At 35.9% G+C, this 72,089-nt stretch overlaps 4 protein-coding genes across 4 annotated transcripts; all 4 read right to left on the bottom strand.

Annotated features, from left to right (window-relative positions):
- Positions 1–30,825: 30,825 nt before the first annotated feature.
- On the bottom strand, positions 30,826–34,534 carry LOC107609698 (uncharacterized). Its single transcript, XM_016311715.3, has 2 exons — positions 33,568–34,534; positions 30,826–31,380 (listed from the first exon to the last, which is right to left on the bottom strand). Exons 1-2 carry the CDS (start codon positions 34,038–34,040, stop codon positions 31,143–31,145), a joined length of 711 nt encoding a protein of 236 aa, XP_016167201.1. The 5' UTR covers positions 34,041–34,534; the 3' UTR covers positions 30,826–31,142.
- Positions 34,535–35,949: 1,415 nt separating this feature from the next.
- On the bottom strand, positions 35,950–42,759 carry LOC148550352 (uncharacterized). The gene is made up of 6 exons (XM_088494449.1): positions 42,265–42,759; positions 41,399–42,033; positions 40,934–41,285; positions 40,042–40,181; positions 39,887–39,935; positions 35,950–36,342 (listed from the first exon to the last, which is right to left on the bottom strand). Exons 1-6 carry the CDS (start codon positions 42,757–42,759, stop codon positions 35,950–35,952), a joined length of 2,064 nt encoding a protein of 687 aa, XP_088350575.1.
- A 6,082-nt stretch (positions 42,760–48,841) lies between these two features.
- Positions 48,842–53,122, bottom strand: LOC107608048 (uncharacterized). The gene is made up of 5 exons (XM_088494448.1): positions 52,774–53,122; positions 51,233–52,011; positions 50,515–51,136; positions 49,014–49,147; positions 48,842–48,922 (listed from the first exon to the last, which is right to left on the bottom strand). The coding sequence occupies exons 1-5, from the start codon at positions 53,120–53,122 to the stop codon at positions 48,842–48,844; spliced, it is 1,965 nt and encodes a 654-aa protein (XP_088350574.1).
- Positions 53,123–57,432: 4,310 nt separating this feature from the next.
- On the bottom strand, positions 57,433–61,331 carry LOC107610013 (transcription factor MYB25-like). Its single transcript, XM_016312082.3, has 2 exons — positions 60,854–61,331; positions 57,433–58,742 (listed from the first exon to the last, which is right to left on the bottom strand). Exons 1-2 carry the CDS (start codon positions 61,203–61,205, stop codon positions 57,802–57,804), a joined length of 1,293 nt encoding a protein of 430 aa, XP_016167568.1. The 5' UTR covers positions 61,206–61,331; the 3' UTR covers positions 57,433–57,801.
- Positions 61,332–72,089: the final 10,758 nt, after the last annotated feature.

The following is a 72,089-nucleotide window of genomic DNA, read 5'->3' as shown; positions in this document are numbered from 1 at the left end:
CATTTTTAAAAAAATTTGAAACTCAAGCGGTTCGATCGAACCGGTCTCACCGAGTGATATCGATTTAAACCAATTCACTCCGGTCCGGTCCGGTCCTGCTAACAATAGTAACAACAGCGAATTTTTGGGGATTCTGCCATCAGAACCATCCCCCTATCATGAGCGAATTCCATAATCTACTAAGAACCCTGATTTCTAACGTCTTATACTAAACCAAAAACTAACTAAATCACTAAACATGGTATCGGGCAACATCTTAATCAAAAAATATTCTAAGATGCATATTCACCCTATACAATATCATCCAACATATAAATGTACTTAACATACTCATGGCCTCGACTCAACAACATTACAAAATTCAAAAACATACCTTTTGATCAATAAATCTGGCAACATGCGCAATGCCGTTCAGGCGGTACATATCTCCTTGGTTTGCGGCCATTATCACCACCGGACAGATTACTTCCTCCACCAGCCGGTCACCGGTGGCCCACTGCCACCACCACCTGCGCCACTCAGGCGCCTCTGCCCACCAGCAGTTGCACCTCCGCCGCGGGCTGATCCCCACACCCGAAACACTTCCCCCCCCCCCAAACTTCCTCTCCGGTCAAAATGGTGAGTGAATTGGTTTAAATCGATATCACTCGGTGAGACCGGTTCGACCGAACCGCTTGAGTTTCAATTTTTTTTAAAAAATGTTGAAGTTGGGTTAATAGTGAAAATATGTATTTTAAATTTTAATTTTAAAATTTTTTATATATTTTATTTTTTAATTACATAGGATCGGGTCAATCGGTTCAACTGGTTACCTGCCGGTTGAACCATTAATCCAGTTACGTGAACGGTTCGATCACCAGTTCGGTTCTGACTTCTATGGTTCTTACAACTTGGGCATAAATCGTCCCAATCCAGTTAGTGTTACGAACACAAACATAAATCGTACCAGGCTGAATAGGGTTCCAATAATGCATAAATCATGGCAGCCCAGTGAGAGTTAGCCCATTAACACGTGAAACCTACCACCCTGGGACGATTTATGCTCTTCTTCTAACCCTGGAGACCCTGCCACGATTTAGTTTAATTTGCCTAACATGTTCATGCATAAATCGTCCTAGGCTGAGATGATTCACGTTTTATGTAACCCTATGCAGTCTAGGACGATTTATATAATAATACCAAGAGGGGATTCACGTTGCAGAATTCGTTTCAGGGGAATCAGGTAATTTTGACTCTCATACAATTTATTTAAGTAAAAAACCCTTTTTCAAATAAACCTTGAGTAAATGAATCAAAAAACATATGAAAAATTTTGGAATGTACGATAGTACACAATAAAAATACATGTACGTATTTACTTTTTTACTTATTAATTAGGTAACGCTTTATATGTGCTTCTGAGTTCTGATATGCTAAATTTCCCATAAAACATCAGAGCGTGTTATATTATATCATGTATATATATATTAGTAATTATTTAAATCAGTTTCTGATATTTTTAAGATCGGATACTTTAGTATTTCAATTTTTGAAAATATACAAAAAAAATTCTCCTAAATTTAATTTCGATAGACAAATCAATCCTTGATCTTGTTTCTCCATCGGTATTTTTCTTTTGTTGAAGAGCTGTGAGTGAAGTACAGATGCTCTCATCATCTCTATCGTGTGGAGAAAAAAAGAAAAAGAGGAGAAAGAAGCAAGAGAAGAACTAAGTTGAAGAAGAGAGAGAATGGAATTGAGAATGAAGGATGAATCTCATTTCTTAGAGAGAAACAGAATGGAAGAAGCTAAAGTACAACTAATAGCTTCAACACATATATATACATCAGCTACTATCGGTCATAACAAACTAACAGAATGCTACTACAATAACTACACTAATTAGTTTCCTAACCAATTCTGCTACTGCATCAACAAACTTCAACCTATCAAGTAACACCCCCTCTCAAACTTGGATCATACATATCTAGCAATCCAAGTTTGCCATGACAAGAGTGAAAAGGATTTGGAGACGTCACCTCAGTCAAAATATTCACCCCTTCTTGCCACTTATCTCTTATAATGTGACAATCAACTTCAAGATGCTTTGTCTTTTCATGAAAAATTGGATTAACAGATTGACTGTCACAATAGATGCTAACAGGCCGTTTTTGTTGTACCTTCAATTCCTTTAGCATAAAGGTGAGCCACTGCTCCTCCCTTGTTCTTGCTCTTCCATGAGACAATGGATGTGCCTAAGAAAAAACAATAACCTGTAACAGATCTTCTAGAGTCAGGGCAGATTCCCCAGTGAATGCTGAGAAGAATAGTCCCAGAGCAGGTGCTCCTTTGAGGTAAGGAAGAACTCTTCATCGGTGGCGCATTCAAGAAATTGGCTAAGCTTTGCTACTGAACAACAATCTACCTACAATTCTTCTATATTATGAACAAGAGAAAAGTGGAGTCCCAGAATTTGGTGACAAGTGATTTGTATAATCCATTGGGGTTGAAATGTATAATCTTGGAGAAGGTCAAGGCAATATTTTCTCTGACAAACAACAATCCCCCTCTTGTCTCGAGTCACCTCCATTCCAAGAAAATATTTCAGCTCACCAAGATCTTTGATCTTGAATAAGCCATTTAAATATTCCTTCATATAAGTATACATGCTATAGTCATGTCTCGATTGAGAGAGGCAGCAAGCTTTGTATTCCATTGGCGGCTAGCTTGCTTTAGCCCATGAAGTGATCGGTCCAATCGGCACACAAGTCCTGGTTCTCGAGTTTGCAAGTCCGGAGGAGGCCGCATATAAACTGTCTTGTCTAAGTCTCCATGGAGAAAAGTCATATTTACATCCAATTGATGTAAGAACCAATTCTGAGTTGCTGCAATTGCCATGACTACCCAAAATGTATTTATTTTTACCACGGAACTAAATGTGTCTTTGTTGTAACAATCCGAGTTTTTAGAAAATTAAATTTATTATATTTGTTGAAGATTTTATTCTAAGAAAATTATTCTACTAAAAGTAATTAAATAAATAATAAAGGAATTAGGTCAGTAACGTTTTTCTTTTGGTACGATCATGACATGTTGAAAGTTAGGCTGTTACATTTGTAGTCTACACTTGGTGTTTGAGAAAACTCCCTGTGCAATTAGTCGTGCCTTATACCTTTCTATAGTACCATGAGAGTGCAATTTAAGTTTGAAAACTCACTTACACCCAACTACCCTCTTTCCAGTAGGAAGCTTAGTGAGTGTCCAAGTCTTATTGTTCTTGAGAGCAAAAAGTTCATCCTCAATGGCCTTGTTCCAGTTGGCATCTGTGACAGCCTCATTATAATTCCTAGGCTTAACATGCACGGATGCAACTAATGCACTATACTGATGCACATGTAGTTCTCTGATGAATCTAAATGTAAAATCTGTATTTTTGTGATGTATTGGATGTATCTGAACTGTTTGAAGAGGCTAACATGCATTGAAAATCTCCAAGACCTCCTAAGACCTTCTCGAGATGCATGCTGATGAATGGTACCTGAGCATCAAAATCCGAGCCTCTAAGCATATTCTCTAATTGAGATGACCATCTTCACACCAAGCATTTACATCTGGGGCTGGCTCAGATGGTACATAAGCATTTTGAGACCCATGAGATCCATTAGCATGCAATGATGATGCTTATGTTATTTTGAGTGAATGCATAATCTGGATAAGCCAAATGGATCAATGAACTTATGTGCATGAGAAGGGCACGTAGATGTATGAGTGTGATTCCCAGACTCAGAGAAATTATAAATGGCATAATGTTTTCATAAAATGCTACATGTTTAGAAATGAACACTTTCCTACTTGATAGATTATAAAGAACATCAGTTACTATACTCACACTACTTAGCTACTTAACTTACTTGCTAGGATCATAACAAACTAACAGAATGCTACTACGCGCTAACTACACTAATTAGTTTCCTAACTAACTCTGCTACTGCATCAACAAACGAATTTGTCTGGCTGGAGTTAAACTTAGAAAAGTTTTTTGTGTTATTCAAAAGTTACAAGACTAAAGTGTTCCATCTTTGAAATTTTAAGAACTGATTTAAGTAATTACTCTTATATTATTTAGTTGTTTCGACAGGGTATACCTGACCTGTTATGTGGCATTCGTCTAGGTAAATGTCTTTCACATTTTATTGCCTGCTATAATATATTCTAAATTTCCTATAGTAATATATGAAACGTTAAAAAATTAAATTTATTTCAATATTTTTATTTGCATAATTTTTTAAAATAATTGATTGTAGGATAGCTACTTTACGTTTAAATACTTTAATTAAAAAGTAATTTTAAAATAATTTATTGTATTTGAAATATATAAAAATAATCATTCTTAAATGTTGCAAATACATAAATAGATATAAAATGATTATTTATATTATTTAATATTTGATATTTAAGATCAAATTAGTAAAATTATTATAATATAATACTTATAATAAGAATAAGCTTTAAACTATTATTTTTGGTTATAAACTTTTTATCGACTTAAAATTATTAGATTCAGTTATAAGCTATTATTATTTCACGGGAAACTCTTAGGGACCAGCAAATATATCAATATCTAACCATCATTCAGCCAGCATGCGTTTTTATACTAGGATTGTCTCAGGCACTATCACAAACAGCTTTCTCTCACACGCTATCACAAACGGCTTTCTCTCACGCTCCTCTCCAAAGAACTAGCCGGAGAGCACCGCTAGCCGGATACGCTCTTCTATGATTGCAGTTTCATTGACAAAGCTTGAAGCTTCACCTTTTACTCTTGGATAAAAATTTCTTCTCTGTCGCTCATTCCTTCTCAACTGTAGAACAACTCAGAATTTCACTCTCTCTCTCCATGTCAATGATGGAATCAGTGTTAGAAGAACAGAATATTTACGTAAGAAATTTCTCCCTCTTCTAATTTCATGATTTTTGTAATGATTTTCATAATGCAACAATGAACACAATGATGATTATGATTATGAATTTCTGAGCTCGTAAAGCATGTTGTTTTTCTTTTTCATAATAGAGTTTAAATTGAATGTACAGAATCCAAATTATACCTTATTCGCTCTTGATTTTCATAACGCAACAATCCACAATTAACGCAAACCAACTGTTTGATGAAATGACTAAGACAAAAAAATATAAAAAATGTTAGTGTTTCTTGTTTGTTGTTTTGAGTAATGAATAATGGTTTTAGAAGAATGCCCTGCTACCATAAAACACTCTTGATCCATCTTTTTTCTTCTTACTATTATTACTAACATCATCAATTTCTGATATGATGTTGTTATTATTGCTGCTTTCATGATTCTGAATCACATCACCACAATCTTTATCTTTTCTTTCAGATTTGTCAATTTCCATAGGTAGCTTCATTCTTGCTAAGGATTCTGTGAATTGTTTGCATGCTTCTCATATACATATCCACTATTTATTCTTAATAATTAGCAATAAGAAACGTGCTTTTTGGACTTTCAACTCGACTTTCCATGTAAAACTTTCAAATATGTGCAAATTCTCCACCCAAAACCCTTTCTTTATTTTCTGGCTGTGGCCTTTCATTTAAGGCTCGCAAATAACTACACACTAATTCACTAATAAGCACACCACAAAACAGCACAATTACACTCACAAGACACTTAAAAGAAAAAAAAAAAGCTCTTGCATTACAACTTCTTCCTGGCTGTATAGAATCTATGCTCCAGGCTATAGGTGTTATTTTTATTGCCTTGCTCATGGAAAAATGAGTATGGCAGAGGAGTGTCTCTCTGAGAAAAACGCTTGTAAGGTTTATGCTGCTCTCCTAATGTGTAATTATATTATATAGTTGCAATAATTTTGTATTAGAAGTTTTTTTTTTTTTTTGAGTATTAGAAGACTTAACTTAGAAATTATCTTTCTCCTTTCCTTCTAATTATTTATTTGGTAAAAGTGCTATTTGCACACCTAAATTATGTCCAATTAGCACACACCAAATGGCACTTTTTTCTCCAACTGCTCTCTTCCAATTCAGCACAGTTGTATGTATCTCGAACAGCACACACATTACACATCACACAAGAATACGTAAAGGATCAAACCTAATTAATATATTTCCTCTTGGATAAACAAAACATAGCTAATAACTAGAAGTGAAAAGAATTCTGGATATTATAAACAATCATCAATTTAAAAAAAAAGAAGCTATATTGAATTAACAAGATAAAATAAATAAAACAAACCGTTGGCCTTTGCTTAGATGAGTCTTGTGTCAACTTCTTTGCAAGTTTTTTCTTTATCCCAATAAGCAATCCATGGTGGTGGAGGCCCCATATAATTTTTCTTATCTCCGAATGTGTCTTTGTGGTAATAGATAATCTACAAGCAAAATAATAAATGTAATGATTATCATAAAAAAAGAAATCAAAAAAGGAAAAAAGAATAAATACATTAGATTGATTACCATCAAAATATAAAGACAACCATCAATACTTAATGTATTTTTTTTTTTGAATTTTTGAACCCCTTTCATAAGCTCATCATGCACAAATCTTGCTCAATTATATCTTGTGATATTCTCTACATCAACAATAGCACGTAAGTGCTTTGGTGATGTGACAGCGCTACTTGTTGGTGCCAAAAATAAGCTAATAATGAACATTGTAAATGCTCTCCTAAAATAATCTCTCCCTTTGGATGTTGAAACATTACATTCTCTTGAATGTAATACTTCTTGTAACCATGGGCTTGTCACAGACTTGAACGGGACAACAAATCTTTTTTGCTCTGAAGTCCAATCTCCTTCTTCTGGAAAACTTTTACCAATTGAAGGTAATCCTAGAGCTAACCCAATTTTGTCTGTTGTCACATCGATATCCCCCACCACTAATTCCAGTTTGCTTGTTGTTGTGTTATATGCTTTAGCAAGTGCGAGGAATAACCGCCTATCAATTTTTCAATCTTAAATAGCCTTCATGAATGAGAATCCCATTTTATCAACTTCAAGTTTTTGCTCTTTTGTAAGAGAATTTATCGTTGTGAAAACCGAAACGGGAGAACAACGACATTCTATCACTTTCTGCAAACATAAAGTAAAAAATCTTATTAAACTGGGTGCAAACTATGCTAAGTGATATGTGGAAAATCTTATTAAACTGGGTGCAAACTGTGCAAGTAAGGTGTGCAAAACTTGACTAAAGTGGGTGCAAATTGTCAAATTGATGTGTGCGAAATCCAATTAAAGTGGGTGCAAACTGTCTGAAAAATGTGTGCAAAAAACAATTATATTGAGTGCAAACTATGCTGAATAAGGTGTGCAAATTCTCATTAAAGTGGGTGCAAACTATCTGATTCATGTGTGCAAAATTTCATTCAGATAGGTGCAAAGTGTCCTGAGTAAAGTGTGCAAAATCCCCTTTTAAATTGGTTCATACCCGAGATTCTAGTTCTTCAAGAGTTTTCTGCTACATTTTCCTTCTAGTTCCTATTTCAGATTTCTTTGTAGTTGTACTTCTTCGCGGCATCTTAATATCTGGATCTTTTTCCATTTTCAAATAATCACTGCATATTATTAAGAAATATACTATTAACAAAGCTAGTAATCAATTGTGCAGTAGCCATTATCAAAGCTCTACCACAACAAAGTTGTACTAACAAATGAGATAATAACTTAATGAATTTTTTCAAAGATTTATAAATTAAAAGTTCCAGCAATATTACTATTATGATTCATCTGCATTCAATGTCATATGTTTAATCTTTGACACTCCAGAACATTCTGGAAGCTTAAGTGTTCAAGCTAAAGTAAAAGTATCACCCCAGAAAAGTAATAATAAAAGTAGAAGAAGAGAAGAGTTAAGGGTTGTTGGAGGGATAGGTTCTTTTGCATTTGCTCGTGGCGTTGCGGTAATTTCTCAAACAGGTGGTGGGCAATCTACTCATGAAAATGGTGTTGCTGCGTCTTATCATGTTAAACTTCAGCTTCAATTTCCAAAGCTCTACCCTACAACAAACCTCTACTAACAACTGAGATAATAACTTAATGATGAATCAAAATCAAAATCAAAATCAAAAGAAATTTTATTATAGAGTACTTAAAGATTTTTCATGAATAGATAGGAAACATTGAGTAATATTTTTGGGTGTTATTATGAATTTCTCGTTGCATGTTTTGAATGGATACAGAATGATGGACAGCAAGAAGGTAAGAGTTGAAGAAAGCAATAAATGAACAAAAATCAAAACTCATTAACCTTCACATTAATCTTGAAGAAGCATCACGCATTACTAGAAACGAAGGAGAATGGATAGAGAGCTGAGAGATGCTGTTGCAGAGAGTAACGCCGCTGCTATTGGAGACGCTACTTGAGATAAACAGCGAGCTCAAGAATGCTGATTCGTGTTGAGCGTGCTCCAGCGTTGAGAGCAACAAAGATGGCGCGCAAGAGTGTAGAGGAGAGACTGTAAAATTTTGGAGGAGAAGAAGAGAGCGTGATAAAGGAGCGTGAGTACACGCTCTCTTTATGGGTTTGGGCTTTATTTTGTTTGAGGTATAAAATTACTATTGCTAGTTGTTTGCTGGCCCAAAAGTTAGAAAACTGCTGGCCCCTAGCGGTGCTCAAAAATATAAATTCAATGGACCTTTTTGTACTCAACCAGATACCAATAGATTCTTACACCCTTTTTCATAGATCATAAGTCTCATTTACATTTGATTCTAACTTTTGGGCCAGCAAACAACTAGCAATAGTAATTTTATACCTCAAACAAAATAAAGCCCAAACCCATAAAGAGAGCGTGTACTCACGCTCCTTTACCATGCTCTCTTCTTCTCCCCCAAAATTTTACAGTCTCTCCTCTACACTCTTGCGCGCCATCTTTGTTGCTCTCAACGCTGGAGCACGCTCAACACGAATCAGCATTCTTGAGCTCGCTGTTTATCTCAAGTAGCGTCTCCAATAGTAGCGGCGTTACTCTCTGCAACAGCATCTCTCAGCTCTCTATCCATTCTCCTTCGTTTCTAGTAATGCGTGATGCTTCTTCAAGATTAATGTGAAGGTTAATGAGTTTTGATTTTTGTTCATTTATTGCTTTCTTCAACTTTTACCTTCTTGCTGTCCATCATTCTGTATCCATTCAAAACATGCAACGAGAAATTCATAATAACACCCAAAAATATTACTCAATGTCTCCTGTCTATTCATGAAAAATCTTTAAGTACTCTATAATAAATTTTCTTTTGATTTTGATTTTGATTTTGATTTTGATTTTGATTCATCATTAAGTTATTATCTCAGTTGTTAGTAGAGGTTTGTTGTGGGGTAAAGCTTTGGAAATTGAAGCTGAAGTTTAACATGATAAGACGCAGCAACACCATTTTCATGAGTAGATTGCCCACCACCTGTTTGAGAAATTACCGCAACGCCACGAGCAAATGCAAAAGAACCTGTCCCTCCAACAACGCTTAACTCTTCTCTTCTTCTACCTTTATTATTACTTTTCTAGGGTGATACTTTTTCTTTAGCCTGAACACTTAAGCTTCCAGAATGTTCTGGAGTGTCAAAGGTTAAACATATGACATTGAATGCAGATGAATCATAATAGTAATATTGCTGGAACTTTTAATTTATAAATCTTTGAAAAAATTTATTAAGTTATTATCTCATTTGTTAGTACAGCTTTGTTGTGGTAGAGCTTTGATAATGGCTACTGCACAATTGATTACTAGCTTTGTTAATAGTATGTTTCTTAATAATATGCAGTGATTATTTGAAAATGGAAAAAGATCCAGATATTAAGATGCCGCGAAGAAGTACAACTACAAAAAAATCTGAAACAGGAACTAGAAGAAAAATGCAGCAAAAAACTCTTGAAGAACTAGAATCTCGGGTATGAACCAATTTAAAAAGGGATTTTGCACACTTTACTCAGGACACTTTGCACCCATCTGAATGAAATTTTGCACACATGAATAAGATAGTTTACACCCACTTTAATGAGAATTTGCACACCTTATTCAGCATAGTTTGCACTCAATATAATTGTTTTTGCACACATTTTTTGGGCAGTTTGTACCCACTTTAATTGGATTTTGCACACATCAATTTGACAATTTGCATCCACTTTAGTCAAGTTTTGCACACCTTACTTGCACAGTTTGCAACCAGTTTAATAAGATTTTCCACATATCACTTAGCATAGTTTGCACCCAGTTTAATAAGATTTTTTACTTTATGTTTGCAGAAAGTGATAGAATGTCGTTGTTCTCCCGTTTTGGTTTTAACAACGATAAATTCTCTTACAAAAGAGCAAAAACTTGAAGCTGATAAAATGGGATTCTCATCCATGAAGGCTATTCAAGATTGGAAAATTGATAAGCGGTTATTCCTTGCACTTGCTAAAGCATATAACACAACAACAAGCAAACTGAAATTAGTGGTGGGGGATATCGATGTGACAACAGACAAAATTGGATTAGCTCTAGGATTACCTTCAATTGGTAAAAAATTTTCAGAAGAAGAAGATTGGACTTCAGAACAAAAAAGATTAGTTGCCCCGTTCAAGTCTGTGACAAGCCCATGGTTACAAGAAGTATTACATTCAAGAGAATGTAATGTTTCAACATCCAAATGGAGAGATTATTTTAGGAGAGCATTTACAATGTTCATTATTAGCTCATTTTTGGCACCAACAAGTAGCGCTGTCACATCCCAAAGTACTTACGTGCCATTGTTGATGTAGAGAATATCACAAGATACAATTGTGCAAGATTTGTGCATGATGAGCTTATGAAAGGGGTTCAAAAATTCAAGAAAAAAAAATACATTAAGTATTTATTTGATGGTTGTCTTTATGTTTTGATGGTAATCAATCTAATGTACTTATTCTTTTTTCCTTTTTTGATGATAATCTTTACATTTATTATTTTGCTTGTAGATTATCTATTACCACAAAGACACATTCGGAGATAAGGAAAATTATATGGGGCCTCCACCATCATAGATTGCTTATTGGGATAAAGAAAAACTTGCAAAGAAGTTAACACAAAAGTCATCGAAGCAAAGGCCAACGGTTTGTTTTATTTATTTTATCTTGTTAATTTAATATAGCTTCTTCTTTTTTAAAATTGATGATTGGGGTAAAAAATACAAATAAACCAATGGAGGATAGTTATTACATGAATAAGCCAAATTGAAGATTGATTCACGAATGAGCCAAAGCATACTTATATGTAATTCGAACCTATTTGGTTCGAACTCCAATTGCATATAAATCGAACCTATTTGGTTCGAACTAGACACATATAATTCGAACCTAATTGGTTCGAATTACACACGAATTGGGCTATCACATAATTTGAACCTAATTTGTTCGAATTACTAAGGAATAAGTGTGAATATGTTACGTGCATGGAATTGTAATTGAAATGAAACAAATTTAAAATGTTGTAACATATACAGAAAAATTATTTATTATATAAAGTTTATAAAAAATATCTTTAAAATTAATTCTAAACTTTTTTAAATTATAATTAATGTACTCTTTTAATTTCTAAGATTACTTATATTTTACTTATTATTTATTGTAAAAAAATAAGTTTTTTTTAATATATTAGTATCTGCTTGGGTTTAATTGTATGCCTCGTTAAAAAATACTTCTAAAATCAAATCTTTTTTATTTTTTTTTTAATAATTTGATTACAAATTTTTTAAGAAGAAAATATACTTTATATCTTTAATTGTCTTAGTTTTTTAATCTTAAATTTCATTTCGTTTCAATTTACTTTTACATTTTATTTTGTGTTAATTTTATCCTTACTTCAATTTAATTAAAGAACATTAAATCCTAATAAAATAAAATTAAAATTAAATAAAGTTAAATAAAATAAAATTTAAGAATAAAATTAAAATAATCTTCAAATTGCATATATAAAGTGTATTTTTAATTTAATTCTAATATTTAACTATATAATCTCTAGAAACAGCGATGAGCTAAAGAAATATACACGTAAAAGATAAAAATCAAATTTTTTATTGACATTAAAAAATGTTTGTAATAAATTATATATTCATTGAAATGGAACAAATTTAAAATGGTGTAATATATACGAAAAAATTATTTATTATATAAAGTTTATAAAAAATATCTTTAAGATCAATTATAAACTTCTCTAAATTATAGTTAGTGTACTCTTCTGATTTCTAATATAACTTGTACTTTACTTATCACTTATTGTAATAAAAAAATAGGCTTTTTTTTTAAATATATTAGTCTCTGTTTAGTTTTAATTTTCTGCGTTGTTAAAAAATGTTTCTAAAATCAAATCCTTTTTAACTTGTTTTTAATAATTGGTTTACAAATTTTGTAAAAGAAAAATATACTTTATATCTTTAATTGTCTTAATTTTTTAATGTTAAATTTCATTTCGTTTAGATTTACTTTTAACATTTTATTTTGTGTTAATTTTATCCTTATTTCAATTTAATTAAAGAAAATTAAATCCTAATAAAATAAAATTAAAATTAAATAAAGTTAAATAAAATAAAATTTAAGAATAAAATTAAATAATCCTCAAGTTGCATATATAAAGTGTATTTTTAATTTAATTCCAATTTTCAGTTATACAACATTTTAAATTACAACATTTTAAATTTGTTTCATTTCAATTACAATCTCATACACGTAACATATTCACACTTATTCCTTAGTAATTCGAACCAATTAGGTTCGAATTATGTGATAGCCCAATTTATGTATGTCTAGTTCGAACCAAATAGGTTCAATTTATATGCAATTGGAGTTCGAACCAAATAAGTTCGAATTACATATAAGTATGCTTTGGCTCATTCGTGAATCAATCTTCAATTTGGCTTATTCATATAATAACTATCCTCTATTGGTTTATTTGTGTTTTTTACCCGGATGATTGTTTATAATATCCAGAATTCTTTTCACTTCTAGTTATTAGCTGTGTTTTGTTTATCCAAGAAGAAATATATTAATTAAGTTTGATCCTTTATGTGTTCTTGTGTGATGTGTGTGCTGTTTGAGATACATACAACTGTGCTGAATTGGAAGTTGGAGAAAAAGTTCCATTTGGTGTGTGCTAATTGGACATAATTTAGGTGTGCAAATAGCACTTTTACCAAATAAATAATCAGAAGGAAAGGAGAAAGATCATTTCTAAGTTGAGTCTTGTAACACCCTAAGTTTTTATACTATCGTGGGGGTTTTTAGAATAAGGTGCCACACTTGAGCCAAGAAAAAAGAATGATTTAATCGTTACGCGTGGCAGGAGTAAATACGTGTAGAGCGGAGGACGAGTAGCGCTAAAACGTTGGAATTTGAATTAAAGGGAAATAAACATCCTAACCGTGAGTACGTTTCAAGATAAAATTACTTATAGGAAACTGAAACAGGAAAAGAAGCTAACTACGTCCTAAACTAATCTCGTTGAAGAGGCTCCCCTACTTGCATCCTATCCTATCCTTGATCAGGAGTCTTTATTCACGAATCGAGGTACCAGGGGTCTCCCTCCAACACCCTTTCGCGCAGTGAAGACCTGGTTCCATTGCGTGGGATGGACCAAAACTCGACGGGGTGCCGAAGTGGGGGAATAGGGTACGTATTCCACCTTTGGACTTCCGTAAGGGTTCAACTCCTCCTCTGGATCCTCCTCCATGGTGTCTTCCTTCCGGCCAGGGTCATCGGGTCCCTCTTCCTCGGCTTCGGAGTCGGACTCGAGGTGTACCACCTTAGGTGACTGCTTTCGAGATGTTGAAGCATTCCTGTCTAGGAAAGTTATGACGGGCAGCTGGGGTTCTTCTTCCACGGGATCTCGACCTAAGTAGATAGTCTGAAGCACGGTAGTAGTGGTCGCAACTACCCACGCGTGCTTTGAGGGGTCATACTCAGAAGCTACCCTCGGGGGGCACTGCGTCGTCTCTATCCGCTGTGCCATGTTCCTCTGGAGACAGTATGGGAAAAGAAAGGAAGTGAGAACCTAGTGTCTCAGTAGGAGTGCTATGCAACACCTCCATATCCATCTCCAGCCCACGTGCGGGATTTTAAAAACAAGCGTATAACATGGCATGTAATATGCATCATCTTTTTTTTGTAAAACATGTGTGTAGAAGAAAGGGAAAACATATAGGAAAATAGAAGGATAATCATCAACATAATCATAATTAAATCTAAGGAAAACATGGAACTTAAGCTTTCATTCGTGCCTTCTTTCTTTCTTAATTTATAACTTATATGGAAGGTATTGAGCTCAAACCGGTATAAGTGGGAGTCCCCTTCCCTTACCGAAGGTTCTTATCCCAAACGTTTTGGCGATCACCTTCCCTTACCGAAGGATCATCTCGATCGATCACCTTCCCTTACCGAAGGATCATATCGATATCTTGTCTTTGGGGGTCACCTTCCCTTACCGAAGGATCATTCCCTCAGTTTAATTTACAATCAAGGTTATTTAGACATACACAAGAAGAGAGTCATATAAAAAGATATATTATTATATAAAATTGATGGGATAGTCCCCTTCCCTTACCGAAGGTTCTTATCCCAAATGTTTTTCGATCACCTTCCCTTACCGAAGGATCATCTCGATCGATCACCTTCCCTTACCGAAGGATCATATCGATATCTTGTCTTTGGGGGTCACCTTCCCTTACCGAAGGATCATTCCCTCAGTTCTTTAACAAGTACGGTTATTTAGGCATATACAAGAATGAATCATGCGAGAGGAGAGGCATATATCATGATAAAATAAGCATGTTTGAATAAGATTTTATACGAAAGTAGGTACTCTCGTCCCTAGAGGGGTATAAAATAAATGTACATTATAAAAAATAGGATATTAATTAGCTGAATAAAACAATTATAAGAAAACATATACTCTTGACCCTAAGAAGATATTAATGATATAATGTAAAAAGTATAATCTAAGTGCATATAGTAAGAAAGTGAGTATTTGAAATACTTGGATTAGATATTATAAAAAGTATGTACCCTTGATCTTTAAAATAAAGGAGCAATAATGATATAAGGGTTCATTTAGTTGCATATAATAAAATAGGGTTCCTTGAACAAGATATAAAAAGGAGCATGTACTCTCAATATTAAAGGAATAATAATAATGTAACGGTATCAAAGGTCATGTAAGGGCACATAGTAAAATTAGAGAATGTTAAATAATTTAATAAAACGTTATAAAGGGGCATGTACTCTCAACATAAAAGGAATAGTGATTAAAGGGTCATGTAAATGCACATAGAAAGGATATGGGATACATATTAATGGATTCAAGAGGGTATAATTGACAAAATAGATAATCATGCTCAATGTAGATGAGAGATAAGAAAAGAATAATTCATGCCATAAAATACATGAAAGGTGGTAGCCATGCATGGATGGAAGAAAACAAAATAAAACATACTACATGCCAACATAAGTAAGAAAGGCATAATTCCCTACTCTTTTTCCTAACGCTTCTTCGAGCCTGCCTCTTGTGTGTGCACACAGAATATTATTTCTTTGTAGAGAGAGAAGGGAGAGGATTGATATTGAGAGGAGTGATTTTCTACCTATGGGTGCTCCCCTATTTATATACGTCTGGGGATGGGGTGGTTGGGATATTTTAAATTTCAAACTGAGGGCGGTTACTAGGTTCCTATCCAAAATTTCAAAATTCTAATCTTATCTCCTAACCGATTTTCAAACTTTGAAATTTAAATTTTGTTTCTAGAAGGGCGGTTGTTACATTATCACCCCCATAAAAAAAGAATTTGCCCCCAAATTCTACATTCTAATTTGGTCGATAAAGGTCATTCGTAGGATGCATAGCGATTTAGACATGGGTTAGCTAATCTTACTAGTAGCGGAGAGAGATATGAACAAAAGAGAAGCACCAGAATCATCTAGGATGGTTAAAGGATTCTATTAACTGTGTATTTACCCTCGATTCGATCTTCTGACTCGTGGACTTCTTGGCTGCTGAGGGCAAAGACTCGCCCTTGACGCTGTGGTGGATTGGCAGGGGGTGGGAGGACTGCTGGGCATTCCCTGGCGATATGCCCTGGCTGAAAACACCGGAAGCAGACATTTTGTCCGGCAAGGCACCTACCCCTATGTTGCTTCCCACATGTAGCACACTCCTTGAGTTCGGTGGTCTTTGGTGAGGCATCAGTGGGAGTTTCCTGGCGATCCGTGCCCTGTTGAGGTTGCCTTCCTGTAGGTTTCCCAAGAAAGGCCTTCTTCTGCGGTGGCTGCTGAGATGATTCTTGATTTAGTTGCCTTTTCTTGAAAGCCTCGCTTCTTTCCGACGCTAGTTTTTTGGTGCATTCTTCGATCACCTGGCACTTGCTAACGAGGGAGGAGAACTCCCGGATTTCCAGTGGGGCTATAGCGGTTAGGACTTCTGCCCTGAGTCCTCCTTGATACTTCATACACTTCCACTTTTCATCTGGATTAGCCTTATACATGGCGAAAAATTTGCAGAGTCTCTCAAACTTCTCTGTGTACTCTGCAATACTCATCCTGTCTTGCCTCAGCTGAAGAAACTCCATCTCCTTGGACTCTCGAACAGAAAGGGGAAAGTACTTCTTGTAGAAAGCTTCTTTGAAGGTGACCCAACTGATATCTTTTCCAGCATCCTCCAACAATCGTCTTGCTCCATCCCACCAAAACTCGGCATCAGCCTTGAGCATGAAGGTGGCGTAGTTCACTTGCTGCTCCTCAGTGCATGGAAAAATTGTGAATACCTTTTCCATTTCCGTCAGCCATTCTTCTGCCTTATCAGGGTCGAGGGCTCCACGGAACTCAGGCGGACCAATCTTCTTGAAGTCAGCAAAAGTTGTACGGGTCTGTCCCACCTCCAGCCTGGGAATATTGGGATCCTTGTCCCCAGTGGATAGTTGCTGGGCCATCAAAGTGGTGGCTTGGGCCTGCTCCTTCATTGCCTTGGCCATCTCCTTCATGTGCTTTGCTAGGTTTGATGAGTTCGAGCTCGAGCCACGTGGGCGTCCACGACTTGCCATGGGTCCCCTGTTTATGGATAACCATAGGAAGAGGTTTTATTAGTCATATCTCCTAGGATCGACTTTGCTCTGATACCATTAATGTAACACCCTAAGTTCTTATACTATCGTGGGGGTTTTTAGAATAAGGTGCCACACTTGAGCCAAGAAAAAAGAATGATTTAATCGTTACGCGTGGCAGGAGTAAATACGTGTAGAGCGGAGGACGAGTAGCGCTAAAACGTTGGAATTTGAATTAAAGGGAAATAAACATCCTAACCGTGAGTACGTTTCAAGATAAAATTACTTATAGGAAACTGAAACAGGAAAAGAAGCTAACTACGTCCTAAACTAATCTCGTTGAAGAGGCTCCCCTACTTGCATCCTATCCTATCCTTGATCAGGAGTCTTTATTCACGAATCGAGGTACCAGGGGTCTCCCTCCAACACCCTTTCGCGCAGTGAAGACCTGGTTCCATTGCGTGGGATGGACCAAAACTCGACGGGGTGCCGAAGTGGGGGAATAGGGTACGTATTCCACCTTTGGACTTCCGTAAGGGTTCAACTCCTCCTCTGGATCCTCCTCCATGGTGTCTTCCTTCCGGCCAGGGTCATCGGGTCCCTCTTCCTCGGCTTCGGAGTCGGACTCGAGGTGTACCACCTTAGGTGACTGCTTTCGAGATGTTGAAGCATTCCTGTCTAGGAAAGTTATGACGGGCAGCTGGGGTTCTTCTTCCACGGGATCTCGACCTAAGTAGATAGTCTGAAGCACGGTAGTAGTGGTCGCAACTACCCACGCGTGCTTTGAGGGGTCATACTCAGAAGCTACCCTCGGGGGGCACTGCGTCGTCTCTATCCGCTGTGCCATGTTCCTCTGGAGACAGTATGGGAAAAGAAAGGAAGTGAGAACCTAGTGTCTCAGTAGGAGTGCTATGCAACACCTCCATATCCATCTCCAGCCCACGTGCGGGATTTTAAAAACAAGCGTATAACATGGCATGTAATATGCATCTTCTTTTTTTTGTAAAACATGTGTGTAGAAGAAAGGGAAAACATATAGGAAAATAGAAGGATAATCATCAACATAATCATAATTAAATCTAAGGAAAACATGGAACTTAAGCTTTCATTCGTGCCTTCTTTCTTTCTTAATTTATAACTTATATGGAAGGTATTGAGCTCAAACCGGTATAAGTGGGAGTCCCCTTCCCTTACCGAAGGTTCTTATCCCAAACGTTTTGGCGATCACCTTCCCTTACCGAAGGATCATCTCGATCGATCACCTTCCCTTACCGAAGGATTATATCGATATCTTGTCTTTGGGGGTCACCTTCCCTTACCGAAGGATCATTCCCTCAGTTTAATTTACAATCAAGGTTATTTAGACATACACAAGAAGAGAGTCATATAAAAAGATATATTATTATATAAAATTGATGGGATAGTCCCCTTCCCTTACCGAAGGTTCTTATCCCAAATGTTTTTCGATCACCTTCCCTTACCGAAGGATCATCTCGATCGATCACCTTCCCTTACCGAAGGATCATATCGATATCTTGTCTTTGGGGGTCACCTTCCCTTACCGAAGGATCATTCCCTCAGTTCTTTAACAAGTACGGTTATTTAGGCATATACAAGAATGAATCATGCGAGAGGAGAGACATATATCATGATAAAATAAGCATGTTTGAATAAGATTTTATACGAAAGTAGGTACTCTCGTCCCTAGAGGGGTATAAAATAAATGTACATTATAAAAAATAGGATATTAATTAGCTGAATAAAACAATTATAAGAAAACATATACTCTTGACCCTAAGAAGATATTAATGATATAATGTAAAAAGTATAATCTAAGTGCATATAGTAAGAAAGTGAGTATTTGAAATACTTGGATTAGATATTATAAAAAGTATGTACCCTTGATCTTTAAAATAAAGGAGCAATAATGATATAAGGGTTCATTTAGTTGCATATAATAAAATAGGGTTCCTTGAACAAGATATAAAAAGGAGCATGTACTCTCAATATTAAAGGAATAATAATAATGTAACGGTATCAAAGGTCATGTAAGGGCACATAGTAAAATTAGAGAATGTTAAATAATTTAATAAAACGTTATAAAGGGGCATGTACTCTCAACATAAAAGGAATAGTGATTAAAGGGTCATGTAAATGCACATAGAAAGGATATGGGATACATATTAATGGATTCAAGAGGGTATAATTGACAAAATAGATAATCATGCTCAATGTAGATGAGAGATAAGAAAAGAATAATTCATGCCATAAAATACATGAAAGGTGGTAGCCATGCATGGATGGAAGAAAACAAAATAAAACATACTACATGCCAACATAAGTAAGAAAGGCATAATTCCCTACTCTTTTTCCTAACGCTTCTTCGAGCCTGCCTCTTGTGTGTGCACACAGAATATTATTTCTTTGTAGAGAGAGAAGGGAGAGGATTGATATTGAGAGGAGTGATTTTCTACCTATGGGTGCTCCCCTATTTATATACGTCTGGGGATGGGGTGGTTGGGATATTTTAAATTTCAAACTGAGGGCGGTTACTAGGTTCCTATCCAAAATTTCAAAATTCTAATCTTATCTCCTAACCGATTTTCAAACTTTGAAATTTAAATTTTGTTTCTAGAAGGGCGGTTGTTACATTATCACCCCCATAAAAAAAGAATTTGCCCCCAAATTCTACATTCTAATTTGGTCGATAAAGGTCATTCGTAGGATGCATAGCGATTTAGACATGGGTTAGCTAATCTTACTAGTAGCGGAGAGAGATATGAACAAAAGAGAAGCACCAGAATCATCTAGGATGGTTAAAGGATTCTATTAACTGTGTATTTACCCTCGATTCGATCTTCTGACTCGTGGACTTCTTGGCTGCTGAGGGCAAAGACTCGCCCTTGACGCTGTGGTGGATTGGCAGGGGGTGGGAGGACTGCTGGGCATTCCCTGGCGATATGCCCTGGCTGAAAACACCGGAAGCAGACATTTTGTCCGGCAAGGCACCTACCCCTATGTTGCTTCCCACATGTAGCACACTCCTTGAGTTCGGTGGTCTTTGGTGAGGCATCAGTGGGAGTTTCCTGGCGATCCGTGCCCTGTTGAGGTTGCCTTCCTGTAGGTTTCCCAAGAAAGGCCTTCTTCTGCGGTGGCTGCTGAGATGATTCTTGATTTAGTTGCCTTTTCTTGAAAGCCTCGCTTCTTTCCGACGCTAGTTTTTTGGTGCATTCTTCGATCACCTGGCACTTGCTAACGAGGGAGGAGAACTCCCGGATTTCCAGTGGGGCTATAGCGGTTAGGACTTCTGCCCTGAGTCCTCCTTGATACTTCATACACTTCCACTTTTCATCTGGATTAGCCTTATACATGGCGGAAAATTTGCAGAGTCTCTCAAACTTCTCTGTGTACTCTGCAATACTCATCCTGTCTTGCCTCAGCTGAAGAAACTCCATCTCCTTGGACTCTCGAACAGAAAGGGGAAAGTACTTCTTGTAGAAAGCTTCTTTGAAGGTGACCCAACTGATATCTTTTCCAGCATCCTCCAACAATCGTCTTGCTCCATCCCACCAAAACTCGGCATCAGCCTTGAGCATGAAGGTGGCGTAGTTCACTTGCTGCTCCTCAGTGCATGGAAAAATTGTGAATACCTTTTCCATTTCCGTCAGCCATTCTTCTGCCTTATCAGGGTCGAGGGCTCCACGGAACTCAGGCGGACCAATCTTCTTGAAGTCAGCAAAAGTTGTACGGGTCTGTCCCACCTCCAGCCTGGGAATATTAGGATCCTTGTCCCCAGTGGATAGTTGCTGGGCCATCAAAGTGGTGGCTTGGGCCTGCTCCTTCATTGCCTTGGCCTGCTCCTTCATTGCCTTGGCCATCTCCTTCATGTGCTTTGCTAGGTTTGATGAGTTCGAGCTCGAGCCACGTGGGCGTCCACGACTTGCCATGGGTCCCCTGTTTATGGATAACCATAGGAAGAGGTTTTATTAGTCATATCTCCTAGGATCGACTTTGCTCTGATACCATTAATGTAACACCCTAAGTTCTTATACTATCGTGGGGGGTTTTTAGAATAAGGTGCCACACTTGAGCCAAGAAAAAAGAATGATTTAATCGTTACGCGTGGCAGGAGTAAATACGTGTAGAGCGGAGGACGAGTAGCGCTAAAACGTTGGAATTTGAATTAAAGGGAAATAAACATCCTAACCGTGAGTACGTTTCAAGATAAAATTACTTATAGGAAACTGAAACAGGAAAAGAAGCTAACTACGTCCTAAACTAATCTCGTTGAAGAGGCTCCCCTACTTGCATCCTATCCTATCCTTGATCAGGAGTCTTTATTCACGAATCGAGGTACCAGGGGTCTCCCTCCAACACCCTTTCGCGCAGTGAAGACCTGGTTCCATTGCGTGGGATGGACCAAAACTCGACGGGGTGCCGAAGTGGGGGAATAGGGTACGTATTCCACCTTTGGACTTCCGTAAGGGTTCAACTCCTCCTCTGGATCCTCCTCCATGGTGTCTTCCTTCCGGCCAGGGTCATCGGGTCCCTCTTCCTCGGCTTCGGAGTCGGACTCGAGGTGTACCACCTTAGGTGACTGCTTTCGAGATGTTGAAGCATTCCTGTCTAGGAAAGTTATGACGGGCAGCTGGGGTTCTTCTTCCACGGGATCTCGACCTAAGTAGATAGTCTGAAGCACGGTAGTAGTGGTCGCAACTACCCACGCGTGCTTTGAGGGGTCATACTCAGAAGCTACCCTCGGGGGGCACTGCGTCGTCTCTATCCGCTGTGCCATGTTCCTCTGGAGACAGTATGGGAAAAGAAAGGAAGTGAGAACCTAGTGTCTCAGTAGGAGTGCTATGCAACACCTCCATATCCATCTCCAGCCCACGTGCGGGATTTTAAAAACAAGCGTATAACATGGCATGTAATATGCATCTTCTTTTTTTTGTAAAACATGTGTGTAGAAGAAAGGGAAAACATATAGGAAAATAGAAGGATAATCATCAACATAATCATAATTAAATCTAAGGAAAACATGGAACTTAAGCTTTCATTCGTGCCTTCTTTCTTTCTTAATTTATAACTTATATGGAAGGTATTGAGCTCAAACCGGTATAAGTGGGAGTCCCCTTCCCTTACCGAAGGTTCTTATCCCAAACGTTTTGGCGATCACCTTCCCTTACCGAAGGATCATCTCGATCGATCACCTTCCCTTACCGAAGGATTATATCGATATCTTGTCTTTGGGGGTCACCTTCCCTTACCGAAGGATCATTCCCTCAGTTTAATTTACAATCAAGGTTATTTAGACATACACAAGAAGAGAGTCATATAAAAAGATATATTATTATATAAAATTGATGGGATAGTCCCCTTCCCTTACCGAAGGTTCTTATCCCAAATGTTTTTCGATCACCTTCCCTTACCGAAGGATCATCTCGATCGATCACCTTCCCTTACCGAAGGATCATATCGATATCTTGTCTTTGGGGGTCACCTTCCCTTACCGAAGGATCATTCCCTCAGTTCTTTAACAAGTACGGTTATTTAGGCATATACAAGAATGAATCATGCGAGAGGAGAGGCATATATCATGATAAAATAAGCATGTTTGAATAAGATTTTATACGAAAGTAGGTACTCTCGTCCCTAGAGGGGTATAAAATAAATGTACATTATAAAAAATAGGATATTAATTAGCTGAATAAAACAATTATAAGAAAACATATACTCTTGACCCTAAGAAGATATTAATGATATAATGTAAAAAGTATAATCTAAGTGCATATAGTAAGAAAGTGAGTATTTGAAATACTTGGATTAGATATTATAAAAAGTATGTACCCTTGATCTTTAAAATAAAGGAGCAATAATGATATAAGGGTTCATTTAGTTGCATATAATAAAATAGGGTTCCTTGAACAAGATATAAAAAGGAGCATGTACTCTCAATATTAAAGGAATAATAATAATGTAACGGTATCAAAGGTCATGTAAGGGCACATAGTAAAATTAGAGAATGTTAAATAATTTAATAAAACGTTATAAAGGGGCATGTACTCTCAACATAAAAGGAATAGTGATTAAAGGGTCATGTAAATGCACATAGAAAGGATATGGGATACATATTAATGGATTCAAGAGGGTATAATTGACAAAATAGATAATCATGCTCAATGTAGATGAGAGATAAGAAAAGAATAATTCATGCCATAAAATACATGAAAGGTGGTAGCCATGCATGGATGGAAGAAAACAAAATAAAACATACTACATGCCAACATAAGTAAGAAAGGCATAATTCCCTACTCTTTTTCCTAACGCTTCTTCGAGCCTGCCTCTTGTGTGTGCACACAGAATATTATTTCTTTGTAGAGAGAGAAGGGAGAGGATTGATATTGAGAGGAGTGATTTTCTACCTATGGGTGCTCCCCTATTTATATACGTCTGGGGATGGGGTGGTTGGGATATTTTAAATTTCAAACTGAGGGCGGTTACTAGGTTCCTATCCAAAATTTCAAAATTCTAATCTTATCTCCTAACCGATTTTCAAACTTTGAAATTTAAATTTTGTTTCTAGAAGGGCGGTTGTTACATTATCACCCCCATAAAAAAAGAATTTGCCCCCAAATTCTACATTCTAATTTGGTCGATAAAGGTCATTCGTAGGATGCATAGCGATTTAGACATGGGTTAGCTAATCTTACTAGTAGCGGAGAGAGATATGAACAAAAGAGAAGCACCAGAATCATCTAGGATGGTTAAAGGATTCTATTAACTGTGTATTTACCCTCGATTCGATCTTCTGACTCGTGGACTTCTTGGCTGCTGAGGGCAAAGACTCGCCCTTGACGCTGTGGTGGATTGGCAGGGGGTGGGAGGACTGCTGGGCATTCCCTGGCGATATGCCCTGGCTGAAAACACCGGAAGCAGACATTTTGTCCGGCAAGGCACCTACCCCTATGTTGCTTCCCACATGTAGCACACTCCTTGAGTTCGGTGGTCTTTGGTGAGGCATCAGTGGGAGTTTCCTGGCGATCCGTGCCCTGTTGAGGTTGCCTTCCTGTAGGTTTCCCAAGAAAGGCCTTCTTCTGCGGTGGCTGCTGAGATGATTCTTGATTTAGTTGCCTTTTCTTGAAAGCCTCGCTTCTTTCCGACGCTAGTTTTTTGGTGCATTCTTCGATCACCTGGCACTTGCTAACGAGGGAGGAGAACTCCCGGATTTCCAGTGGGGCTATAGCGGTTAGGACTTCTGCCCTGAGTCCTCCTTGATACTTCATACACTTCCACTTTTCATCTGGATTAGCCTTATACATGGCGGAAAATTTGCAGAGTCTCTCAAACTTCTCTGTGTACTCTGCAATACTCATCCTGTCTTGCCTCAGCTGAAGAAACTCCATCTCCTTGGACTCTCGAACAGAAAGGGGAAAGTACTTCTTGTAGAAAGCTTCTTTGAAGGTGACCCAACTGATATCTTTTCCAGCATCCTCCAACAATCGTCTTGCTCCATCCCACCAAAACTCGGCATCAGCCTTGAGCATGAAGGTGGCGTAGTTCACTTGCTGCTCCTCAGTGCATGGAAAAATTGTGAATACCTTTTCCATTTCCGTCAGCCATTCTTCTGCCTTATCAGGGTCGAGGGCTCCACGGAACTCAGGCGGACCAATCTTCTTGAAGTCAGCAAAAGTTGTACGGGTCTGTCCCACCTCCAGCCTGGGAATATTAGGATCCTTGTCCCCAGTGGATAGTTGCTGGGCCATCAAAGTGGTGGCTTGGGCCTGCTCCTTCATTGCCTTGGCCATCTCCTTCATGTGCTTTGCTAGGTTTGATGAGTTCGAGCTCGAGCCACGTGGTTTGATGAGTTCGAGCTCGAGCCACGTGGGCGTCCACGACTTGCCATGGGTCCCCTGTTTATGGATAACCATAGGAAGAGGTTTTATTAGTCATATCTCCTAGGATCGACTTTGCTCTGATACCATTAATGTAACACCCTAAGTTCTTATACTATCGTGGGGGTTTTTAGAATAAGGTGCCACACTTGAGCCAAGAAAAAAGAATGATTTAATCGTTACGCGTGGCAGGAGTAAATACGTGTAGAGCGGAGGACGAGTAGCGCTAAAACGTTGGAATTTGAATTAAAGGGAAATAAACATCCTAACCGTGAGTACGTTTCAAGATAAAATTACTTATAGGAAACTGAAACAGGAAAAGAAGCTAACTACGTCCTAAACTAATCTCGTTGAAGAGGCTCCCCTACTTGCATCCTATCCTATCCTTGATCAGGAGTCTTTATTCACGAATCGAGGTACCAGGGGTCTCCCTCCAACACCCTTTCGCGCAGTGAAGACCTGGTTCCATTGCGTGGGATGGACCAAAACTCGACGGGGTGCCGAAGTGGGGGAATAGGGTACGTATTCCACCTTTGGACTTCCGTAAGGGTTCAACTCCTCCTTTGGATCCTCCTCCATGGTGTCTTCCTTCCGGCCAGGGTCATCGGGTCCCTCTTCCTCGGCTTCGGAGTCGGACTCGAGGTGTACCACCTTAGGTGACTGCTTTCGAGATGTTGAAGCATTCCTGTCTAGGAAAGTTATGACGGGCAGCTGGGGTTCTTCTTCCACGGGATCTCGACCTAAGTAGATAGTCTGAAGCACGGTAGTAGTGGTCGCAACTACCCACGCGTGCTTTGAGGGGTCATACTCAGAAGCTACCCTCGGGGGGCACTGCGTCGTCTCTATCCGCTGTGCCATGTTCCTCTGGAGACAGTATGGGAAAAGAAAGGAAGTGAGAACCTAGTGTCTCAGTAGGAGTGCTATGCAACACCTCCATATCCATCTCCAGCCCACGTGCGGGATTTTAAAAACAAGCGTATAACATGGCATGTAATATGCATCTTCTTTTTTTTGTAAAACATGTGTGTAGAAGAAAGGGAAAACATATAGGAAAATAGAAGGATAATCATCAACATAATCATAATTAAATCTAAGGAAAACATGGAACTTAAGCTTTCATTCGTGCCTTCTTTCTTTCTTAATTTATAACTTATATGGAAGGTATTGAGCTCAAACCGGTATAAGTGGGAGTCCCCTTCCCTTACCGAAGGTTCTTATCCCAAACGTTTTGGCGATCACCTTCCCTTACCGAAGGATCATCTCGATCGATCACCTTCCCTTACCGAAGGATTATATCGATATCTTGTCTTTGGGGGTCACCTTCCCTTACCGAAGGATCATTCCCTCAGTTTAATTTACAATCAAGGTTATTTAGACATACACAAGAAGAGAGTCATATAAAAAGATATATTATTATATAAAATTGATGGGATAGTCCCCTTCCCTTACCGAAGGTTCTTATCCCAAATGTTTTTCGATCACCTTCCCTTACCGAAGGATCATCTCGATCGATCACCTTCCCTTACCGAAGGATCATATCGATATCTTGTCTTTGGGGGTCACCTTCCCTTACCGAAGGATCATTCCCTCAGTTCTTTAACAAGTACGGTTATTTAGGCATATACAAGAATGAATCATGCGAGAGGAGAGGCATATATCATGATAAAATAAGCATGTTTGAATAAGATTTTATACGAAAGTAGGTACTCTCGTCCCTAGAGGGGTATAAAATAAATGTACATTATAAAAAATAGGATATTAATTAGCTGAATAAAACAATTATAAGAAAACATATACTCTTGACCCTAAGAAGATATTAATGATATAATGTAAAAAGTATAATCTAAGTGCATATAGTAAGAAAGTGAGTATTTGAAATACTTGGATTAGATATTATAAAAAGTATGTACCCTTGATCTTTAAAATAAAGGAGCAATAATGATATAAGGGTTCATTTAGTTGCATATAATAAAATAGGGTTCCTTGAACAAGATATAAAAAGGAGCATATACTCTCAATATTAAAGGAATAATAATAATGTAACGGTATCAAAGGTCATGTAAGGGCACATAGTAAAATTAGAGAATGTTAAATAATTTAATAAAACGTTATAAAGGGGCATGTACTCTCAACATAAAAGGAATAGTGATTAAAGGGTCATGTAAATGCACATAGAAAGGATATGGGATACATATTAATGGATTCAAGAGGGTATAATTGACAAAATAGATAATCATGCTCAATGTAGATGAGAGATAAGAAAAGAATAATTCATGCCATAAAATACATGAAAGGTGGTAGCCATGCATGGATGGAAGAAAACAAAATAAAACATACTACATGCCAACATAAGTAAGAAAGGCATAATTCCCTACTCTTTTTCCTAACGCTTCTTCGAGCCTGCCTCTTGTGTGTGCACACAGAATATTATTTCTTTGTAGAGAGAGAAGGGAGAGGATTGATATTGAGAGGAGTGATTTTCTACCTATGGGTGCTCCCCTATTTATATACGTCTGGGGATGGGGTGGTTGGGATATTTTAAATTTCAAACTGAGGGCGGTTACTAGGTTCCTATCCAAAATTTCAAAATTCTAATCTTATCTCCTAACCGATTTTCAAACTTTGAAATTTAAATTTTGTTTCTAGAAGGGCGGTTGTTACAAGTCTTCTAATACCCACCCAAAAAAAAAAACTTCTAATACAAAATTCGGTTCAACTAGGTATCCTTTAAAAATAGTACAACATTCAGCCTTTTATTACAATAATTAAAAAAATTAAAATAAACATAACTAAAAATTATGAATAGATTTACTGTCTTTTTAAAATTAAATACACATTCAAAATACAATCTAAAAAAACTGAAATTTAAAATTTAAATTTTAAATTTCTGTTTCAGATTTAATATATTTAATTATTAATATATTATAATTTAAATACATATCTAAAAATCAAATTATTCAAAATTCAAAATTTTGATTTTAAAATTATAAAATAAACCTTAAACTATCAAATTATTAATTAAACTCGTACAAAACACTCAAAGAAGCAGAGAAGTCACATTTGCGCTATGTCGAAAATCCAGATGCGCACATGGAAAACTTGCACATCGAGAAGTCATCCTCCCCTGTCGTTCATCCTGTCACCTTCCTCTTCCGCGCTCATCCTCAACGCTGCCTTCCTCCTTTTCGGCGCTTATTTACAACGCTGTCTTTTTAATGTTTAAATTTAAATTTTAGATTTATGATTTTGGATGTGTTTTAAAAATATTTTCTGTATAACTTCATAATTTTAGATGTGTTACAATTATTTTTTAATATTTAAATTTAGATTTTAGATTCATGATTTTGGATGTGTTTCAAGAATATTTTCTGTATAACTTCATAATTTTAGATGTGTTACAATTATTTTTTAATGTTTAAATTTAGATTTTAGATTTATAATTTTATATTTTTTGTATAACTTCATAATTTTAGATGTGTTACAATTATTTTTTAATGTTTAAATTTAAATTTTAGATTTATGATTTTAGATGTGTTTTAAAAATATTTTTTGTATAACTTAATATTTTAGATGTGTTACAATTGAAAAAGAAACTACAATTAAAAATATTTTAGTTTATGTATATAATTATATTCGACCATTCATAATTGTATTATTAACATTTATATTGTATTATTAAAGTTGACTGATAGTACTTTATTTGCAACAATTTTATTAATAAAATTAAATAAGATCAACCTTGTTCCAATTAAATCAGCAAAGTGTTTTTATGTTTAAATTAAAATATAATTAAAAATATTGAACATGATATTTCTTAACAAATTACATAAACACATGTGTGAAAAATAATGATACCTTTCACCAATGTAAAATGAGAGAGTGCTTCAGCTGGAAGGTGGTGATGGTCTTCACCAATGAAGATGAGATGGAGAATTCAGCTGGCAGCGTCCTTTTTGATTTGGGATTCACTAATGCGTGTGAATGTCCCGTAGAATAAGGAATTTAAAAAACTGTATTTGTTACGTGAAGTTACGAAAGTAAAGCAAAATCACCGTAACCACCAATGAAGTGGGTGGGTTTTAAAATTTAAATTTAAATTAAAATCTAATTATAGATATGTATCTACAAAATAGGAACATGTTACACTAAAAAATAATTAAATATTATTTAAATATGATTAAAGGCTGATTAAAGGCTGATTAGTATTGTACAACTACCATTTCCCTACAAAATTATTGCAACTATATAATATAATTACACACTAGGAGAGCAGCATAAACTTTACAAGCGTTTTTCTCAGAGAGACCCTCCTCGAAGTTGTAATGCAAGAGCTTTTTTTTTCTTTTAAGTGTCTTGTGAGTATAATTGTGCTGTTTTGTGGTGTGCTTATTAGTGAATTAGTGTGTAGTTATTTGCGAGCCTTAAATGAAAGGCCACAGCCAGAAAATAAGGAAAGGATTTTGGGTGGAGAATTTGCACATATCTAAAAGTTTTACATGAAAAGTCGAGTTGAAAGTTCAAAAAGCAGGTTTCTTATTGCTAATTATTAAGAACAAATAGTGGATATGTATATGAGAAGCATGTAAACAATTCACATAATCCTTAGCAAGAATGAAGCTACCTATGGAAATTGACAAATCTAAAAGAAAAGATAAAGATTGTGGTGATGTGATTCAGAATCATGAAAGCAGCAATAATAACATCATATCAGAAATTGATGATGTTAGTAATAATAGTAAGAAGAAAAAAGATGGATCAAGAGTGTTTTATGGTAGCAGGGCATTCTTCTAAAACCATTATTCATTACTCAGAAACAACAAACAAGAAACACTAACATTTTTTATATTTTCTGTCTTAGTCATTTCATCAAACAGTTGGTTTGCGTTAATTGTGGATTGTTGCATTATGAAAATCAAAAGCGAATAAAGTATAATTTGGATTCTGTACATTCAATTTAAACTCTATTATGAAAAAGAAAAACAGCATGCTTTGCGAGCTCATAAATTCATAATCATAATCATCATTGTGTTCATTGCTGCACTATGAAAATCATTACAAAAATCATGAAATTAGAAGAGGGAGAAATTCCTTACTTCAATATTCTGTTCTTCTAACACTGATTCCATCATTGACATGGATAGAGAGAGTGAAAATTCTGAGTTGTTCTACAGCTGAGAAGGAATGAGCGACAGAGAAGAAAATTTTATCCAAAAGTAAAAGGTGAAGCTTCAAGCTTTGTCAACGAAACTGCGATCGTAGAAGAGCGTATCCGGCTAGCGGTGCTCTCCGGCTAGTTCCTTGGAGAGGAGTGTGAGAGAAAGCCGTTTGTGATAGCGCGTGAGAGAAAGCTGTTTGTGATAGTGCGTGAGACAGTCCTAGTATAAAAACGCATGCTAGCTGAATGATGGTTAAATATTGATATATTTCCTGGTCCTGAGAGTTTCCCTATATTTTTTCCCTCCATCTTATAATGATTGAAGTGCATGGTGTCACCCCCTATTTACGTTTTTACCCCTATGCCAAATAATTAGGGCCAAGTATAATGCTTTGATTGATTTTTAATTGTTAGTTCTTTGGTCTCCAAATCTAGTTTACTTGTTTTCTTTCTCCCCTTCAATTTCTCTCAGGTCTAAAGTGGCCCATGAAAGTGGCAATGTCAATCAGTTCAACAATGAAAGTTCCTAATTCAAGATCCTTGGTTTTAGTGTTGCTACAAAACAGTTGAAATGAAACCATACTTGATATATTGATATAAATACATACAGGTATTAGTTTAATTTATTTTTAATATATATTTTGTACGGATAGTTAATTTAGTAGCTGATTTTTTGTGTATACCTAACGAGATTGATAGTAATGATGGGTTAATATAGACATCCAACACACACTGAAGACAATCTCAAATAAAAGTATGTTATACCAGGAAAAAAATGTGAATTGAAATGTCCAATACAATTTCTACAATGATATACAAATTCGGGTAATGAAAATAAACTTAACTTTCCATAATACTCTTGAAGGTATCAACAACAATACTACATCAAAAAATACACATAATGAACATCATTCATATATGTAAAAAGCAAAAACACAGCCTCCAAAATCAACAATTTGAGAATGACACAGGTAAATGAGTTTGCTACCTGTGATAATAAGATCCATAGATTGGTTTGATTACACCCTCAATCATCTTAACCTGCTTCATTCATGAGGGCACATTGAAGTGAAAAAGCCAGGATATGACAAATGCAAAGACCATACAAGCTAGTAGGAAATTCAAAAAACGATGTCCCTGCCAGAAGTTTCGAGTTTCGCTGGCCGGGGGTGCAGGCCCGGTTGGTGGAGCAATGGAAGCATCATTGGAGTCATTCCACTGTTCTGTCATTTGAACTTCGATTGTGCCGGCTACATTGTGTGCAATTGATCCACAAATTTCACAAGTTCTGATACAATCATACAAGTCAAATTGTTAATGCAGGGAAGTTCCAATAGTGTGTAAAACACAACCAGAAGTAAATCAACCTGAGTAAAGCTTCCCTTTAATCGTTGATTTTGCGAGCATGATTCATTTTAGTCCTTAACATTCCAAAATGAGAATTTTGATCCCAAAATCGGTTTGTCATTTTAGTCTCATCTAACCAATTAGTTGGGGACAGAAGTATTAACTTTAAAATGTTAAGGACTAAAATGAATCATGCTTACCAAGTCGATGGTCAAAGTGAATCTTTACTCAAATCAAATGCATCATCAATTAACAGGCTGCATAAACAATATGGATCCATCAAAGTGCCTTCAACCATCCCACCCCACAATGAAAAATATTGATCTTGAGAAATATTTTACTGATAAATACATCATATGAACCACAACCATCTCCAAGAATTTCAGAGACACTTTGCACCACTAGGTCTAAGTTTTAGAGTATATTATATCCGAAATTAGAGCAGCCGATCATTCACTTTCTAAGCTGCTGCAAATATTCACTGTTCCGTGTAACGGCTTACAAAGATACGAATATGGCTAAAAGTACATATATATGAATGCTTATGGTATGAAACACCAAAAAATTATCCTGGAAAATATGGACGTGCAGTTCAAGGATCCTGAATTCCCTTTCTACAAAAGTGACAATGCTTAACTTTCTTCTGCGAATTCGTGACTTTAGAACTTTGGATTTTGGAACATAAAGATGGATATAAAGCAGAATAACCAACTCATTGCAAATAATGCCTTACAAGAAAACAAAAAGTGATCTAGAATGCACTAGAAAAGGGCAAGAGATCCAAAACATGATGTTCTTAGCTGACGATATAGTTAAGGAAAACCAAGAAAGTTCAACACTAAGGAATATTCAAGAAAGCCAGAACACATAAAGATCAACTATACATCAGATGAAAGTAACCAACAGATTATTAATCGAAAAACACCACCAAAGCAACTAAAGTCCAGCAAAAGTTCAAAGCTTAGTTATCAGGAGCACTACAATTATCTTCTATAACTGCAAGCCTTATTAAAAGGGGTCAATTTTCAATTTTCCAATGCATTGGAAACTTAAAAAGTTTGTTCTTTCTTATAAAAGTTTACCACTTTTGAAACCTTAACAAGTGTTAGCACAGCACTTGTTAGCAAAAACTATTCCCAAAAATTGCATAGGATGATACTTATTTTTGGGCTTCTGGTTACAAATATCAGAGCAGAGTGTACAACTAGAAACCAAACTGGAATGAACATCACTTTATATTCAGATATTATTTTCTATTGGCCTTTAATTGTCTTTATTCAAACTTGCTCATATGGTATTTATGTTTTCCTTGTTTGTTAATATGAAAACTTCAATTATATGACTCAGTTGGCTTATGAATTTGAGAATGGACAAGCTCATATACTGTGGAAGATGAGAAACGGGTGAAACTACAACTTTTGACATGAAAATGAACGTAGCACACAACTCCTAAGTAAATGGTATTAATACATCTATGCATGATTTTATTTAGTTATTTACCTAACAAGAAGAAAAAGCATAAAGGAACCATAGACAACCTAGTCAATTTAAACACTTTGTGGAAGGTGGAAGTTGACAACAAACACCACTAAGGTTGACTTTCAGTAGTAAAAGTCCAATTTGGTGAGAAAAAACATATCCCTCATATAGAAACAAATATATAGGAACCTTACTTAAAAGTGTATTGATATCTAATCCCTTTTTGCAACAATGTAGCTTAGTTTAGTTTTCCCAACATCCTTCATAAGAAGAATTCTATTTATATATGTTATAGTTGAGTCTCCACTCTCCACTATAAAGTCATTTCATCAAGCACTACCCTTTAGCTTACATTATCACAAGCATAATACAAAAAGGGTAAGCAAGAAATAGACAAGTCAAACATCTCTAGATTTGGCAATGGAGTATCTATCTAATCCTCAAAGAAAACCATAACCACCCAAGTGGCCCTTTCTTTATTTTTTTCTCTCTGAACTTATCCAAAATTTCACAGATTCAGTGTGACACCAAGGAGAATCAAGATCAACACATTGTTCATCAAGAAAGACATAATAACCATTTCAAGAAACAAGGTAATTTTTTTTTCTTTTTTTCTCCCTTTAATTCAGCAATGTACTTAGTTACTTACTTGTTGCCTTTGATCTTGAACCAAGCCTCAGCACATTGTTTATGTGCAGCAGCCAAATCATCCTTACAAGAACAACCAAGTTCAATGGGGGACCCACCAGATTCATGGTTGGTCATATCCATGCTTAGGTGACAAATCCTGCAATCCCTCTCCACCTTATTATTATTATTATTGTTATCATGATCTAAGTGCCGTACCTTATCCACATCACTCTCCAGATCCACAAGCTCCACAGAACACTGATCTGATGAAACTGAAGACCCTCTCTCTTTCTCAATTGCTCCAGCAACAATCTCGGAACCAGAATCATGGGAATTACTTTGTTGTTGTTCCTCACTTGTCTCAGAAGAAGCACAACCTTCATTGCCGACACAGCTACTAGTACTACCTTGAGAGACATTATTGTCTACGTCAACAACAACATGAGGCTTATTATTGTTGTTGTTGTTGTCCTCAGTAACCAACATTGACATTGTAAATTCCCAAGTTGAGAATCTTCATGTAATGGCTCAGGGAGGCAAAGATCATTAATACCCACCAAGCTTTCAAGAAAAAAGTTGGATTTTTTCCCCCTCTCTCTCTCTCTCTGAACCTCCGAGAAGACTGAACAAGAGAGGGTAAGAGTGATGTGAATTGTGTTTAAGGTATTAAGCAACAACTTAACTATGGTGAGGTTGGTTGGTAGGTAATCTCTCTCTGTCTCTCTCTTCTGAGTACTTGAGAGAGAAAGAGACAAGGAGTGTGAAGCAAAGAAGATATGTAATAAGAGAAACAGCAATATCATAATTATCATTATGCCTAGTTGCTTATGCAGTGTTCTGATGAGAAATTTTCTTTTAGGGTAAAAAAAAAATTACCCCATTTTTTCTTTTTGATAAAAGAAAAAGAAAAAATAGTTCTTTGAATTTGGAGATTAGCTGTTTCTCAAAGTTGAGTTTTTTGTTTTCTGATAAGTAAAAGGAACCTTAAACCAGGTGAGATTCTTCAAACAAGGGTCATAGCTACATTAGTCTAATCAGATAAGTTGGACCCACATTTCTTTTTCTTTTGATGAGTTAGCGGAAAAGATATGGTGCTTCTCAAGTTTGCTTCTACCATAGGGCACCAAATAATAATTATGACTTCCATTACTAAAGAGTTGAAAATGGAGCAAAGTTAGCATTAAAAAAAATGTTTACCATCATATGTATGTATATACTAAAAAAATACCAGTTATCAAATCATTTATAAGAATAAATACATATTAAAATATAAAATATATATTAAAATAATTTTAATATAAGATACATATTAATAATTATCATTAAAATAATTTTAAAGACATTTTTATTGTTAAAATACATAAAATAATTTAAATAAATAAAATAAGTAGATCGTAAATTTACAGAAATTGTTCTAAAAAAAATTGCTCTACATATTTATTCTCAAATTTATTATGTAAATCATGAAATTTTGTCATATTTTATATTTTCTTGTAATATTTGAAGAAAAATATCGATTTAGTATAGAGGACATGCAACACTAAAAAATAGGATTTGATGATGATTTAGGTTGAAAGCATAATAGTGTAAATCATGAGTATGTAAACTCTGATTTAAATCCGATGCAAATGAAAGAGATGTCACAAATACTACAGGAGCTGCAATCATAAAAGTTGAGCTCGAAGCTCTCCTAGTACCAATAGAATGAGGTTTTGGAGTAAATTCTCCAAAACTTGCAACCACATCTTCAAAATTTGATATTACTTGCAATTTATCATTGTTATAGAACTCAAAAGAATCATATTTCACAAATCCTTATCTAATTGGAATAGGGATCTTGTACAATAACTAAGTCATTTGTTTTTTTTTTTTTAACACACAAATTTTCTATAAAGTATTATTTGGGTAAAATACTATTTTAATTCTTAACGTTTGAGTCAAATTATAATTTGATTCTTATCGGTTTAAACATTTTATTTCTGTTTTAAAAAATTTTAACAAATTTAATATTGTCCTACTGTTAAATTTACACAAATAACTAATAGAGTGAATAATGTAGACATTAACATTTTTTTAGGCAAAGTGGTATTTATTTATTAAAATAAATAAATAAAAGTTGTGGGTCCACATTAGACAACCATACGACAATGTAAGAAAGGGATTTTCAAACAATTAACATATCTTTAACGAAACATGACTAAACATACATATTAAGTCTCATTTCTCTTCTGGACCTCCTCCATGAATTCATGCGCTAAAGTGATAATCAAATTTGGTGAAGTGTTTTTGTTCTCAAAGATAAGAAGGTTTCTCGCGGTCCAAATTTTTCATAGAATAATTGTTGCCAGTGCTGAATTTTTTCTCCAATGATATCTTCGTCATGCTTTTCCATGAACCGGCTCTATCGCACCCAAAATTCTTCTGAGCTGTTTTGTGCCAGGTAAGCTCCCAGGTCTGACTGCTGCCAAACTTCTTGTGACTTTGGACAATCAATTAAGCAGTGATTTACGTTTTTTCCCAAAATTGTTACATCTAGGACAGATTTTTGGGATTGCTGGTAGCTTTTCATGAAGTCGACGACAAACTGGGATGCCATCATGAAGGGTTTTCCACAGGAATATCTTAATCTTCGGCAGACATTGGAGTTCCCACAATGAATTCCAGAGTCTCTTTTCTCTGCACAGATAGAGTAATTGGCTAATCGAAGAATGTACCATTTGAAAAGCTGTTTTGTAGTCAGAAGCCACCATGAACCTGTCGTCCCTCTCACTTCTCCAGGTAAGCCGATCTTCTCCTACTTCCATAATAGCAGTTTGTAAGATTTCTGATGCAATTTCTGAATTAAAATTATTTCTGATTATATCCTCCTTCCACTGTCTATTATGAATGAGTTGATTAACTCAAATCAAATTTAGGTCTGTAACTATTTGTTGTTGTTCGGATATTAACTTCACATTTTTGAGCCACCAATCCTCCGTAATTCCAATCTGACTGCCTCGCCCCACTTACCAACGGATACCTCGTTTGATAATTTTCCTTCCTTCTAGCAGGCTTCTTCAGGCCCAAGAAGGGTTCCGGCCTGTGTCAGCTCGTAGAGAAGAAGAAAATTTAAAATATTTGCTTCTGTAAATTCTGTTGATTAGAGAATTAGGTTTCATGATGATTCTCCAGCCTTGTTTAGCCAACATGGCTAAATTAAAGACTTTCAAGTCTTTAAAACTTAAGCCTCGATACTTCTTTTTTCTGCAAATTATATCCCACCTGATCCATTGTAATCTTTTTTTCGAGTCCCTTTGTGCCACCAAAAATTTATCATCTTTCTCTGAATCTTGTCTAACAGTGTGTCCGGGAGCTTAAAATAGCTCAAAGTGTAGATCGGAACTATCGTAACCACTGCTTTAATTAATACCTCTCTCCCACTGACCGATAATAATGATTGCTTCCAAATCTACAGTTTCTTATCAATTTTCTCCTTTATAAAATTAAAGGTCAAAGTTTTTGATCTATTAACCACTGCTGGCAGTCCCAAATACTTATTTTGTCTGCCTATATGTAGAATCTGAAGTAAATGAGACAAAAATTCTCTGGTCGAACTAGGAGTGTTTTTGTTGTAGAAAATAGATGACTTAGAGAAATTAATTGTATGTCCACTAACATCACCATAGCACTCCAGTATCTTCATCAACTTGTGATATTCTACCTCATTTGCTTTGCAAAAGAGAATAGAATCATCTGCAAAGAATAAGTGGCTGACTATAGGGCATCTACCATTGAATCTTAAACCTGAGATTTTTCTCCTCTGTTCTCCTCTGTGGAGCAGATGGAAAAGTCCTTCTGCACAAAGTAGAAAAAGGTAGGGAGAGAGGGGATCATCTTGTCGCAATCCTTACATGGTTTGAAAAAATCATATGGTTGTCCATCCACGGTAACAGAATAGGACACTGTGGTAACACACTTCTTAATCCAGTTCACTTATTTATTGCAAAAATCAAGCTTCTTCATAATAAAAATTTTTTTGTAACACTTCTTCTCAATCTCCTTATAAAAAAAATCTCAAATCCTATCAATTAATCATCAACATTCCAGAGTCAAAAAAATTTTTTTTACATTAGTGATCATTGGGGAGTTGATTTTACTTATATACTAAAATCAAATGTTATTGGCTCTTAAATATATTAATTGTTCATACCAAATTTAATAACGAGACAATATTGAATTCATTTAAAATATTTTTGAATTGAAATAAAATATTTAAATTTTTTAAAGATTAAAATAAAATATTAAAAATATTATAGACAGAACTAGAATTTGATCCAAATATTAAAGATTAAAATAATAGTTTATCCATATTATTTTGTAACTCTACAAATGTCATAAATGACTATAAAGACATCAGATAACTTTTTTTTACCGATGAAAGTTATCCTTGGTAGCTTCTTTAATTTCTCTCTTGTAATGTACAAGTACTAAAAATTATTGCCCATTTTTCTTGACACGCTACTCTACTCTTATGATAAAACTATTACGCTACTTTGTTATTTATAGAGGCGTAAGATGCTTTAGGATTCCATTAAATAGTGAGAATTTTCCAGGAATTACCAATCATCCTACAAAATCGTTGGCTTCAGCCATTTATTATGTCTCTCCATTGTAAATGGTTGTCTTTCTCCATAATTTACACAATTTCTGCTTTTGAACCTAAATCCTGGATGGAATCTAGGATTTACTAGATTGTGAATATAAATCATGATCAAAGCCCACAAATTACTGTTGCATGCTTCTCAACCTAAATCATCATGAAATCTCATAATTTGGTATTGCATGTCCACCATACTAAATTGTTGGTTTTTGTCCCATTTTATGAGCAAACGAAAAATATGACAATCTCACGATTTACATAATAAATTTGAAGACATTTTGTGTAGGAAAATTTCTTTTAGTACATCTATGAAATTTTGTGATATACTTAATTTTATAATAAGAAGAAGAAGGTGAATTCTATTTTATTATTTTTATGATATACTTATTTTTTATGATATGCCAACTTTTAATTAGATTATATTTTAATCTAATTACTTACTAACTTACTATGTTAATAACTTGTGTTATTTCAATTTAATTAAAATTAACAGTTTAACCATAATAAGACTATTTTGTAATTAAATTATTATTTAAAACGGATGATTATATAATTTTTTAAAATATTAATAACAAATTTTTTTTTCTCAAATCATTTTTTCTTAAAAAAATATTTTTTGTTTTTGTTACTTCAAGCATTCTGTCACTCCTCATTTTGTTGTTTTTATCGTTTCACCGTCGTCCCAAGTATCACCGTTGTCGTCATGACAAGAAGCATCGACATTGTCGCTATCTTTTATTCTCTTACTCGATCTCTCTTCTGCCGTAGATCAATCCTTAACAATGTCGTTAAAATCCCATGTCAATTGTTGTTGTTATCATGGTTTTCCCTGAAACTTCTTTACTTTTTGAGATTAAATTTTGGTTCTATCAATTTTTTTTTATCATCTTGTATATATATTTTAAAGTAATTTTTTAGATGACTTAACAAAAAATTGGATCAAAGACATGCATTATTTGTTATCTATCCATAAAATATGTATTTTGTGAGACTAAAATTAATTAAATTATTATTTCATTTTTTTTTTTGTTATTTTACATTATATTATCACTAATTTAATATGTTTATTTTAATTTTTTTTTAATTTATAATACTATTCTAAAACTATTAGGTTGGTTGGACTTCAATAATAATGGTAACCGATCCTCCAAACCTGGAGCACGAACTTATCTTTATTTTTTAAATTATAAAAATCATCCTTCACTCTATAATGTAGTATAACCATTACTATTTTCCTGTGGTAATAGTTGAAAGATTTAGATATCACTTTATCTATTCTTTTATTTTTTTTAAGATATTTTTACAAAATTATAAATAATGTGAACTTTTAAATTTTTAAATAAATCTAACTATTAATATTAAAATTTTAATTTTTTTTAAGTAAAAAAGTTCAATACAACAAGGTGGAGCAAAAAAAAAGAAACAAAAATTCATAACACTAAAAATAACAATCCGTAGCCATCTCCGACATTACCATCAACAACCATAGGGTTTATCACCAATCCACTCATCGTAACTTATAAAGGATCTGTTAATAATATCCACCACACATGAACCTTGATTTTTGAAGATTCTATCATTTCTTTCTAGCCAAATTGTCAAAATGACCGCAAAAAAAAAAAATCAACCAACCACCGCTTCCGTTCTATCTTTCTCGCTGATATATCCGTCCAACTTTCATAGTGTTGCTTGAGCATACCTGGAATAGTCCATATCCTTCCAAGAGCGAACAACTAAGTACACCACACCTGACAAGTGAGCTCACAACCAATGAACAAGTGAAAAGCAGTTTCAACAGATTTATGACATAAAACACACATGTTATCGTTCTAGCCAATAACACCTAATCTATACAGTCTTTCCCTTGTATTCACCTTACCAACCAGTGCAAACCAAGTAAACAACTCAACCCTTGGTGGGACGAATCCTCTCCAAATAGTACTAGTGAAGCTATAGCTTGTGATTTCCACAGGAAGTACCTCTGCCTGCAATACCTGTACAAATGAGTTAGTAGAATAAACACATTTTTTTATCAAATTTTCAGATCACTCTGTCCTCTCTCTCAGTTGTCAGTTTCACTAATTGCAGAACCGCATGAAGCTGGTTTACTAGTTCTAGCTCCCATTGAAATAACTCTCGTTCTCACTAGAAATTCCAAATCTACTCTAACCCATCCCAGAACCCACAATCCCCTATGACAGATCCTTAAAGATTTGAGACCGAGAAAAGTCTTGGAAAAGTAACTTTCAGAATACCACAAGGTAACTAGCTATCCTCCCAGAAGCGGATTATCCTACCATCCCCTAGAACCATAGCCAAGCCTCTAATCATCTTCTTTCTCACTTGTGGCTCCCTGATTTGTAATTGACAAATATCCTTCGAAGGACCCCCTCTTGTAGGTACAAGTTGATCACAAATCATCTCAGAAGAATTCATGTTATTATAGGAACATACAATTTTCTTCCAAAGTGGACAATCCTCTTTCGAAAATCTCCACCACCACTTGAACAGGAGCGTTGTATTCCGAATTACCACATAACCAACTCCCAAACCTTCTGCCTTTCCCGTCCTCCTTACTCCACAAAAAGCGTCTTTGTAAGAATATTATTTTGTCTGCTACTACCTTCGACATTTTGTATAAGTTGAGATAGTAAATAGGTAGGCTATTAATAACAGATTTAATGAGAACCAGCTTACTCGCTTTATTCAGAGACTTTACTTTCCATAGACTTAGCTTTTCCTATACCTTATCAATCACTGGTTTCTGTGTCTTGACCAGCCTTGGATTCGCCCCCAGAGAAATGCCAAGATATCTGACAGGTAAATACGCCTCTTTACACCCTAACAGTCGACACATCTGTTGTGCCCAACTTTGCTCACAATTAACCGGAATCAAGTTGGACTTGTCAAAATTGATACTTAGCCCTGACATCATCTCAAAGCAGCGCAGCAACCGCTTATAGTTTCTGATCGTCTCTTCTTCAGAAGGACAAAAAAGTATAGTATCATCCGCAAACTGCAAATGTGACAACTCAATGTTATCCCTTCCAACCAACACTGGAGTAATACATCCATTCCGCACCGCCTCTCTAATCATCCTATGTAGAACATCCAGAACAAGCACAAATAGAAAGGGAGAAAGAGGATCTCTTGTCGTAGACCCCTTTCCATTTTGAAGAGCTTAGAGGGAGAGGCATTTATTAGGACCGACATAAACGCAGAACACACACACTCCTTTATCCACTCCCTCCATCTACGGCCAAACCCCATCTTTTGCAAAACAATATCCACAAAACTCCACTTGACTCGATCATAAGCCTTTTGGAAGTCTAGTTTAATAATTGTCGAGCTCTTTTTCCTCAACTTCAGCCACTGCACAGTTTCACATGCAATCAAAATCCCATCATGTATCTTCCTACCCTGCACAAACGCACTATGTGTTTCTCCTACCAACCCTGGCATTATCTTATGCATCTTCTGAACCAGGATCTTTGATATAACCTTATAAATACAACCCACCATACTAATTGGCTTAAAGTCCTTGATTTCTTTAGCTCTGACAAACTTTGGCGCCAAAGCCACCCAAGTAACATTCGCATCCGTAGGTAAAATAGCTGACTGAAAGAATCCCATCACGGCTGCAGTGAACTCCCCACTAACATCCTCCCAACACTTCTTAATGAAATTCATATTATACCCATCACTGCCTGGTGCCTTAGTTGACTCACAATCCCAAACTGCATCCTTAATTTTCTCATTAGACGGCATCCATTCCAACTCTGTTGCCTCCTCCTCCGTTATCCGGATAACCAGTCCATCACGGAACCCTATTATTGGCGAGGTCTCCTGATGATATAAATTCTTATAAAAGTCTCTGATAGCAACTTTAATCCTTACTTGATTTCTCACTATCCTCCCATAAATAAGTAAGGACTCAATCCAATTGTTTCTCCTTCGAGCTGAGGCTAGATTGTGAAAATAGCGGGTGTTCTTATCCATCTCCTTGGCATGCCTAGATCGCGACATCTGCTTCTAATGTAACTCTTTTCTGATATACCATTTCTTACAAGAGCTCACCAGCACCCTCCTTCTTGCTTCCACAGTTCCATCAACAACCCCATTGCTAACCATATCATCTACTTTCTTTATCTCTTCTTCAAACTTCATAATTTTCATATCCATGTCCCTGAAATTCTCCTTATGCCATTTACCCAGCGGGATCGTCAAAGCCTTCAGCTTGTCAATGAATTGTACGTCGCCCAAATTCCTCCACTCCCCCTTCACCATCCGCAAGAAACCCTCATGAGTAAACCAAGCATCCAGACTCCGAAAAGGTCTCGGCCCCCCTCCCAATCTTGTGATATCCACAATCAATGGATAGTGGTATGATAAACCTCTTGGACCTCCTCTAAGCCTTGTTTCAGGAAACTCTTCTAACCACTCCAAACTAACCAGAACTCTATCAATGCGGCTACACGACTGACCCCTAAACCATGTGAACATACGATTAGCAAGTGCAACGTCCAAAAACTCCATATCTTGAATCCAAAGTTTAAATTCAGCTGTAGTCATTGTCAAAGTGGTAGCTCCTTTCCTCTCTTCCACTTGAACAACCTCGTTAAAGTCCCCCAAATAACAAAAAGGTACTTGACAAAGCCCATATAAAAAGCTCAGCTCTTCCTACATGACAAACTTCTCTTCCCTTTGGTGCGTACCATACACTAAACAGAAAGCACACTTAAAATTATATTTTAGCACAACGTCATCCACACACAACCATCTCTTCCCTTTATAACCGTTGCTCCTCTAAAAAATCGTTTCATCCCACATCAACAATAGCCCACCGGAAGCACCTTCTGACCCCACGTACTCCCATCCTACCACATTATTTCCCCACAATTGCACTACATCATATTTGGTTACTACCTCTTTCTTTGTCTCTATTAAACCTAACATATTCAACTAAAATTTTCTCCTAAAACGCTTTACCATACTCAATTTTCCAACTCCCCCCAAACCCCTAACATTCCAAGAACCAAAAATCATTTTAAACTAATTGTACACACCTTTTTGTGATTTTTCGGCCGACTTCTTCTTGCCTTTTCCTTCTATTCAGCTTGCTTTTTCTTCTGCGCAATTTTCTTATTCTGTGCTTGGAGTATAGCCATAATATCATCTTCCTCATTATACTAAACTACTCCAGATTCCACTGCCAACTCCCATGCTTTCTTGTTTTCCTGCATTTCATCATCCCATTTGGTTTCAGAGGATTCAGTCTCAGCTTCGCTGCCTTCAGATATTCTTGCATCTTCCAAGTTCTCTGCAACCCTCCGAGTCTCACCAGTCCCTCTGTCCTCCCTATCAAGTCGTCCTTGTGTCGCATCTACCTCTTGGCCATCATCTTTTATCTCATTAGCCAATTCAACGTTTTTTGAACAACAACCTGGACAACTTTTCTTCGAATGTTCATCCCCATTAATCCTTGCCCGAACTCCTGCACGACACCCTTCTTCCCTATGCCTTCCTTCAATAGCATCATAAGCATCGTACTCAGCTGCAAAACCCACTCCCAATCTGTCTTCTACCAAAACTCTGATTGTCCACAGAGAATTAGCGTCAGTAGCCCCGAGTCCGCCCTTCCTACTATTGCTATTAATTTCCACCCCAGCCACCATCCCGGTCCTACTATAATTCCAGGATTCAGTTCTATCCGAATTAGCATCTTCATTACTTGCTGCAAAATCCGATTGATCAGCCCTCAGCACACCAGAATTGATTGACCTAACTGTTATTCTTGCTGTTTTCAAATTTAAAAAATGATTTCTCCACTCATTCAAATCCTCATGTTGAATAACAACTTTTTTTTGTCGTTGATCCTCCTCCCTAACCGTCGTCACCATCAAATCTGCTGCTGCATCCCATTCCGACAGCTGCGTATTACTGCTATTACCACCCTGGTGATTTCCAGGATCTCCTATAGCACATTTTTCTCCCATAGAGAACCCATCAGTGCCTTCTAACACATCCTTCATCACACAAGGCAGTAAGCCATCGACTTCAGTTCCCGCTTCCTTTACGAACACATCGAATCCAACCATCCCTACAGTAATGTGTACCCATTCATGAATGACCTCGAACATACATGTGTCAATCTGCACTCGTCCAACACTAAAGGACTGGCATGATTTTGTTGCATCGTCACAATTCACCACCTTACCCCACTGTTCACCGATTGTACGGAACGCAGCTTCCGACCAGCATGTAGCGGTACTCCGAAGCACTCGAGTCACACCCTTCTAGTTTCGCATCAGTCATTCTCCTCCCACCTCCATACCCTATGGAAAAACTTCAACAGGCCGTTCCCGTTAAGTGCGAGCGCCGCTTCCATACTGCGAATGCTATCAAAGGTTAGTAAGGCTTTGTATGCCCCCATCTCACAAACCTTGACCACGTGAGGCCACTCCTTACGAGCTGTCGCGTTCAACAAACCAAAGTCTATAACTGTCATCATGGTACCAATAACACTCTTCTGTAACAGCCCAATTTAGGCTATGCCACCAAGACGTCTATCTACTTCGTCCCACACTTTCCATGCATATCTTTACCAGTGTCCATGTTTTTCCGTTCTTCCGATTGTTCCCCTCCCAGAACACTAGTTTTTCGACGTTCCACAACCCCATCATCAGTCCGCCGAATCATAGTGTCCACAACCACTGCCTTCTTCCCCTGGTCAGTATCCCGTCTATACCTCGCCTCTCCCACAAAAATTTCCTGACCTCGCAATCGCATTCGATTCATTTCTGAAATTGCTTTCAAAGCTCCTCCCTTTGTGGTGTATCGTACAAACGCAAAAAAGTATACCGCACCATTTCTCATCTTCCTTGATAGATATATGTCAATGATCCGCCCTGTCCACGAAAAAAAGCCAAACAATTCATGTTTTGATATATCTTCTGGTAGCCCATCCACAAAAATACTAAAGGATTCCTTCTCCAAACAGACGTACTCTTTTCGGTTCCAAATCCTTAGATCCTTGACTTTGGATCGTGACTGCCTAGACCTACCCAATTTGTATTTCTCCAACCCACTCTCTCTCGCTCTCTTTCTTACTTTCTCATGATCGGAGTTAAAAAGTACTATAACATTGTCAAACTATTGTTGAATGTTTAATTATGAAAAAAAAAATTCATAATGACTTATGCAAAGAAAGGTCATCGTGACCAAACCACTTAACAAACAAATTAACAATAAAGTAGAAAGCTAATACACAGCCTTTAACAAAAAAAGGTTTTTTTTCTGTGTTTGAAGAGGAATGATCTCGAAAAAAAAATTAAATATTAATATTTTAAAAAATTATAAAATTACTTATTTTAAATGATAATTTAATTATAAAATAATTTTATTATAGTTAAGATATTAATTTTAATTAAATTGAAGTAATTTAAATTATATAATTAATAATTAGATCCAGATATTATTTAATTAAAAATTAATATATTATAAAAAATAAATTATACGTTAATATAGAAAAGATTGAGTAGAATTTATTTGTGTTAATAATTTCCGTGACGTAGTTACGGTGTTGGTGAATATGGCCCCATATACACTAGGGACAAAAGAAATTCATTATTGAAACTTGAAAGTTTGAAACAGGGTACACGTGACTTCTCTTAATACAAAAGAAATTCATTATTATTGTAAAAATTTATTGTCATTATTATTATTATTATTATTATCTTCTTATTTGACTTCAATTTTTTAAAGAAAGATTTGATATCTCATGACTATTTGGAAACTACTGGTATGATGATAATATTTGGTGAGCTAATTGTTGGGTTAAAAAAATACAAAAAATTTAAAGAGAAAGTAGAATTTTTTCATTTATTGCTAGTTTTTTTAGTCATTAATTTAATTCTTCTATCTTAATAATTTAACAATATATATTTAATTCATATTTTTAAATAGGGTCACTCTATGGTACAGATGTAAATTAGTACAGATTTACAGATATTCTCTTTGCATAAATATGAGATCGACACCTGACTGTTTGGTTGCAGGGCTTATCTCCTGCTTTATCTTATGGGTGGCTGAGCTAGTTAGCCAAAATTGCTTAAGTATAATGTTGGCTGGTGGACCTATTGAAGTGGGCTTTGGCAGTAGTGGATTGGATTTCAAAAAGAGTTAGAATTTATTTATTTATTTTGTGAATAGGAGAAAAAAAAGTGAAACACAGTTCACCAGTATCTATGGAGGGTGAAGTATTGACGAAGATCTTCTCCCCAAAAATGAAACTCTGGGTTGCAGGGAGAGGGATACAGCCGCCGTCGTGGTGCCATGGCGGAGGTTCACGTCTGGAAACCGACTCCGATCGAAGTCACAGATTCATCTCGTAGCCCGCGTTGCCTGCGTCTGCCGTCCACGTTTCCGTTGCCGACACGATCAGAAGTTGCTGCTGTTCTGGTTTGGTCCTCATCGCAGGTATGAATTTCATTATTTTTTCTCTATTCGATTTTATAGTATTCAAATGGTGTCTTGCTTTAGAGGTTTGGAGCATTGGGTAAATTGAATTGAATCTATAAATTTCTTTTGAATTTTCCTTTCAATGTTTCTGGTTTTGAAACTCGCTTTGGAGCATGAGTAGTTGCTTTATCTTTCTCTGTATTTGTCAACTTTGCTTTTCTCTTCACACCACTTTTAATGAGACTTGTGTGCCGACTTTTCTTGAACATTTTACTTCCTTCTTACTTTCCTCCATTTGAATGCCTACTCTCGACTAACCTTAAGCCATGGTAGTAATAGACTTATAGGGTTTATTTTTACTTGATAAGTCTGACTCAAATTTCTTATCCCTCTTTCTCTTTTTATGTTTAACGTTAAACTCTTCCTTCCATATTTAGTTGCTTCCACATCTTTATCTTGTTTGATGATGAAAATAATGGTGTCTTGCTTGCAGTTGTCAGGAAAATCACTACGAACACCAGCTGATGTTGTTGAACAATGTGAAGAAATTCAACCTACTGTGACATCACTTTACAAGTATGGTCTCTTTTACTATTATTATGGCATCAATTTAAGCTACATAGCTACATTTTGACATTTTTCTTGTAATTTAAGCATTTCATTATAATTTGGGACAACGGATTGGTTACTCTGGTTACTCCCTCTCTTATGTGGGAGTAACATTAACTAACGAAAATATTTATAACTTGAACCCTGCATTTTTATTTTTGAAAAAATTGGTAATTAAAAATTTGCCCCTCTGCTTTTTTTATTTTAACATATTCACCTCAAATAGCCTCAATTTTTCACTTCAATTTCTTCAAGAATAACCAAAACTCATTTTGGGAACTCTTTCATTATTGTTCTAACTAAATACAACTTTCAAAAAATATTACAAATAACGAAGGTTCTAATGCACCATGCATTAACTTACCAGCATATATGACAATCTTTGGCAGTCGCATATTTATTTAACTAGGTTAATTTCTGGCAGTGCCCTTCCTTCCATATAATATGTAGTCTTTCTTCATTCCCCATGACTGCATGATTAGTGCTGTAAAAAAATAAAACACAAAAAAAAAGAGGTGTGCCACTACATTTTTAATGCTAGAATCTTAATTGACTGTGCATATAACAGCAAGTTGATGATAATGCTCCGAGAAAGAGCCAATGATAAGGTATGAGTATTGCTTGTGTTTAGAATTAAACAAAAAAAAAAAACGCCTTATATCATCATTTTGGGCACTTGAGACAAACATCGGCTTAAAGGAAAAGACGTCTACTACGTATCATGTATTTCACAGAAACACAATTTTAAACCACGAAAAGTAATAGTTCCAAGAACAAAGTTACATACAAAAGGGAAAAAAAAGATAGCATAACAAATTCTAGTAAATGGTCAAAGTTATACTATTCATTCTTCTTAATGAAAGCACAAGTCTTGACCACATGCTAGTACAGTAACAATTTTAAAAAATGTATATGAATGAATTTTGCATATATATGTAGTCCTTTTCCCAAGAATAATGCTACAAGGACTAGGAAAAAGGATAACGAATTTATCCCCTTTCAAGTTATATAGAGAAGAGATAAAAATTCAACTCCCTCTAAAGAAAGACCAATCTATAAACGAAACAGTAAATTATATTTTTTACCATTCACAATACAGTTCACATAGTTAAATAACATGTGACGATTTAGGTTAAGACAAATTGATTAATTTTGATTTAAAAGATGAGAAGTGAAGAAGGAAGAGGCACAGAGGGAGTATTGAGAAGAGACTTATAATCTGTCAAACCTAGATGGAGGCACAAACGAGGTTCATGATTGATCCACCTCCATCTTTCAATTCATACCCTCCATACTGCAATTCACACTCTGTTAGGAACAGTCCAGGAAAAAAACCACAAACCACATAGATAAGTCCTCAAAATCATAGTTACATGATACACAATATGTTTCAATACCGATACACAGTAAGCCAAAATGTAAAATAATTTATATGAAAAGTATAGTTATGGCGTTCTAGTACACATATAAATTATGAATTAGTATGCAATATGTTAGCTAATTGGCGAATTCATGTAACTATATGCCCAAAATTACTACACTTAATTAACAATTAGCAAAGCATCCATTCGATGTGTGACCTTATCTATAGTCTATACCCTAAAAATGCCCTGAACTTGTTTCCGTTGAAGAGTGACTTGTTATTCTGAGCTCTCTGCTCCTGTATCTACACAACCAAAAAGCGATAACAATTAAACAAGGAATCAAATCAAAATAAAGAAGAGTGTATGATGGACAGAACGCCAAGCAGAGCAGACCAGAGGTTTTAGCACGGCGTGAGCAGAAGAACACGGCGGAGCAGAGCAGAACAAGTCGCGAACTCCAGCAGTGAGGAACACGACGCCGGTGAGCAGAGAAGAGGGATTACAGCAGTGCTCTGTTCCATAAAATCCTGAAGCATGGTAGAAGATGTATAAGCCCAATTAGGAGTAAAGGAGTCCACCACTGATGACCCAAATGAAAAAACATAAACAATGGAGCAGCCCACCTCCATAAACCCAATTGGAGATTTGCAACCTTGGCTCCTTATTTCATTAGCCGGCTTCATTCAATAGGCAAGCCCGACAAGGTGAAAAAATTCTGCCAAGCCTGTTCTCTATTATGCCACTTGTCACAATATTCTTCAATCTGTATGAATAAATCTATATGTTATAAATGGCCTTTTAAATATTATTGACTAACTGCTAATGAAAATAATAAATTTTATTTTCATCTTTTTAAAAAGATATATGTGTAAACTTATTAGAAAATAAAGGATCTAAGAGCATCTCCAACGGGTTAAATTTTGGAGCCCGGTTACTATTTTGTCAGAGAGAAAAGAGAATTGGAGTGTTGGAGTGGAACTCAAGTGAGTTCCTTCACTCATTTCAAGACGAGGGAGTCCCTCTGAATGAGGATTCCCATTAGCTAATCCACACTTGCCAAATGTCAAGTTAGGTAAAAAATAAATAATTGTATAAAATATTAATTAATTACATAATTATGTTAATTAATTAAATAATTATATTAAATATTGATATTTTTATTTAATTAATAATTTATATTAATTATTTAACTAATAATTAATTAAGTAATTAAATTATAATTAATTTATATTAATTATTTATCACAACCTCAACTGGGAGAAGAAGATTTTGCATCATACCATCAATTTCTCCTAGACAACTGAAAGAGGACTTGATTGAACACATATGGTAATTTCACAATGCTTGTCGTCAACTATAGAGCTTAATTATGTTTTTCTTTGTATTAAGTAATTTTACAAATTTACTGTAACCCCAAATTATATATTGTGTATTATTGTTATATATGAATTTATTTAATATTAATATCTTTTAATAGTGAATTATTTTTAAATTTATAAATTTAAATTACATTATTGAAAAAAATTAATTACATTAATTTCAAGTATTTTAATTAATTAATTAAGTGGGACCACAACAGGGACTAAAGTTAGTTCCTCCTAATGAAAAAGAGAGAGATGTTTTGAGTTCCTATTTACTGTTTATGACGCAAAAGCTGATGTGGAGTTATTTTTTATGACAGGTGGGTCATAAACAGAAACTGGGATGAATTTCCTACTGGAGATGGTCTAATAACAACATTTTTTTCCAAAGATATAAGCTTTCATTAATAGAAAAGAAAGTACAGCTGTCCATTACTACTAGGACAAAATGAAAGAAGATAGGGTCATAACCCAACCAAGCCTTCAGTAAATGAAGGTAAAGACTAGCGTTTTTTTAAACAAGAAATAGATACCAAAATTATCAAAGCTAGGTAAGAAGGGAGCTTGGAGGTCACAGCAGTTCATCATGGTGCTTGCAAACTGAAGAGAGGATTTCACTGGGGGATCTCCGTTTGTGTTCAAAAATCCATGAATTTCATTCCTTCCACAAGAACCAGAGAAGAATAGCCAGAAAATGGGAGTGGGTCTGTCGATTGGGGCTAGATTTGAGGACTTCCATTGATGATATCCACCATTGGATAAAGGTACCAGAAGGGGGGGGGGGGTTGCTAGCAAGTAAGTTAGTGGGCTTTGATTCCAAACTTCTTTAGCATATTTGCATGTCACCAAGCAGTAAAGCACTGTTTTATCTTCTTCTGAACAACACGGGCAGATTCCAGATATTGATGGGAAGCGATGGTGAAGGAGGTGGCAGACCGGGAGACGTTGGTGGATGCTCTTCCAAAGGAAAATCTTAATTTTGTGGGGGAGAGCTAGCTTCCACAAGGTAACCCATACATCCCTTTGTCTCAGCAATTGGGGGCAAAACTCAATTGGGTCGTGATTGAATTGGTATGCCACCGAATAGCCTGATGCAGTGTCATATTTTCCACCCTTGTTCAATACCCACTGAAGTTCATCAGCTCCAGGTTCAATCTTCAGAGTCAATATTTTGTTAGCAATATCTGTCGGAAAGTTTTCATGGATCAATGTCTGATTCTACTGTTGGTTCTCTGTGAACAGGTCTTTTACCCAGAAAAGAGGTCGTCCTAGGTTTGGATGGTGCGGGCTGCGCGTGATAGTGAACGGATACGGAGGAGGAAGCCAAGGGTCTTCATAGATACGCAGCTGAGAGGCCGAGCCAATTCGCCAAGTGATTCCTTTTTCAACTACAGAGCGTCCCTCTAAAAGGCTTCTCCAGCCCCATGAAGGTGAGCTTCCTATCTCTGCCTTTAGTACCTCTGTATATTTGTAGTATTTTCCTTTGAGTATTTTGGCTACAAGAGAATTAGGTTGTGTTAGGATCCTCCAAAATTGCTTTCCCAGTAAGGCTAGATTTTGTGCTTTAAGGTCTTTAAAACTCAATCCACCTTCCCTCTTCGGTCTAGTCATCGTATTCCAGCTTATCCAAGCCATACGTCGTTGACTCCCTTTTTGTCCCCACCAAAACTGTGTGAGAATGCTGTAAATATCTGAGATTAGGCTATCCAAAAGTCTGAAACAGGATAGAGTATAGATTGGAATGGCTTCGCCCACCGCTTTTAGAAGGACTTGTCTTCCCCCTGCCGAGAGGAGGCTGCGCTTCCACCCTTGAACCTTGTTTCGAACTTTTTCTTTAACAAAACTGAATGTTTCCTTTTTAGATTTAGACACAATAGAGGGTAAACCAAGATACTTGTCCTGAGCCTCGATGTGGTTAATGTTCAATGCCTCTGCCAATTGAATTCGAATTGGGTTCGGGGTGTTGTTACTAAAAAATATTGCCGACTTGGCCAAATTAACTTGCTGCCTGCTGAAGCTCTGATAGGATGCTAGTAAATTAAGAATATTATCACAACTATCCATAGAAGCTTTACAAAATAGAATAGAGTCGTCAGCAAATAATAAATGGTTTACTCTAGGACATCGCCTAGTGACTTGAATTCCTTGAATAGTACTGTTTTGTTCTGCCTTGTGTAGCAAGAAGGAGAGTCCTTCTGCACAAAATAAAAAAAGATAGGGGGATAGAGGGTCTCCTTGGAGGATACCTCTATTTGGCTTGAAAAAGCCAAAAGGTTGGCCTTCCACAACGACGGAATAAGAAACAGTAGTTACTAGTTTGCGAACCTAGTTAATCCAAGTATCATCAAATCCCAGCTTGTTTAGCATAAACCATAGAAAATGCCACTCTATCTTATCATAGGCTTTACTCATATCAAGTTTGACGGCCATTTCTGCTGCCACACCCTTTCGCTTAGTTTTCAGATAGTGCATGTATTCATGGGAAATAAGAATATTATCGGATATAAGTCGACCTTTAATAAAAGCACTCTGGTTAAGGCTTATTAGTTTAGGCATCATTCCTTGAAGTCTATGCACCATGACTTTAGAGATAATTTTATAGATAACTGAAGAAAGACTTATAGGTCACACCTGATTCATAGTATTGGCATCTGGAACCTTTGGAATCAAATAGATTTGGGTGTGATTAAGGCTTCTTAGCATTCTTCTATTTACAAAAAAACTTCGAACCGCTCTAAAGACATCTCCATTAACAATGTCCCAGAAATTCTGAAAAAATTTAGCCGTCATACCGTCTTCACCAGGCGCACTCTGAGGGTGAATGCTGAATGTAGCTCTCTTGACCTCCTCTATAGTGATCGGTCTTCGAAGCCGACGGTTCATGGAAGCTGTAACCTTTGGCTCGAAGTCTGTAAAATACGGCTCAGGATTAGCTTGGCAGTTAGAAGTAAATAGGCCCCTGAAATAACTCTCTGCCACCTCGGCTATTCCTGCATTAGTGGTTGCAACTTCACCATTATCTCCTTCTAGTTTCCAGATCTTGTTCCTCCTGGTTCTATTTCTGAATTTTTGATGGAAAAATTGCGTGTTCTGATCACCCGCTTGTAACCATTTGATCCTGGACTTGGCTTTCCAATACATTTTCTCATCATGAAATGCTATTTCTAGCTGCCTTTCTAATTCAATTAATTCTTGTCCCCCGAATTTACCCTCTGTTCGAAGAGCTTCAATCTGACCCTGGATTTATTCAATTATTCTTTTGGAGTTTGTGTTGCTTATTTGCTGCCACTGAACCAGTTTATAGCGGCATTTTTTAATTTTTTGTGCCAACACAAACATGGCTGAACCTTCAACTCTTTCCTTCCAAGCTTCATTGATTATTTGTCGAACTTCTGGACTAGAGCACCATCTCTCTTGGAATTTAAATCTCTTTTTCGATTTTTCCCTGGCTGGATTAGTATCAAGTAGGATAGGAGCATGATCTGAACCGGTTTCTGACAATCTTAAAACAGTAGCATGCAGATAGTTAGCCACCCAACTAACTCCCCCAAGCATACGGTCTAATCTTTCCTGAATGAGAGGCTCTCCTCTGCGCCTGTTAGTCCAGGTAAAAGGCCTACCCACCATACCCAAATCAGCAAGAGAGTGAGCATCTATAAAGGAATTAAAAGCATTAATTACCGATTGGGGTTTGAAATTCCCTCCTGATTTTTCATTCTGGGATGAAATAGCATTAAAATCTCCCATTATTGTTACTACCCCCTGAAATTGTTGAATAACTGAGCTAAGTTCTTCAAATTGATGAAGTCGGATTTGATCGTTTGTGCTTAGGTAAACTCCAATCACCCCCCACTCTATATTTATGCTTGAATCCACTACTTTTGCAGCAATGAAGTAGTATGAATGTTGTAGTACCTGAAAGAATGAGTTGGTGTGTCAAAAAACTAACACTAGAAAAAAGAAGAGAAAAAAAATAAAAAATTGGAATAAAAACGTTTTTAAAAATAATAACTGAAAATTTTGGAAAAAAAATTTATATTTACAAAATATTCAATCAATTATATTTTAATATTTTATTTTTATTTTTATTAAAAATAAAAATAAAAAACTCAAATCATTCATCACCTTAATTTGTAAAGTATTTTCACTTTGATTTTGATTTGATATAAAGTGATATATCAGTTTGCCGATGACACTAAACCAATGAAATTTGAGAAATAACAGTACCACTTTTTTTTTCTTTAGATAGTTGCGCATAAAATCTAAAAAAAAAAATTATGTCATTCTAATAAAATTTGCATAAAATTTTAAAAATAATACACGAGGGAATAGAAAAAAAAATGACATCCCAACTAAAGTTTATGTTTTTGTTATGCTAATCTATCTGTACAAGTATTCGCTTTTTGAAATCTTGATGGATCAATGTTTTAATTATTAGGGTTGGCAATATGTACTCTATCCGCGAGTATACTCAACCCGACCCCATCTGATCTGCAGCGGGTAGGGTAGGGTGTGGGTAGGGTTCTCGTGCGGGTTGAGTTTTAACCCTACCCGACCAATCCGCACTCTATATATGTTTATATTATATACTTATATACTATGATGCACGGACACTGACACGGACACGAGACACGACACGACACGAGACACGCCGACACGCACATTTTAAAATCTTATAAGACACGGGGACACGCATACATATAAAATATAAAGTATTTTTTTAGATAAATGGTAATGATATTTTAATATTTTATTGATATTAAAATATAAATTAATTTTTTAATGATTTTTAATGTCTTATTTTAATTATATCAAGTATTAAAATATCTTTTTATTTTAATAAATAATAATATATACTATATCTAAATTTATTTCAAGAATATATAATAAGAATAAGAGTGGACACGCTGACACGTGATGATATTTAGGTGTGTCCAAGTGTGTTCGGAGAAGAATTTTTTATTTTTTATTAAGACAAGATTGGACACAGCAGACACGCGTGTCGGACGAGTGTCGGTGAGTGTCGTGTCCGAAATGTGTCCAACACACGGACACGGCAATTCAGCGAAGTGTCCGTACTTCATAGCTTATATAAAAATATGTTTTAAGTAGATGTTGAATCAAAAATCTCTCATTAAATGCAAAAGATCCTAAAAGAAAATCATTAATTGATAATTTAATAATTTTTTTTTACATAAAAATCAGTTCTATTTTAAATTATCATCCAATTATATAATAATGTTGTATATTTTTTGTAACCCGCGGGTAGGGTTGGGTACCCGCAAGTTAAGAGCGGGTAGGGTTAGGGTTGGGATATTCTCAACCAGCGGGTAGGGTTAAGGTTGGATCCAAACCCTACCCTACCCTACCCATTGCCACCCCTACTAATTACTAGTCTATTACAACGTTTTTTAATAGCCAAAACTAACGCTCTTGTAGAGTGCAACTCAATAATTTTTTGAAGGCAGAAACTTATTGCTATTTTAGAATCCACTTATATGCAAATATTCATGTATCCAAGATTTAGAATCAAGTCTAAACCTAACAGAATACTCCCGAACTCTGCTAGAGTCACCGTAGCGTCCTTTATGACAGAATTATCAGAATTCAGCTTAATGAATGGAGAGTTTGAAAAGATCTAACATATTTGGTTTTTAGTAAAACACCCAATTCTTTTCTTTACCTGAGCTATTTCCTCATCCGCTATGTTATACTCTTTAGCTAAGTGCGTCGCCAAATCATGAATCTTACCTTCATCTACTACATTCCCTCTCAAAAATATGTTTGTTACAATAATACCAAGAGAGTATAGGGTACTAGTTAACAACAAGGGTCAAAGAACGCCTTTGTAATGGGATTGAAATGATAAGTTCTTTAACAACCAGAAAAGGAATGGTTGACTAAAGAACGTATTGGAACTCAATGAAACATCCATGTTCTTTCATGTATTTTTTGCGACTTTGCAGTCGCGAAGGATATGGAGCAAAGACTCCCAAGAACCACAAACCGGATCTTCTTGAGTCATGTGTCTACAACCGCAGGGACAGACTCAAGGGGAGCAAGTAGTGGCCTTGGCCCCCCCAACAAATTTTAAACTCATATACTATTATAATAGATGTATTGTATAGAGTAAAATTTAATAGTGTAGTAATAATAAAAAGAGTTGGTATTCTTTATATATTAAGGTTTAAATTTTTCTACATGCATTTATATTATTTGTATTTTTTTATTTGATTTAGAATTTTTCTTTTACATTTGTTTAAAAATTAATTTTAACATCTATAATCATATAAAAGATATTTTAATATTATTTATAATAATATTGTTTTTTTTCTAATTTTATTTAGTTGTTTCTTTTTTATTATTTTTCATTAATTTTTACTTTACTCCTATTATTATATAAAAATACTTTAATATATTTTAAATTCACAGAATAAAATTATTTGTGCAATTAATTTATATTATTTTATGTCATATATTTTAATGATATAAAACATAAAAATATAACTCACTGTCATATAAATATTTAATAAAATAAATTAATTAACAAAATATTTAAAAATAAATAATTTTATATTTTATTAGATGTAAAACTATAAAAAAAAAAGATAAAGATTGAGATGATTTTTTTATTTGATAAATATTTATTAATTTTTTAATTAAAAGTTATAATTATATCTATTATCAAATATATAACATTATATTTGATTATACAAGATTTTAATTTTCAGTCCCTCTACTTTTAAATTCTTGGATCCGTCCCTACCTACGAGATTGAATCTCATTTATCAAAAGGACTTTATTAACAATGAACCAAAGAAAGATGCACAACCTTTAGAACTTTGGGGCTTCAACTTTCTAAATTCTTAAAAATAAATCAACCTTAGAGTTTTCATGGGCATTTAAATAGAGGAAACACACTCACTTAATGCTAAACTTATCATTGAAATTAAGAAGCTACGCTATCTATTCATCCCCTAAGTTTGCTTCTAAAGCCTTCATGGATGAGAAAATAAAGACCCAATCCTCTCCTAAAACCTCTTGAATTTTACCTAAATTCCAATTTATTTTAAAGATATTTTGAAAATTAAAAATATTATTTACACACTAAAATCGATTACTATGTTGTATATTTTAATCCATTTTTATTATGTATTTTAAATTCTAATATATATTCTACTCTAATGACTAATTTTAATGTCCACCTAATATGATTCATTAAAAATATAGATATGGCTACACAAGAAATGACAAGAGCATTGATCCACAACTTTTACGTTTAAAATGAATTGTGGGTGAACTCAAGTCTGAGCTAAACATTCATAATTTTTTGTCCAAGATAAATTGTTAAGATTACATTTTTATAAAAATTGTAAATTTATATATAATTGAAGGAATAATTGTTCATGGATGTCCTCAACAAAACTATTTTGAACTACATCTCAACAAAATGTCAAAAACTGATGCTCACTTAACAAAATAGCAGATGGTATGTTTGTCTGACAAATTGAGAGAATGGAATCTTCAGTTTTCCATCGCTTTCTCTAAATCTCAACTCATAAATACCGTAGTTCGTAAAATGTTTTTACATTTCTGAAAATTTTACATTGAGAAGATCATTTTAAAGTGATATCTCTATTGTAAAATTTTCAATAATATAAAAATATTGTGTGAACTATATGCTCTCTAGAAATAATACCCTCCACAGGGAGATTGATTGTGGTAATGCAGACTTATATATCATGTATGCTCTATCCACTCACCAACAAAGTACCACGAGATAAATAACCAAAATCCATAAGAGGAAGCCAAGGTTAGTATCAAACTTCTGCAGGCATTGCGAAATGTTGCCGAGGCATCTTCGATGATAACATTTCTTTCATTGTATTTGTACCCAGAAACCTGACCTTTCCTGGTCCCTCCTCATATTGCATTTGCATGAAGTCATTCTTTTGGCCTTGGCCTAAGAAGCCCGTTTGTGAAGCAGTAGCAGCCCCCTGTGTTCCTGTCAAGTTTGCGGCATTATCGGTTACTTTGGCACCTCCATGGTTCTCAAGGCCACTCTTGATCCATGCAATGTTATTTAGGTCTGTAGCTATGGAAATCAGTTCATGACTTAAGAAAGGGGGAGAATCCAAATAGTCAACAAACTCGGGACCTAATAGCGAAGAACCATGAGAATGGCTTCCCCCTGATTCTGGTGCACAGCATCCATGACCACATTCCAATGGAACCATTGGTTCACATTCAATACCATCAAATAATTTGCAGGCTCCTTCAACTACTTTGGGTAGTTGGATCAAAGGGCTTTGCAATGGCAGAATCTTTGAACTTGATGATCCATTTGTTGGCCTGCTTGTAGGATTATAAACACTAAATGCACTAATACGTGCTACTGGTCGATGAAGGGTAGGATTTTGCTCCACTTCGGAAACATCATTTCTTGTAGTTGGAGGTTTATCTTCGTGCTGTTTAATCTCAGTATTCATAACGACATTTCTAACTTGTGTAGGATATGAATTCATATCCCCAACTGACAGGGTTTCTTCAGAGGATGCCTTTGTTTTCTCAATGCTACCATCTTCCATCGCTTCAACACGCGGAGGAACATATCTTCCCTGTTCCATACACCTGCGCTTTAGGGTAGAGTTCCAGTGGTTCTTGATCGCATTATCTGTTCTACCTGGAAGAAGCCTTGCAATAGCTGCCCACTTGTTTCCATGGATTGTATGGGCTGATACGATAATGCAATCTTCTTCCTCTGCAGAAATTAACTTTAGTTAGACTTTGATAATGGATATGCGAATTATTCAATGCCAGTGGCTAATATCTTCTTAACTGAGATATGCATAAAAATAACAATCCAATGTCTGAGATCAACTTTCATGAAGTAGATTGGCAAGAAACTAAAGATTTTAGCATCTTCTCATTCAACTCAAGCAAATATAAAGCACACCAGACTAAAGACCATGAATCTTATAATGTTATTCATGTTTCATTTAAATTCTGAACTAATTTCTTAACCAAGCATTTTTTTAACCAAGCATCGATTCTCTCACACCCCAAACTATGGTTTATGTTTCCCTCTTAACATCTAAGATGTGAATTAATTTCTATTTTTGCTCCTGTACTCACACATTTCCTTCATTCCCGAGACTAGACATATGGAGCATGAAGTTATCTTAGTCAAATACTGAATCAATGTGAAACTTAAATAGATGACTACATGACATATTTTAGAACTGGTGTCTAATACAAATTATAATAAAGAATAACCGAATGGTGTTCATACTTAAAGTGACACACACAAGGATACCAAGGATTTACGAACCTATCCCCTAAGAAAATCAACAGCAATGAAATGAGTGGTAACTGCAACAATTAGTTACAAAGATCAGTTCATCAACTAATTATTGTGTTCATGATCAAATAAAAAAGACTCAACATATGAAATGATTATTTAGCATGTTAACAACTAAGAATCACATAACAACCCTTTAGAAAAACTGCTAGTTTTTCCAATATATTCATTCAATAAGAATTCTATATGCTCTGAAAAAAAGAGAAGGTTGTTGCTTTATGGGCTGTGTTCAGTTGATGTGCTAGTAGTAGAAGTGGCTAGTTGCAAGCTCCACAACACAAAAGCATGTCTAATTTCACAAATAAACTTCAGTTATACTTTGCCAATTACCACCAGTTATTTGGTAACTTTCGTGTTTCACCATATAATAATTGTGTAGTGAGAAGACTTAGTGTAACTGCATTGGTTATAAAAAATTTCAAATAAATGATCAATTAGCAGGTTGATGGTCAAAGAAACACCAGAAATGAAAGTAGCGATTAATTAGCTCCCAAAAAAAACAAATTCTGGGTACACTACATGTATACTTCACATGGAAAATCCAGAACGAAAAAATTTGTTCCACTCTAATAAAGTATCCACTAATGCATATCAGTGAATCACAAACAGAGTCAGTTTAATTACTTTCATAGATAAAGCAGGATATGCATATCTCCATCCACTCTAGCACATTGTGTTTCTGTGTTTAAAAAATAGCATGGTTTTTTAGCAAGCAGGGTTCAAATAGTATGATCTTTCATTTTTTATTTTTTTCCCATTTCAAATGCCAATAGTCTTAGGCATTTAGTAAAACTTTTACTTTTCAAAAGTAGCTTATAAAAGTTATAGCATCTATGTTTGATAAATCAAATTAAAAATAGTTTTCAATAAGCACAAGCAACAACAAGTGCATTTGGTAGAATAGTTTTTAAGAATTAAAAATATCATACTAGACATAAATGTAAGAATTAAATTTGGAAATTAATTAATATATGAAGTTATATTAGACTTTTTAATTTTAATAAGCACAAACCATTATTGAAAAGCTCCACCTTAGGTGCTTTCAAAAGCACTCCTATCTTTTTAAAAACTGCAAGCACAAGCATATGGTCGGTAAATACAAAATGAGGAGCCTCTTTAAAAAGTTTTTTCAAACCTAGCCTTAATAAGTTAAACTGTTATCTTTTCATGAATCAACACTCAACTTTAGTCAAAACAGTCTCTCTGAACTAGAACTTGCTGCTATGATCATTCATTAACAAGTCACACAAAATACCATAAAAGCCATAAACATTGCTTCAATGGATGAATAAATGAGCACAACAAAAATAAAACAGTCGAATGCAGCAGATTCTGCTCCAGCCAATTCAGCCTAAAATGAACAATCAAAGGCATTATATGTGCAACAATAATAGTTATTTGTAAGCATTCAACCCCAAACACACCACACAAAAAAAAAATAACTACAGTTAAGATAATCTAACCTAATTCTACATACATCCAATCTAAAACACAGCGGCAATGGAAATTACCAGTGAAAGGCTTGCGTTTAACACAAGGATCCAGCTGGTTACACCATCGGAGCCGGCATGACTTCCCTGACCTGCCTGGAACTCCCCGCGCGATCATGCTCCAATTCCTCGCTCCGAACTGCGCCACCAATCGGCTCAGTACCGCATCCTCTTCCGGAGACCACGGTCCCTTTACTTTTCCCGCGGCAGCACCACCACCACTATTGCCGTCACCAACTACAGTCACCTCCGCATCGCGTCCCGCTGGCTCCGTCTCGGCCGTACCTCCTCCTCCTCCAACGAGCTCTTGCGGAAGAGAGACGCCATTGCCGGCGATTGGTTCAACAGATGCTCGGTCTTCTTCTTCGGTCATTGGCGGTTGTTGGTTTACTTTGGTGAGTGTGTCAGTTTTTCAGTTTTTCTCTCTCTAAAAAGTTTCTCTCTCTACAAACTAACTGCTATCCCCTCTCTCTCTAATCTCTATACACACGCGCATAATGTTTCGCCCTTTTTTCTACCTTCATTGCTTAAAATTACTGGTTTGTCCCCTTGGCGTCAACGACAAAACGACGCAGTTTTGGGGAATTGGTGACGTTTCCGCAGCGCTAGTTCCCGTTTTGGTTGACTGGAGTGTCTTGACTCGTGACACATCATCGTAAAGTTACCTATAACCGCCTTCGGGATTGAATATTTAAAAATTGAAACCCTTTTTTTTTTTTATTCAACTATTCAGAGCCGAGCTTTTTTCCTCAACTGGGCTCATAAATTTCAAAAACTTTTCAAGCCTGTTCATTTGAGCTTAGTAATTTTCATCATAGGAACAAAAGCCCAAATACCGAAGGCAAAAAAAAAAAACGTAGGCTTGGCCTACTCAACATTCAGCAACACGAAGTCTAGTCTATATATATTTCCAAACAAAATACAAAAATTGTATTGACCAACAACAAAGAGTAAAGTATCAATCCGGTGTTTCCCGAATGACAACACGATCCTTAACCAAAGACACGATCTATTTTGGTCCTTGACTCTGTGTCCGTTTGTCAACGCGGTCCTTCTATCACTTTTACGGCAAAAACTTGACGGAAATTACTGACGTGTTAGGTTCAAAAATGGACAAAAACCTAATTGTCTCTAAATTTAAATTGGTTAGGGGTTTATTTGTCCTTATTATTCTTTAAACAATATTTTTTAATTATTTTTTTATTCATTATATTAATATTTTTTAATAAATTATTAAATATATGGTATAATAAGTACAAACTAATTAATAAATTATTCAAATTTAAAACTATCATTTATTATGAAACCAAATAAATAAATTTCAAATATAATTTTTAAATATATAAATAATAAACATTAAAATTCAGTTAATACATTAATAATAATAACCGTATGATATACTATTAGTATTATAACTAATGAACGCATTATTTGATATATGGTAAATTTTTTTTACTAATAACAAATTTAATTTTTTATCTCTTTAAATTAAATTAATAATTCTATTATGTTTTATTTCATTTAGTATTAGTAGCCTACTCATAGTGTATTTTAGTACAAAGATATCAAATAGAATTATTAATTTAGTTTAAAGAGATAAAAAATTAAATTTGTTATTAGTCAAAAAAAGTTTACTATATATCAAATAATATGTTCATTAGTTTTCACTTTATTGTGAAAATTAGCTATTTCATAATACTAATAGTATATCGTAGAGTTATTATTCAACTAGGTCCATGTCCATTTTTAAACCTGAGATGTCAGCAATTTCCATCAAATTTTCGCCGTGAAAGTGATAGAAGGACCGCGTTGGCAGATGGAACACAGGATTCAGAACCGAAATGGATCGTGTTTTTGGTTAATGATCGCATTGTCATTCGGAAGAATGGACAGGGACCGGATTGGTACTTTACTCAACAATAAACCTATAAATGAAATTCTGATTCACGACAAATTAGTCGTTAGCTTACCAGATTAAAAAATATCGTGAAAAAAATTCCTATCAGCCCACATATTTTTTAGTGCCTTTTTTAGAATAACATTTTTTTCTTATAAATAATCATATTGAAGGATGAGAGATCTTGATGTTAGTTGTTAGAGGATTGGTTCAAGTGGTACATCATGTACCTCCCAAAGAACCACATCAAGGATTTGAATCTGGCTCTAGCCAAAGATGGAGAAAAGAACCCATTTAGTGTGTAGTGTGGTGTGAGTATGTTATGATCACAATTAAAAAAACAAAAACAAAAACAGTACTCTAATCTTCAACATGTAGATTCAATATTATGGACAAATTACATTTTAGCAAAAAACTTAATTATTCCAACAAAAATTGCTTTTAAGTGCCACTTATTATTTGCCAATTCCATGCTATAAAATAAATAAAAGTGGACGTGTTATAAAAAGATGCACAACATTCACAACTATTATTGCATTATTATTTAAAACTTAGTTTTTTTAAAAAGAAAAAAATAATTATCTCTTCTTCGTGACTTCTCATTCAACTAACTAAAGATCCTAAGTATGCTTATTAAATATACTGAAAAGGACATTTATTGCAGGTCCAGAAACTCTTTAATTATTTAATTCCATTCATGCATATTGTTCTTCTTCTCAAAGTTAAAGGGTTTTCCTCAATTCGCATATGGTTTATGAGATAAGATGGGGTTTTAGGATAAGCATGTGTTCCTTTCATGAAATGCATGTTGGGGATAGATGCACAATATAAGAATATATCTATTCATCAATAATGTTTAGGGGAAGTCTCTGATGTATAAGGTGCTGCACTTTCTATATGTGAAGATATGGTGTGGCCGCTAACAGCTTGTGACAAGTGTGTGAGTTGAGAAGATGTGATATGTTATAGTGTTGGTTTTCTCCCATGTTTGAGGTTGCTGCTAACATCAAGTGACATGAAAATGTTGTTGGCTTCTGTAATTACATTAACGGTAGTTTTTTTTTTTTTTGACATGACATTAACGGTAGTTTTTTTTTTATATTAGACATTAACAGTAATTAATTAGTGTGAGATGGAGCTGAGTCTAGTTTTGTTGGGATTTTTTTTTATTTTTGGAATGACTAGGAAAAATTAGTAGGATTCAATTTGCTGGGCTGTATAGTAGTGAAAGATTGGAATAAAGAAACATGGCAAGTTTATTAACCAACTGAACATTAGTGAATTTAGAAAGCAAATTAGATGATACAATAATAATGATAAAAATAAAATTATTTTGATAATTTAAGTCTGCTAATAAACTTGCCATGTTTCTTTTTTTTTTTTTTTTGTATTAACTTGCAATGTTTTTTTATTCCAATGTTTCACTATCATACAGCCCAGCAAATTGAGTCCCACTAGTTTTTCCTAGTCATTCCAAAAATAAAAAAATTAGGCCCAACTCCGTTCACACTAATTAACTACCGTTAGTCATATCCAAAAAAAAAAAAACTACTGTTAATGTAATCTTTTTTTTTTTTGTGACTAAACAAAACAAGGAAAATAAGCTAAATTAAATGGCTGATATTATATCTAAGTTAAGCAAATATTGGAGATCTCTCCAAGATTGAAATCACATTAAATAAGACTTTGCGTCGAAAATACCTGCTTTGGCCATACAATCTGTTGTATTATTTGCATCTCTTTAAATTAAGATAATAGTGATTTTCTAGTTCTAATTTATGATATCCTAAATATGTTTTGCCAAATTTTACTCTGGAATATCATTATTGGGTCTTTTGTCTATTTATTAATGAAAGAGTATCCAAACAATCAATTTCGCATAGCACCTCTCGAAACCCACCTTTCCAAACTAAAAGTAAGCCCCTCCAAATTGCATACAGTTCAGCGAAAAGGACATTACAAGCTTCAAAATTTTTAGTACAACCCTTTAACCAACAACCATTAGAATCATGGAGAAGTTACCTAAAATTGGCTAAATCATTAGAACTAAACAGGCTAGCTTCACAACTCAATTTAATGGACTCGGTAGAAGGAGGAGTCCAATGCAAGTAGAGGGAGGGAGGGGACAAAGCTTGATGCATTGAGAAGACGGTATGCAAGTCCCTTGCAGAGTTACGAATTAATTAACGACTCTACTAGTACTCTAGGGAGCATTTGGCCTAAATAAGTCATTATTCCTGCTTCTCCAAATCTACCAGATAGTCGAGTGGAAAATAAAAGCATCCACATGACTAAGACCTCTGTACAGCCAGTGTCGTAATTCCAAGTGATTAGAATATAATCCAAGCATAGCCTAAATCTCTTCGGAACTTGGGCAATCCCATAGACAATGAAGAACAGTTTTAGGACTAAGTTGACATCGATGACAAGTATTGGACTGAGTTAAACCACGCTTAAATCTAAACTCCATTGTAGGGAGAGCTTTATGAAGACTAAGCCAAATCAATAACTTGAAGTTTTCTGGAATGGGAAACCGCCAGACCTACAATCAATTATCATGTTCATCCCAAACAAACTTTCTCTTTGCTAACCAACTGTATTCACTACTAGTTGAATAAAGTCTAGAGGTTATTGGGTGCCAAATCCAACCAGGTATCTCCCCAACTTGTAAGTCAGGATTACACCCGTCTAAACGCCATCTGACCTCCTTTAGAATAAGAGGAAATATCTTAAAAGTTCCATTGGCCACCCCGCCAAATATCTTTAATTGTCAAATCAGAAATATGCATAAAGGGAAGATCCTTAGTAATTAGACCCTTAAGAAACCACTTATCAAACAAAAGGATTGATCAAAAAGGTCGATACACCAAGAAAAACTATCCTTGAAGACTCCAAAAGCCTTAGAAATACTTTTCCAAACATGAGAGGCATTACTTGGGAGAGACACGTCTAAAGGTCCATCACTCCTCAAGTACTTTGCCCTCATAAGAGCAACCTAGGGTTTGTCTTTATAGTTAAACAATTGCCAAACAAGCTTTCCAAGTAAGAATATATTAGCACAAGAAGGATCTCTAACACCTAGGCCACCAAATTTCTTAGGGTTGACCACTTTTTTTCAGTTAACTAAAGAAAGACTTCCATCATCCACTTTACCCTTCCAGAAAAACTATCACATCATAGAGGATAATTTCTCACAAATCCAGTTTGGGAAGAAAGATACCTGCATATGATAAATTGGGATGGATGCCACGATTGAATTGATTAAGCAAAGTTTGCCAGCTTTGTTGAGAAGTCTACCTTTTCAATTAGCTAATTTGCCTCTAACATTCTCAATCACTGAATGAAAAGAGACCCTGCTAACACGAAAGGATTGAAATTCACACTCAAATATCTACCTAAGTCCAGAATGAATCGGATGGAAGAAACCTACAGTAAAGACATCTCTTCTACGGACAAACATATTCTTGGAGCATAAGGCTTTGGACTTCTCAAGGTTGATTTTCATTCTTGAGACCTTACAAAAAATGTTTAGAGAATGCATCACCATTTGAACCTGAGTCTTAGAAGCCTGACAAAAAAGGAACAAATCATCTGCAAACATCAACTGAGAGAATTTCAGGCCACCCCTAGAAACAGAGATCGCCTTCCACACACCCTCCTTCACCTTATGAGAAATATAGCAAGTAAGTCTCTCCATGTAAAGCACAAATAAATAGAGAGACATTGGATCACTCTATCTCAATCTCTTTTTAGGGGGCAAAACTCTCTAATCTATTACTATTCCACTGTATAGAGAGAGAAGAAGCATGAACACAAGACATAATCAAACTAACAGTGCTCATAGAAAAATCAAAAGCAATAAGAGTACTTTCTAGAAACTTCCAATGCATCCTGTCATAAGTTTTTTTAAGATCAATTTTCAAAGCAAGAGTACCTTTCTTGGATTTTATATGCTTCATGAAGCGAATGACTTCTTGTGCCACAATGATATTCTTAGGAGCACGTTAACCTAGAATGAAACTACCTTGAAGTGGGCTAACAATATCTGTCAAAAAAGATTGTAGTCGATTAATCAAAACTTTGGTGATAATTTTATAAATAACATTACACAAGCTAATAGGCCTAAAATTCTTCATGGAAGTTGGAACCTCCACTTTAGGAATAAGAACAGTAAGAGTTTCCATGATACTAGGGTTCAAAAGATTACCCGAAAAAGCCCTCCTAATAATATTCCAAATCTCACTGCCCACTATCTCCTAATACTCTTAGAAAAAAAAACTTGAAAATCATTCGGACCAGGAGCCTTAAAAGGACTCATACTGAAGACTTCTGACTTTACCTCTGCAAATGAGACCAGCACAGTAAGCATAGCCCTAGCCTTAGCACTCAGAGAGGGCATAGGGACGTCTCCAAGACAATCAACCTCAACCTCCTCAATTGTGCCAAAAGAGGTCTTTATAAAATGTGAGAGCCTCATGCTGGAGAATCAGTAGACTAAGAACCATCCCTAACATAAAGACTAAGAATTTTGTTGTGACTTCTATATACCAAAGTCTAATGAAAAATTTTTGTGTTTATATCCCCATGCTTAACCTACTACTCTCTAGACTTCTGATACCAAAAGAGCTCCTCTTGTAACAACAATCTGTTATAATCTTCTCTTAATTCAGCTTCTTTGAATTTCAAAGACATAATATCAATAACCTCCAATTATCTTTGAATATGATTAATCTATCCTTCCAACTTCCTCTTCCTTACAAAAATATTACCAAAGACTTTAGAATTGAAATCCAAAGAAACCTGTTGCACTAGATTCAATCTCTCAGTGACCTCACCAACTTCCTGATTCCAAGCTTTGTTGACAACTTGCTTGTAAAGAGGATAGGTTTGTCCATGTAGCCTGAAACCTAAAGGGACGAGAACCCTTCACTTTAGACCCTCTATTAAAGCAAACTATAACAGGACAATGGTCTGAGTGCAGTCTGCTCAAGATCTCAGAATAACTCTCAGGAAACATAGATAGCCAAGCCTTATTGGCAACTCCCCTATCCAATCTCTTCGCCAAATCCCTTTCATTCTGAAATCTTCTGTACCAAGTAAATCTTCTACCAGTAGTTTTAATATGGTTAAATTACACAGTTAGTCCCTACACTTTCAGTGAAATTGCAAATTGGTCCCTACAGTTTAAAAGTTTGTAATTGGGTCCCTGAAGTAAATTGAAATTTGTAATTGGGTCCCTACCGTTCAAATTCCGTTTGAGTTAACGGAATATTCGACAGCATATTCGCCGTTGAGCATGTGAGTTACACATGTAAAAGCTTGACTGAGAAAAAACTTGTTATTTCTTAGTTCCAAAGTTTTGTAATGACCAAAAACCCCACTGAGACCCTTCATTATCGTTACGCTTCATCTCCAAAAAAATTTGTCTCTGCTCATGCTTCCCTTCCATCGTTGGAATTGATCGTCGAGTGTGGTTCGGACTGTGTGGAGTTGCTTTATGGTTGACATTGTTGGCAGCTGAAGAGTGAAGTGTGCAAGAGAGCAACACTAAATCAGGTAAGGGTTCATAACCCTCAGTCCCTTCACAGGTGTGAGTTATATGTTATGGTTTGATTTGGTTCTTTTTTTTTTCAGTGGATGTTAGAGTATCTAATGTAGTTAGGGTTTCTCTAATGAATCTATTTTTTTATTTTTTTTGGTAGTGATGGGAGATTCTGTGTTTACTCTCGATCTCTACCATGGTGGTCAGATGGTTAGCAGGAACGGAAGGAAAGAATACCTTGGTGGGATGGTAGTGGAAGGGTTGCAGTTTGAGTTAGATGAGTGGTCGTTAAAAGAAATTGTTGCAGCGCTGAAAGAAGTTGGATACACAGGCAATGCTAAAATCTGGTGGAACGGACCTGGAGTTGCATTGAAGGATGGTCTTAGGGAGTTGAAGTCTGATGGAGATGCAATGAGAATGGGTAAGTATGTAGTGGAACAAGAGATTCAACACTGCCATGTGTATGCGGTTAGTGGATGTAGACAAGGAAATGGGGTTGAGATAACCTCAAATGATGAGGACTATATACCCTCTGATGGTGAGTACAGTGCTAATGATTTAGTTGAAGTAGAAGTGGTAAGTCAGTCAGAGTCTTCAAGTGAAGATAACAGATTTGATGACAGTGCTGACGATGGTGATCATGAGGATCATTTTGGCTTTAATGTTGAAGAAGAAAACCAACAAGGTCAGCATCCAAATGCCTTCGGAGGTAACAGTGGCTCATTAGGAACAGATGATAATAATGTTGATGTGGGAGTTGGTGTTGAAAATAACACAGGAGGTGTTACTGAAGATGGAGCAGAAATTGATGTTGGTGATATTTCTTCGGGTTATGATACAGAGTCATTGGACAGCTATGATGGAGATTCTGATGAGCCCGTAAGAAAAAAGAGGTATCCTAGATATAATGAAGCTGACATGAGTGTTGATTATGAGTTTCGGCTGGGGACTGAGTTTAAATCTATTGCTGAGTTTAAGGAGGCTATTAAGGAACATGCATTGTTGAATGGGAGGGACATTAGATATGTCAAGAACGATCAGGTTAGATGCAGAGTCAAATGCAAGGGTTTAGGCGGAGAGTGTCCATGGATGGCATTTGCAAGTAAAGTAGGAAAATCTGGATGTGTTAGGCTGAAGACATTGAAGAGTAAGCACACTTGTGGGAGGAACTACAGTGGCCGTCTTGCGTCCAGCAATTGGATTGCTAAAAAAATTACTAATAACATAAGTAGAGGAGAAGATATGAAGCTGGGGACTGTAATTCAAACTATTCAAAAAAAATACATGGCAAATATATCTGTGTGGAAAGCTTACTGGGCAAGAAGAAAGGCAAGGGAAGTGGTGCATGGGAAGGCAGTGCAGCAATATGGGAGGATCAGAGACTATTGTGCAGAGGTCTTAAGAGCAAACCCAGGATCGACATTGAAGCTGAAGTTGGATAGACCCTATCCAACAATCCTACCAAGGTTTGTACGAATGTACATGTGTCTCGATGCTGTGAAGAAAGGATTCCTGGCTGCTTGTAGGCCTATTATTGGACTTGATGGTTGCCATCTGAAGGGTGATCATGGACAACAATTGTTGGTTGCTGTGGGTAGAGATCCTAATGATAACTATTTTTCCCTAGCAGTTGCAGCAGTAGAGGCAGAGACGAAAGATTCATGGGCCTGGTTCTTGGACTTGCTACTTCAGGACATTGGAGAGTTGACAAATAAGAAATGGGTCTTTATGTCAGACCAGCAAAAGGCAAGATATTAATTGTAGTTTTTTATGAACTCAGTTTTATAATTTTCTGTGAATTTCAATCTGACTTTAGCTGACCATTGATCACTTGGCAGGGGTTGCTTCAAGTATTCCATGAATTGCTTCCGGGAGTGGAGCATCGGTTTTGCCTTCGACATCTCTATGCCAACTGTAAGAAGGCTTTTGGTGGGGGAACAGTTTTAAGGGACTTGATACTTTCTACTGCTAAAGCAACTTATGTGGAGGAGTGGAATAGAAAGATGGATCGTTTGAAAGAGGTAAATAAAGAGTGTTATGACAAGTTGGCAGCCCTGGATCCTAAGGTATGGACTAAATCTCACTTCACTCCATATGCCAAGAGTGATATGCTAATGAACAACATATCTGAGGCTTTTAATGGACGAATTGTGGAAGCTCGCGACAAGCCCATTTTAACCATGTTTGAGTGGATTAGATGTTATTGGATGGGGAGGTTTGCTGAGAAGAAGAAAAAGGGAGCTAAGTTCATGGGAAAAATACTGCCTAAGCCTAGAAAGAGGTTAGACATCATATGTAGAAGGTCCATGGAATGGCAACCTAGGTGGGCTGGGGATTTAAAGTATGAGGTTTCACATAAAAATAGGATGATTCAAGAGAGGTTTGTTGTAGATTTACTGGCTGGTTCATGTAGTTGTAGGTTCTGGGGGCTGGCTGGCATGCCTTGTATGCATGCTTGTTCTGCAATATTCATGAAAGGAGACAACCCTGAGGACTACTGCAGTAACTATTACACACCATCAGCATATATGGCATGCTATGGGACAACACTCAATCCAATTAATGGTGAAAATATGTGGCCAAAGGTCGAACTTGAGACAATTAGACCTCCAATTTTCAGAATCAAGCCTGGAAGACCTAGGAGAGTAAGAATTAGAGAGCACGATGAGGATATATCACAAACAAAACTAAGAAGGAGTGGAACATCAGTTACCTGCAGCAACTGTGGCCAATATGGACACAATAGGAGACATTGTCCCAATCCAGACATAACAGGTATCTGCCTTTATATTTTGGCTTCCTCATAGTTGGTAGTTTTGTACTCTATCACTAAGCATGTGTGTTCTTGTCTTCAGGAAACAACCCTGGATCTGAAACTGTTGCTTCTCAGGGTAGTGCCCCTGCTCCTCATGGTAGTGCCCCTGCTCCTACTACTGCTGCAACTTCCACCACTAGATCTGCTAGTGTTAGCCAAAGAGGAAGGGGAAGGGGACGTGGCAGAGGAGGATCCAGGCCTGGAAAATCTAGATCTGCTACTCCTTCTGCTCCACCAGTGACTGCACCGGCTCCACCACTGCCTCCACCAGTGACTGCACTAGATCCACCACTGCCTCCATCAGTGACTGCACTAGATCCACCACTGCCTCCACCAGTGACTGCACCAGCTCCACTAGTGACTGCACCAGCTCCACCACTACCTCCACCAGACCCAAGAAATTCCACAGCTCCACCAGTGCCTCTTCCAGCAGATCCACCACAACCTGCACCAGCTCCAACAAGGTCCACAGCTCCACCACTGCCTAAGACAAAAAAATTTGGTGTGAGGCGCAGTGGAAGACTTAAGATAGGTGTGAGGAAGGCAAAATCTGGACCAACTGAAACAGTAGACCTCACAGCAGATTAATTTTTTTAAGTAATTAGGATTTGGTGGTATTAGTTTTTTGGTTGTGGCTGTGAACTTTATTGTATCCTATGTCCATGTACTGTCAGTGGATTATGAACCACTTTTGTTTTGTTTTGTTGCTTTTGTTATATTGGGCATGTGGCTAGCTATTTTGGAGGGACCACATTGACTATTAATTAATATGAATATTAACTACTTTACTCTATATTATGTCTACTAGAGCTTTCTGCTATGGGACCAAATGAATGCAAATAATTTTTCAGATTCACTTGTCATTGATAAAAAATAGATGATTACATTCAGCACTAAACACTATTCAAATGCACTGCAGATACACTTTTTCTCCTATCTCATCAAACTTAGTTAAACCAATACACTGCAAATATTACAACCAACACACAACTCAATATCATCT

The sequence above is a fragment of the Arachis ipaensis genome, chromosome B7, assembly GCF_059453495.1.
Source record: "Arachis ipaensis isolate K30076 ecotype BB chromosome B7, ASM5945349v1, whole genome shotgun sequence".
NCBI lineage: Eukaryota > Viridiplantae > Streptophyta > Magnoliopsida > Fabales > Fabaceae > Arachis > Arachis ipaensis.
Note: the sequence above shows the minus strand (reverse complement) of the source record. Positions and strands in the feature narration are given on the sequence as shown.

Coding starts and splice junctions, on each gene's coding strand:
- LOC107609698 (XM_016311715.3), bottom strand. CDS start 34,040: ATGTCAATGTTGGTTACTGAGGACAACAACAACAACAATAATAAGCCT. Junction 31,381..33,567: donor TTCAAGATCAAAGGCAACAA/GTAAGTAACTAA, acceptor TGATTGTATCAG/AACTTGTGAAATTTGTGGAT.
- LOC148550352 (XM_088494449.1), bottom strand. CDS start 42,759: ATGACTACAGCTGAATTTAAACTTTGGATTCAAGATATGGAGTTTTTG. Junction 42,034..42,264: donor AAGCAAGAAGGAGGGTGCTG/GTGAGCTCTTGT, acceptor TTATATCATCAG/GAGACCTCGCCAATAATAGG. Junction 40,182..40,933: donor AGAAACCAGTGATTGATAAG/GTATAGGAAAAG, acceptor TCATTTGTACAG/GTATTGCAGGCAGAGGTACT.
- LOC107610013 (XM_016312082.3), bottom strand. CDS start 61,205: ATGACCGAAGAAGAAGACCGAGCATCTGTTGAACCAATCGCCGGCAAT. Junction 58,743..60,853: donor TAAACGCAAGCCTTTCACTG/GTAATTTCCATT, acceptor TAATTTCTGCAG/AGGAAGAAGATTGCATTATC.
- LOC107608048 (XM_088494448.1), bottom strand. CDS start 53,122: ATGTATTGGAAAGCCAAGTCCAGGATCAAATGGTTACAAGCGGGTGAT. Junction 49,148..50,514: donor ACCTAGCTTTGATAATTTTG/GTATCTATTTCT, acceptor ACCATGCTTCAG/GATTTTATGGAACAGAGCAC. Junction 48,923..49,013: donor ACGCCGTGCTAAAACCTCTG/GTCTGCTCTGCT, acceptor TTGGTTGTGTAG/ATACAGGAGCAGAGAGCTCA.